A 60232-nucleotide genomic window follows, 5' to 3' on the forward strand; every position below is an offset into this window, starting at 1 on the left:
GCTGGTAACTTGGCGAGGCAGTGGGCCGAGCGCGTCAAGCCTTCTGTACTCACACACCAGCCTTTAACGCCTGCTGCCGGCGACTATCAGAGCAGAAAGTCTGGAGGGGACACCGTGGCAGAGCCCCAGCCCCACGCGAGGCGAGGCATCCGCACCGCCTCCCCGGAGCACCTCGGTTCTTTCTCAGTCCGCAGAGGCCTCTCCCGCTCCGGGCGCAGGACACGTGGTCCTCAGAGTACAATCAACAGAGGCGGCGGCTCGTTTCTCTAGCCAGGAATATTCAGGGTTCTAGTCATAACTTTTAGATATTTGAGGTTGAAGAGAAACAGTGTTTGTTCTCAGAAAGGCCCAGCCAGAGGGCAGCTGGGGCAGTGGAAGGAGCCGGGTCTGAGGGGGTGAGGGGGTGGGGGCCTCTGAGGAGGCCTGGGGCCTGAAGAGCTGGTCCAGGTCCTGGCGCGTACTCTTTCTAGCTTTGTGACCTCGAGTAAATGACGTTATCATTCCTGTGCCTCAGTTTTCTCTGTACAATGGGGATAACAATGGCAGCCATCTCCTAAGGCTGTTGTGAGGGTTAAATGACTCAATCCTTGAAAAGCACTTGGAACGCTGCTGCTGCTGCCACCGCCACCACCACCCAGCCAGGGGCTCATCCTCGCACCAGGTGCAGGTCTGATCACGGCACTGCTGCCCTTCCCTGGCTCCTCCCTGCCTCACCTTGACTGGCCCCTAAGCTTCTGCAGTTCATGGACACCCCCTTGCTGTGTTCCACTGCTGTGCCTTGATGCATGCTGATTCTCCCCACCCCTTGTATACCCCAAACTCCTATTTGTCTCTCAAAACCCATCTCATTCATCCCCTCCGCAAGCCTTCCCTGCCCCACATGTCCCCGATAGTTACTCTCCCCATTCCTTCCTGCTCCTTCTGTATCTGTTGTCACACTTGTTCTGTTGGACACTCACTAGGCCGTGAGGTCCTTGGGACAGGGACCAAGTCTTAATTTTCCCTCTGCCCCTTGAACCAAACATGGGGTGAGGCTCAGATAAGGCAGAAGCTCAGTGCCAAAGGTGATGGTGACAGTAACCATCCAGCATGGGGGGATCTGAAAAGACCCCAAGAGAACCAGGTGGGAGCAGCAACGTGGAGACCTGGGAGGCAGCTGGCTGTGCATCCTGCACAGAGTTTCCACGGCACCTTTCCCGGCTTTGACCCTGACTTCTCGGTGATCCGGGCAGCTTGGTCCTCTTCTCTGAGCCTCACTTTCCTTTTTTATCAAATGAGCCGTAGCTAGTGGGGTGCTTGTGAGCATTAACATACCCCAGCTGGAACCTCTGTACCTGCTGGTGGGAGGCTGAACACAGAGCGTTGTTTTAGTTTGGTTTTCATCCCTGTGACGTCCTTGTCTTTCAGACGAGGGAAGAGGGGGCTCAGAGAAGTTATGTGCGAGCCCAGGGCTGCACGGCAGGCTGGGGGCAGAACCAGGAAGCCCGGTACACAGGCTTCTGGGAGGGACCACGGGCTCTGGAATCAGAAAAGCTCCACCACTGGCTGAAAGGCCTGTACCAGCCTCGTGTCTTCTCCAGGCGTGTTTTCCCGTTGTGCAGTGGGCTCCGGTCCCAGCCTGCGGGGTTGCCGTGATGACTGGACGCCATGCACAGGGGAACACTGGGCCCGGAGGGCGCCCAGCCTGGGGCAGGGCCCTTCCCTTGCTCATCCCAGGCGAGCAGAGTGGCTGGCAAGTGACTGGGCTGTGTCGTCTTGCTTTCTAGGTTAACTACATCCTGGAATCACGAGCAAGCACTGCCCGGGCTGACTATTTTGCTCAAAAACAAAGAAAACTGAACAGACGTACAAGCTTCAGCTTCCAGAAGGAAAAGAAATCAGGGCAACAATGACACTGGCCTCCCGCTTCAATCTGTTGCCATAGCTCAGAGCCTGCCTGCCAGGGCCAGGTGGCCCTAGAGCCCACCCTGTGTCCTGCAGTCCTCGGGGAGGCCAGCCCCTGCCTCACGAGGACAGGGCTGCTGGGCTCTTGGGGAAGGGGGGGCACCCCCTAGAACAGAGCTGGGGACGTTACCACGGGACCGAACCCTGAGTGGTAATGGCTTTGATTAGCAGTGCCCGGGGCCGGACGACACCGAGAGGAGCCACAAGCTGCCCAGCCATCTTCACTGCCTGACGGCCCCGCCCGAAGATGTACATAGCCATGCCCAGACATGTCCTTGCAACTTGATCAAATTTCTTAAACGAAGAACAAAAATGTACGGTTCTTTTTTTTTTCTTCCTTTTAATAAACTCTTTATCATGGTTGGTATGATGGACCATTCTTTGGGGCAGAGGATTGATTATGTTATTCTCTTTAAAATCTGTTCCCATATTGAACAGGCAGATTGGAAAAGCTATGGCTCGATTTTTCAGAAGAAATGTTTAGGATTTAGTCAATAGTTTTAACTATGCCATTCGTTTAAATGAGTGCATTGCTTTGAGGATAGTATCTTACTAAAGTTAGGAAGGGGGCCGAGTGATGTGTGTCCAAGGCTGCGCCATTTTCCCCTTCAGAAGCCTCCTCTCCTCGACTCATCCCAGCACCTCTGATTTCAGGAAGGCAGGACTGCATGTAAAGCTCGGGACTCGGGGAAGTGGGGGTCACACTGAGCTCCCAGCCGGAAGTGGTCTCTTCTGTTTCCTAAATAACAAGTCTAAGTTTCAGCTGACAGTTGGACCCGCATGTGGATTTTTCCTGGACTCGGAAGAGTCTCTGCAGTGCTATCTCGGAGGGGCCTCGGCTCCCTTTCTCCTCTCCTCACAGTGCCTGCCCCCTGGTCTGAGCAGGAAGGAAGTGCTGCTTTCACTACATCAGAGACTGCGGGGCGGGAGGAGCTGCTGCCAGGGGTCCAGCTCCCAGGGGGTGGGGGGCAAGGAATCAGGTATCTGCTGACACCACCCCTCTGGCCACACCTGATGCCTCTGTGGTCCTCGCCAGCCTCTCCAGGGTCCCTCCCAGGGTGACGTCCTTTCGCACTGGCCCTGGCCAAGATGGCGGACTGAGGTTTCATTGAGGACCTGCATTTCAAAGTTTTTTAAATTGTACAGGAAGCGACGTGGCTGAAACAGCCTCTCACAGTTGAGGGTCCGTTTGCACAGAGGCACCTAATGAATTCCTCTTTCATTCTGATCTTTGTTCAGCCAACAGAAGCACCCTTTTCTAATGTCTTCCATTCCTACCCACCCCAGAAACAAAAGAAATATTATTTGTAGCTTGCTATCTGTATTTGAATTTTTAGCAATTTTATATTTAGATATCTTTGAAAAATGTAAATGACTAATTTGGTCATTAAATCTTGTGACATATTCAATATTAAAATAAAAATCGTAAGCACCTTCTTTTACGTATTTCTTTGAATTCTTGAAGTCTTGCGCACATACTGCTGAGGGCGGTGACCTCCATGAATCGCTCTGGGCGGTGACGTTTGCTGGCAGTTGATGCGGTGCCGAGCGGCTCTGAAATGTACCGTGGGCCTCCTTTAATACTGAGCAAGACAGGATGACCCTCTTCACTCAAGGGTGACTTTGAAATCATCACTTCCTTCAGTTACAAAATCAACACCATTCTCATATCCTGAAACAGCACATGTGCAATTTACATGAAACACACACTTTGAAGGAATAATTTAAGGGGAGCACTAACCACTGCCCAGGTCCACCAAATATCGAGACTGTTTAAATTCAGTTTTTCCTCGGCCCCTCCCACACCCGATACCTGGATTTTAAGGTATGACTGTGAGCACCTCTCACCTGTCTCCCCAGGGCCCAGTTTTACAAAGCAGGAGCTCAGCACACCCAGCTTGTGTACCAAGCGACCCAGCAGTCCCCGCCTCCACCTTCCAGCGAGTCTCCTGACCTGGCTCCAGTGTGGGCCCCACGGACCTGATGGTAACTCAGGACGGGGACTTTACCAAGTCTGGGTGGCCTGACAGGCCCTAGCAGTGGTACCTGGAGGCCTGGCCTCCGCTGGCCACTGAGCAGCCCCCATCATCTGAGGGCAGGCTGGGTGCCGGCCCCTCATAAATACGCACGGGCACAGGTGATCCCGCAGCCAGCCGCTGGCAGGTCCTGTCACCACCTCCATTCCAGGGTTGAGGACTTGGGGCTTGGAAGGGTCCCACCTTCCATCTGGGACACACTGAGAGTGACTGAACGGCAGCTGTGCTCTGAGCCTCCGGGCCCTGCCCTCTGTGGCTAGCGGCTGCGGGCCTGAGCCGGGCACTGCCTTAATGGGCCTCGGTTTCCTCATCTATAAATGCAGGTGCTGGAGTAGGTGGTCCCTGCAGACCCTTCTAGAGAATGTCTTAAATGTCTCAGAATCACAGTGAGCCCAAACTTCCTTCCAGTGGTTTCTGCTTTCCAAAACTTGCAGGAGCTCCTCTGCATCTGAACAAGAAGCTAAGAGTTGAGGAATACTGTGAGCTCGCTTCGTCCAGCCTCCTCCCTGGAGCAGTAAATGTATGTTCCCTCCCAGGGTCTTTGGGCCTCAGCCTGCAGACCTCCAGCGACAGGGCGCACTGCCATTCAGGTCAGTGCTTTTCCTTGTTGGCCTGTTTGGTCCCCCTTGGCCAGGACTCCCCGGGCCTGTGCTGCCAGCCCTGCGTGCCGGGTCCCTCTTCCCACCCGGCATGGCAGCTACCTCCTAACCCCTCTCCTCCCTGGTCCCCGGGACCAGTCTCTGCACTGCCTCAGGGGGCCCCTCAGCTGTGTGGAGATCATGTTGACATCCGTCTGAGTCTTCTCTCCATGGGTTAAAAAGCTGGAAGGTTGTGCCCTCCCCTGTCATGTCCCTGAAGCCTGCCAGCTGCCCCTTCAGGTCCCTGGTTCCCCAGGTGAGGGACTGGGAAACGTCGGGACAGAGGGGAGTCAAGACCCAACTTGGTCATCACGACGCTCACAGTCTGGTGAGGTCAAGAGGTGGCAGGTGACCCCCAGGCCACACTGCAGCGAGCGCCGTGCAAGCCCTGTGGGGACCAGCATGGGCCAGGTGAGTGCCAGGCAGAGCGACGGGCGGTGGGAGCAACGTGCGGGGTGGGGGCCTGGGGGCCTGAGGTGGGGAGGCAGCAGCCCTGCTGAGCGGGCAGTCGCGGCTTCTTGACATGCTGTGGCCTCTCAGGGGAGAAGGAAGCCCCTGCCCCAGTGGCCCTGGGGAGGGAGACACTGTGGCTTCACCACCGGGCACGGCATCAACAGCTTTTGAGCTTCCCAGCTGGCAAGGATGGCGGCTGCCACGGAGGCTGAAGAAGGGGCCCCGAGACTGGGGAGGGGAGCCAGAGGTAGGGAGAAGGGGTCTGCGCCTCCACCCCGCCACCCCCGGCCTGCTCCCCGGTACCCACATCGGCATCCCCGAGGGGCCACCACGGCCTCCATGGCAGCCCTGGCAGGACCGGCCCCCCAGCTCCTGGCACAGCTCCTGCCACCTGACTCTTGCCGGTGCTGCCAGGGCTGCTCTCTTCCTTCCAGAGGGAGGAACAGGAGGAAGAGAAGAAAAAAGCAGGGGCTTCCCCAGCTCAGGGTCAGAGGGCTCAGGGTGCAGACCCGGGATCATATCCCAGCCCCCCACACCCTGGCCTGTGAGCTGAGCCTCCTCCTTGGGCATAAGCAGCAGCATCCGTCCCAGAGCCCTGCGGGGATCGGTCGGTCCAAGGGCTGGGGGGCCCCTCCCAGGTGTGGGTCCCGATCCCAGCCCCTCCTCACCGGCCTCACTCCCTCCGGGTAAGGGGCTAACTCCTCTGTGCCGCGGGGTCCCTTCTGTACAACAGGGTGAAGACGCCAACTTGCAGGGCTGGAATCAAGACTCAATGAGACAATATACGCACAGGGCCTGGTGTGTGAACACCTGATAAACGGCCACATGATGTTGGCATCTGTCATCTTGCTTAGTCCGGTTGTGTGAACGCCATGTTCTCCCCAGTGGTGCCCCCCCTGAGAGGGGACCCGGCTGTGCCGAGCTGTTCCCTTCTTGAGTTCCAGAGTCCAAATAAACTGCCGTGGCAGCGCCAAGACCAGCTTCCTCAGTGCCAGGAAGGAGGGCACACAGGCGCCGGGCCTGGGCCCTCTGCCCCAGGGACAGACGGCTTGATTTGGGGGCCCTATGCTGCGAGCCTGCACCCTAAGTCCCAGAGCCAGACTCTGCGGCTCTGCCCACCCTGTCCTTCCTCACCAACTGATTCTGTGAAGCGAACACTCACTGAGTGCCCTCTTATGAGAGCAGACCCTGGGGTCGGGCAGATTGTGCTCAAATTCCAGCTCTCTCCTGGTTGGTGTGTCCTCAGATGAGCTACTTTACTTCTTTGAGCCTCAGTTTCCTCTTCTGTAAAATGGGGACAATAATACTTTCTTCAGAGGGGCCTTGTGAAGACTGGATGAGTTTACTAGGCAGGATGGCTGGGCTGCAGTGACACTAACAGCCCCAAGGCCTCAGTGGCTTTAACACAGCACTTATTTCCCATCACACAGAGTCAGCCGTGGTCCAGCCGCCTTCGGGCTTCCACAAAGGCGCAGGTGGGAGACAGAAGGGCTGGAGAATGGACAGCAACCATGAGATACTGTGGTTCAAAAGTGGCACATGGGGACTTCCCTGGTGGTCCAGTGGTTAAGACTTCACCTTCCAGTTCCGGGGGTGCAGGTTTGATCCCTGGTCGGGGAGCTAGGATCCCACATGTCTCGTGGCCAAAAAACCAAAACATAAAACAGAAGCAATATGTAACAAATTCAATAAAGACTTTAAAAATGGTCCACATCAAAAAAAAAAATCTTTATAAAATACCAAAAAAGTGGCACACGGGTCCCTTCCCACCTTCACTCACATTTCATTGGCCAGAATCAGTCACCTGGGGGACAGAGAGGTGCGACCACCCAAGGATGGGAAGTCACAAATGTTTGGGAAACAGTCGCAATGTCTGCCACCATGAGATGACACTGTGCTTCCCAAAAGTCCCCATTCACAGGCCGCCCCAAGATAGCACCTCACCTACAGTGAAATATTTTCCCTGATACTGATCCAGGCTAATGCTGTTCTCTACCTTAAACTTCATCCTAAACAAGAATGGCCATGGAGTCCCGGATTTGGTGTGCAGCATATACGCTTTCTGGTGCACACTGAAATAAATACATAACTGTTTGAATTGAAAACACACCCCTGAAATCACATCGTGAAGGACCACAGTCACACCTCCCACGCTGGCGAAGGTAAAGTTAAGTTGACGCTGTTCTTTTATCAGTGCCTGCCCCCTGCCTCTTATTAAGCTCTCAGAATAGGTTAGTTACTATTTTATTAACCGCTTTCTTAGTCCATCCACAAGCCCACCTAATCCCCATTTTACACATGAGGAAATGGAGGCAAAGAGAAGCCTCCTCTGAGGCCATGCAGCTGGGAAGTGATGGAGAGGCTCTCCTGCCTCCCACCTGCCACCCCCCCCACAAACAAGCTGTCCCCAACCTTGCTGGGCCTCCATCTTGGCTGATGTGGCCCAAATGCCCTTGACCCTGAAGGTTCCCTGGAGGCCCCGCTGGGAGGATCCTGCTCGTTGGAAAGGCAGCCAGGAGAGGGAAAGGGTTAAGCCTGTCATGTTGTGTTCCCACCAAACACCTCTGCTTAAATGCAAAATCCCAACAGGGTGGTGTTTGCTATAAAAGCCCTAAGAGTGATTTGTGAAGTCTCGAAGGCCTGTAATCTCGTCAGCGTAATGGGATTATATTTCAAATCACCACGGCCTGTTCATTACCCATTTAAACTCCTCTGACAGAGGAAAACTTACATAAACCGTGCATGGCAGCCCTTGCCGACTTCCCCACTCTCCTTCCTGATTAGACAAACAGATGCTGAGGTCTGGAATGAAAAAATAATGTGCCCATTTATTCATTTTTCTGACAAGTCACAGTAGATTTTTAACTGCCAATGAGTGACCTCCCGGAGGCACGGTGGCTGGGAGGTGGCCGCTAGGCAGCGAGTGGTCATTTCCTGGCCTGGCTGGGGCGGGGGGCTGCCTGCTGGGCCTCTCAGCTCTCACCACCCAGAGGCGGCCAGGGACCTTCTCAGGGTGACCAGGATGCAGCCACAGCCTGAAGTCATAGAGCCCCAGCAGGAATCCTGGCCCTACCTTGCTCAGCCAAGTGACTGAGGACAACTTTCATCTCTCTGAGCCTCAGTAGCCCCGTCTGTAACATGGAGAATGTAAGAGCGCTCATCTCGGAGGTGCGGGTTCAGGGTGCAGCTCCCACCCCAGGTTCCCGGGGACGGCATCCAGCCAGCACCACCAGCTGTGCCAGGCCCTCCTTCACCGTGACCTCTGGCGGATGGAGTTTTGCTAGTCACTTGCTGGGGCTGTGTCACTCTCTGCTCTGTGACGGTGCCTGGAGCAGAGGGGGGTGGGCGGAGGGGCAGCTGGGTCAGGGACCCCAGCTCTGCCTGCCCCATCCCGGTCCCAGGGTCCTGCCCCTGGGGTGCCCCCTCCTCATTCAGAAGCAGGATGCTGCCCCTGAAGACTCGTGTCCCCTGAGCTGGGCCAGGTGGCCACCGGCTAGAGGGGGCCCTAGGGCAGTGGGTGGAAAAGGGCAAAAATCACCCCTCATCTGTCATTCAAGGCCTCCCACCCTCTCCCAGGGCCCCGCGACCTCAGCCTCAGTGATCCCCAAGTCATCTCGTGTCTGTTCGCATGGTGCCCGCCTCCCCCCCTCCCACGGCTCCTGTAGCCAATGCCCTGACCCCAGAGACAGGCGAGGAGGGCGCCAGCATGGATAAATGATGCACCTCTGAGAGCCAGGTTCAACCCTGGAGCCGGCACAGGCTCGCACTGTAGAAGTCACAGCCAGTCACATCTCCCAGCCCCCTCTTCACGGCCCTCCTCTGGCCCTTTTTGGAAAAAACTCAGCCACAGACTTCCTGAAGGCAAACCCCAGTACTGGGGGAGAGGGGGTAGGCCTGAGTTATCTTTGGGTCCAGCCCAGGGCCTGGCACGGGGGTGGTGGCAGCAAGCGCCTGCTCCATAAACTCACCCTGTCATTCCACAAACATCTGAGCACAGCCTCTGGGCAGGGCTTTGGCCCTCAGGCTGCAGCAGGAACACAGAGGCTGATGCCCTCCAGGCCCCGTCACCTGGCAGGGAGGGCGCACTTTACCTGAGAGGCCTGGGAGAGATGAGAGCCAGGAGCTGTAGTGAGGTGGGGGACAGACCAGGGCTGGGACGCCGGGAAGCCCTGCTGCAGTCACTGGGAGCCGGTGAGGGAGGGGGCGGCCAGGTGGGTGAGTGTTCAAACAGCCTCAAGACTTGAGCTGAGAAGCTGCAGAAGGAATGAAAATCTGCCTCCTTGCTGTGTGACCTTGGACCCATGACTCAACCTCTCTGAGCCGTCTTCTCATCTGCACGACTGGGACAGAATCTCATCTTCAGTGTCACTGGCCTGGCGCACAATAGGGGATCAGTAACAGGTAGCCATGGAGACAGGGTGCCTAGTCACGTACAGGGAACACGAGGGCCAAGGCCTCCCCCTGCCAACTGGCTTCAGGGAGCATCCCCAGAACCCCAGGGAAGCCCCCTGGATCCAGCTGGGGGCCTAGGCCCTCCCTCCCAGGGCCCTCTCCCCTCACCAGACCCGCCTGCCTTGCTGACTAGCCCCCAGGCAGGGTTCACATCTTCATGCGTTAGCTCTATGAATACATAAGAAATACTGTGAAGCTAATTCTTTTTAAAATGATAACATTTGTCTATATTAGAGCATTCCAGCCCCCAGCTTCCTGAAAGCTAAAAATATTTTAATGTCATATTCCCATGTAAATTTTAGTTTAGAATTTAATACCCTTTTAACATACATTAAATTTTTAGCATTCTTCAAGCCCTTGACTCTTCTAAGGGCTTAGCTGCTGGGTGTTGGAGAAAAGGGCTGGGGAAGGCTGTAAATTAAGAGAGAAAGTTCTAGAATTAGGTTACCCCCAAATCTCTGTGCCCACCTCATCTTGGGAGTTACTCCTCTGGGCTGAGGAGTGTCTGAGCCAAACCCTGGAGTCCTGGGGAGGTGTCAGCAATGTTGGTTTCCTTGCTGGAGTGGCTGTGACTTTATCAAATAAATACAGTTGTGGCTTTATTGGGGCCCCAGGAGGACTCCTCACAGCAGCCCAGGTCGGGGAAGCCAGATGGCCTGGTTGCCTGGCTCAAACCCTGCTTCTGCCACTTGCCAGTAGGTGACCTTGGCAAGCTGTCAGTGCCTGTTTCCTTGCCCCAAACAGGGGCAAGGAAAATGGGGCCAAGGTCAGAGTTAGTGCACAGACTGTGTTTGAGTGAATACTTATGAAGGGGGAGGTTATCAGCTCCGCAGAGGAGGTAACCTCCAGGATGAACTGGCTGGCCTTGCTAAGGCGTCCGGGGGGTTGACGTATGGGAGCTGGAGCAGATCATTTTGACTGATCCATACCCCCACTCCAGCTCCTAGAGTGACACCTCATCCCCCAGCCATAGGGACGCCCAAGGGTGTCTTTGCAAAGCACCATGATTAGCCCATGGGCGGCAGCCCCCCATTAGTTCCCTCTTGGGATGAGACCAGGGACAGCCAGGGGAGGGGCTCTGAAAATGGCAGGAAGGGGAGTTCACAGCAGCCTTTGGGGGAAAGCGGAGTGGGGACTTCATGCCCATGCTCACCAGGCCGAGGTCTGGGGTCTGCCTGGGGCACTTGGCCCACCAGCCTCGAACTCTGGAGTCCGGGGCTGCTCTGGCCCAGGCCCACACCCCCTGCCATGGGTCACCAGCCAGGCTCCTTGAGTGAATCCCATGTCTCTGAGGGCCCATCTGTGAAACTGGGGCAAAAATAACAAAGCCTCCCTCTTGGGAGGACCCAGCACAGTATGTGTCATCACCAAAACTCGATGTGTGGTGAAAGGCTCGTGGGGCCATCCGTCCAAGCGATCATTAACCAGAATGAGACATTTACAATGTGGAGACCTGAAATCCAGTGAGATGACGGCTCTCCTTTCTAATCGCTTTCAGGGGATGATACAATGCATTGATTGACAGAGACAAGCCACAGTTTGGGCTCTGACCAGTGTCTGCAACTAAAGCAGCAGGCTTGTTAACGTAGATTTACAAAGAGCATCTCCATCCTGGCTAGAGGAAGGCCTGCTGTTGGTGTGGGATACTGGGGGGAGCCAGGGACCAGGTAGGGACGCTCTTGAGCCTGCCCCAGAAGAAGCCTAAGGGGTCCTTCTCCAAGGTGGCCACTAATGAGTCAGTTTCCTCATGGGGAGTGAGTGAGTTCCCTGACTCTGGAGGAATGTAAGCACTCAGCATTCAGTCAACACGTGTCCACTAATGCCTACCCTGTGCCATGCCCGGCACGGGCCCTGAAGGTACAGAAATGACCTGACTCAGAGCCTCTCTTTGGGATCTCGTGGTCCACGGGGCCAAGACCCGTTCTCTAGTGTTTGGGTGACCAGATGTCTAGAAGGGGAGTGGAAACAGACACATCCTTCTCCTCATAGACCCCTTCGCAGCTGGGGGCTGAGAACACTCCTGGCTCTGGTGGATCCTACTGGAGGAAGACAAGCTGGTGGACGCCTGGGGAGGACAGATTCCAGGGCAAGAGCCCCCAAGAGGAACTCACCAAGCGAGAGGAACGAGAGTGGCCAGCAAGTCCAACCTCGTCCGTGGGGAGCATTGTGAGCAAGAGGTGGCTCCTCGGCCTTCCTCTGGGCTCAGGCAGCCTCACTGCACAGCCCACGGCTGCAGCTCCTTGAGGCCTGAGAGCTCAACATGCACAAAGGCCCCTGCCAAATGGTTGACGTCATCATTACCCAATAAATCTTCCACTTATTATGGAAAGAGGGGCTCTTAGGGGCTTCTCCCCATATCGTTGGTTTCTCCCATCCATGTTGGGAAAGGAGGCCTTTCTGTGTCCCTTCCTAGGATGCTGTGAGGGGCCCTTGGGGACGGGACAGATGTCCTAGGCTATCACAGAGCAGCCCTCAGCTGACATTCACACCTCCCAACACGGAGACCAGACTTTCATCAATGCGTGTGTCACCAGTGGACAGAACTTCAGCAGCTGCCTTGCGTCACCTTGATCACCCTCAGCTCTGCTGTCCCATTTCTGGGCCTCATTCTCTGCTCCTGGAAGGGGCATCTTCCACATGGCAAGAGGGATGTGGACAAAGGTCCAGTCTGTTCCAGGCTTTGGAACCACAGAGGAGGGACTTCTTATCCACATACCATATACACATGCCAGGCCAGGTCTCTGATTGGCCTGGCAGCAGTCACATGTTCACCCCTGGGCCAATCCGTGTGGCTAGGGGATGGGCTGCTGTGATTGGCAACACTGCCCCCACCCCCAGGACCACAGGGCTCAGGGGAAGGGAAGGGCCTCAGTCAGCAGAGCAGAGGAAGGGGGGACAGGTAGAGTCTGTTGACCTCCTCAGCAGTTACTATGTGCCAATCACTGTGCTAAATACTTTTTTTAAATTTTTTCCCAAAATCACCCAGAAGCAGAGACCGATAGCATCCTTCCACAGTAATAAGGCCTAAAGGGTGAAGGGGCTTTGCCCAGCAAGGAAGGAACTGGACCTGCTTCTGACTCCAACCCCCAGTGCTCCACCTCGTGCACCACCTCCCCCATGTGGGCACAGAGGAGGCGAGGCCTCGCGCCAAGCACAGCGTCCCTCGGGAATGGTGGCCTGAGTGTGTGAGCATGCATGGTATGTGACTGTGTGTGGTGTGGTGTGTATATGTGGTGTGAGTGTGTGCAGTGTGTGTGGTTTGTGTGTGGAGTGTGTGGCGTGAGTGTGTGTGGTGCGTATGGTGTGTGGTGTGTGTGTATGTGTGTGTCTGGTGTGCTGTGTGGTGTGTGTATGTGTGTGTCTGGTGTGCTGTGTGTGTGATGTGTGTGTGTCTGGTGTGGTGTGTGGTGTGAGAGTTTCCTCCGTGAGCCGCCTGCCCGTGCCCATCCCCGCTCCCTCCGGGCAGGGCACGCGCCCTCACACACCTCTGCTCAGGGCACAGCGAGGCTGACGGCGTCGGCTCTCCGAGGAGGCCATGCGGGTCTCTAAGCAGCCCTCTCTCCCCACTGCTGAACAGCTGGCCACCATCTTGGCACACATTTCCCTGTCATATCTGATTTGCAAAGTCGTGTCTGTAACAGACCCACAGGAGCGTCCAGTTGGGGCTTTTTCAGGTCAAGGAGTATTTTCCAGAGTCTCTGGTTCTTCAGAGGAGAAAAAGAATGTGAACAGCCCTCCTTCTCCGTTGCCAGGCTGACACTCTCAACCGTGGAATCTTCCTCCCAGCCACCCTGGGCTAAGGGCTAAGGCCTTGAGTATCACCTTGAGGTTCTGTCATTATCCCATTTTACAGATGAGGAAATTGAGGCTCACAGGAGTCCTGTCATTTCCCCAAGGTCACACAGCAGCTAAGAGCAAAGTTTAATTTGAACACAGCCCCTCTGGCCCCTCAAGCCCTCACTCATCACCATCATGTCCACAGCCTCCCTGCAGATGCCTGAGCTGAGCTGTCCCTGCTGGTCTAACTCCAGGACCTCCTCCTCCAGGAAGCCTGCCTGAACTGTCACAGCTCTCCTTGGCGCCTTGGGCTCTTACCACTGACTGGAGCCTCTGGTTTCCAGAGCATTCTGGGAGGGGCCCACCAGAGCTGGGTGACTTTGACCCCCTGAAGGCATCGACTTGGCCAACATGCTTTGACTGGATGGAGTGGAAGCCCATGAGGATGCGGGCTAAGCAGGTTCCTTTCCTGCAGGACCCCTCAGAGCCTTTAATGGGCACCGTGCACCATGCTCCAGAAAGGGGTGGCATATGCAGTGTTTCCCAAACACCTTTTTTGCCAAAGCATGTGTTCACATTTCTAGAACTGGAGTAGCTAAGAACTCAGAGTGGTGATGTTGTTTCAGGCAATCCAAAGGAGGCAGGGTCAGGTCCTGGCTGAGAGAAAACCAGCTCTGCCACCTATTAGCTGTGTGACCTTAGGCAAGTCACTTTACCTCTCTGAGCCTCAGTTATCCCATACACTTCCATGGGGCTCATCAGGACCACTCCATCTTCGTCCAGGCTTCCCTCATCACCCTCCAACCAGCAAAAGCCTCTCCTCAGGCCTCTCTGGCTCCCGTCTGTCTCTCACCCCTAGATAGGAGCTCTGGGCCTGGAGGACTCAAGTTTGTCTTGCTCCCCACTCACTGTATCCCCAGCACCAGAGCAGGCCTGGCACAAAATAATGTTTGTTTAATGAATGAATGGATGGATGAATTCCTATGTGAACACTCTGAATTTAGTCTGGGGCATGCATGGCTGGCGGAGCAGCCCAGGGCCACTCCCCACCCTGATCCCCCTCCCTACCCCTCTCCTACACCTGAGTCTGGTTTGAACCCAAAGGAAGTCCAAGTCTCACTCAGCAAACATTTATTCAATTTGAATAATTATATCCTGTTGGGAGTTGGCAGATGGCGAGAGATGGTTGGGAGAAACTCTTTGTCTTCTCATATAAAGAACAGCCTCCCCCTCTAGAGGACACTAGAAGCTCCAAGCCTGGGCTCTGCCCCCAGGTGCATGGGCTGCTTGACTCCACACCACACCACTGTGGCAGGACTATAGCACTGTGCCCATTGCACAGATGAGGAGAGTGAGGCTCAGAGTGCTCAGTGACTCACCCAAGGTCACACAGCTAGGGGGAAGCAGGGCAGAAATTTCAACTAGGTTTCATCTGACCCCAGACCCTGTAATCTTAACCCTTGTTCTTGACTAAGAGGCATGGGACACTAGGAAGACCACAGTTCTGATCTGGGTTGAAATCCTAGCTCTGCCTCACCCCCTATTTTTGCGTGACACTAGGCTAGTCATTTCACCTCTCTGAGCCTCAATTTTCCTCATCTGCAAAATGGGGCTAATAATCCCTCCTCTACAGGGTCATGAGAATTAAAGGAGCTAGTAGATGGGAGGGAGATTTCTGAGGTAGAGGCATATAACAGGTGTTCAATAAGCTTTTGTGGAATGAATGATTACCTTCTGCTGGTGCTGCCAACTGTCCCAGAACATGCACAGAGACACAGAGGCACAGAGCTTGAACAAGCATTCCCTGGGACAGACAATGAGAAAACGGGTGCAGTGGAGCCGTGTGCTTGAGGCCAGCACAGCCTAGACCCATTCTCCAGCTTCAGGGGCTCTGTGTGGGCACATGAGCCTTGGTACATGTAGGCCAAGATGACTGCCACACCACTCAAGATGGCTGCCTCAGCACTCAAGATGGCCACCACACCAGACAAGATGGCCACCACACAGCTGCCACGTGTGCCCCAAAAAGCAGCATCCACTGGGTACCAAGAGCCCCACTGTGACTGGATTCAAAACAAACAAACAAAAATAATTGTTAAACTGTGATCAGACTCCAAATGGAGTGAGTCAAAACCCAGGGCAGCCTAGTCTCTCCCAGGAATAAGAAGAAACCAGTCAGCCCATCCCTGTGCCCCTGAGAATGCTGGGTAATTACTTTTTCCCTTTTGTCTGTTTTCTTTTAGCAGAACCACCAAGAACTGGCCACAAAAATCAGTTAAAGCTTCCAAAGTGCTTCTTTCCCCAGAAATCTTTTATAAAAGGTGAAAGATTTACAGGACCTGAAGAGCAAACCAAGCAGGATAATTGTTTTTGGAATGACCCCAATATTTTCACCCCAGCGACCCCAGCTGGGCATCTTGCCCCATATTTATGATTCCTGGTCTTCTGCGTGCCACTGGGCGACCTTTCTGAGCCCCCTCTGTGAGCCCCCAGTTCCTTATCGGGCCTGTAACTCACCCTGACGTTATCTCTCGTAAGGGTCTTATGCACTTTAATTTAACTGCCCTCATCATTATTTCCCAGACTTCAAGGTTTTCTCTTTCGAGCTGCCCTTCCTGGGACAAGCATAATCTGTTTGCCATCAAGCCGAATAAATATGTTTGTGCGGGAGATGGGAACCGTTTGGAAAGAGTGGCTCAGGCCTGGGAAGCAGCCTCCAGCTCTCACTCCCTCTGGGCAGCAAGGGCTGGTCTGTGTGTCCTTGAGCCGCTGTCCTGGTGGGAGCCACTGCCTTAGTTCTAAGGCTGGGTGGCCAGTTGTAGCAAATGAAAATACAAGACACCCAGTTAAATTTGAATTTCAGATAAACATTGAATTTTTTTAGTATAAGTATGTCCCATTCAATATATGCCAAAAAATTATTCGTTGTTTATCTGAAATTCAAATTTAACTGGGTGTCTTGTGTTCAATCTGGTATCAGCTCCCTGGGGTGGTCCCCCTCACTCCCCCAAATGCAGATTAACATATTGGAGAGTGTTCGTTTACTAGTGTTGCCATAACAAAGTACCACAGACTGAGTGGCTTAAACAAAAGAAATTTATTTTCTCACCATTCTGGAGGCTAGAAGTGCAATATCAAGGTATCAGCAGGGTTGGTTTCTTATAAAGTCCCTCTCCTTGGCTTGTAGATGGCCCCCTTCTCCCTGTGTTCTTACGCGGTCATTCCTCTGTGTGTGTCCTAATTTCCTCTTCTTAAACAGCCATGTTGGATCAGGGCCCACCCTAATGACCTCATTTTAACTTAATTACTTCTTTGCAGACCCTACCTGCAAATACAGTCACATTCTAAGGTACGGGGGCTGGGACTCCAATGTATGAATTTCACGGGGACACATTTCAGCCCATAACAAAGGGTGTTTAACCACCTCCCACCAGAAAGCCCCAGAATCTGGGGCTTAATCCAGAGCAGGCCTGAGAAGACAAGAACCTTGGCTGTCTGGCCGCCATAATGTTCTGCAGCACCTGCCAGCAGAGAAGGCCCACAATGAATGCAGTCAGGGTCCTGTCAGATTCACCCACACTCTCTCCCGACCATCCTGGCGATGCTGAGGGGTCCCCTGAGGACCCTGCAAGGCAGGTACAATTTGTCAAGGGGTGCAGAGCAGGAATGAGGCACAGGAGCACAAAGGCAATTTGAAATTATCCAAACTATCCAATCCTAAACTTGCTCAGACCTGCCTACCCTGCTGTTTTGATATTGTATCACAGCCACGCAAGATATTACCTTGGTGGGAATTTTGGGGGGAAGGGTACCCCAGACTCTCCATACTATTTCCCCAACTTCTTGTAAGTCTATAATTAACTTCAAAATAAGAAAAATTTGAGAAAAATATAAAACAAGAAATGTGTTGAAGAAATCAGAACCAAATCTTTATTTACATGAAGTTTATTAAACCCCAGTGAGAATACAAAATACCCTGGTGCCCCAGGTTGAACAATAGATAAGATTTATAAACTCAAAGAACTTTGTGTGAGAAAGTTATTAATACATAATAAGTCTAATACTAAAAAGGCAATGATGGGGACTTCCCTGGTGGCGCAGTGGTTAAGAATCTGCCTGCCAAGGCAGGGGACACAGGTTCGAGGCCTGGTCCGGGAAGATCCCACATGCCGCGGAGCAACAAAGCCCGTGCGCCCCAACTACTGAGCCTGCGCTCTAGAGCCCACGAGCCACAACTACTGAGCCCGTGTGCCACAACTACTGAAGCACGCACACCTAGAGCCCGTGCTCCACAACAAGAGAAGCCACCACAATGAGAAGCCCGCTCACCGGAACGAAGAGTAGCCCCCGCTCGCCGCTGCTAGAGAAAGCCCGCATGCAGCAATGAAAACCAACGCAGCCAAAAATTAATTAATTAATTAAAATAAAATAAAATACATTATTTTTAAAAAGGCAATGATGTAAAAAGGCAAGATGAAAGGAATAACGGAAAAAATCATAAATATTGGGTAATTAGTGGAAACATAAGAAATAAATAATTTAATAAATAAGTAATGAATAATTGGATAAAGTAATTACCTAGTATCTTAATGCTGGCTGATTTTCTCTCCTGACCCCAAGATTGATGGATTTTCATTACCTTTATCCAATCGTGTCCCTCTTTGATGTGAAGACTTGTTTTTACTTATTTTTAGAATACTCTGTCAGCTTCTAATATTTCTAAGTATTATTAAATTAATATCTTGGCTTCTGTAATTGATAATACACATGAAATAAAAACCAAGTGGAAAAAAAGAACGGAACTATGCCTGAGTCAGAGAAGACGGTACAAGAGCAGGAAAGTTCAATCAGGTGACGCAGTGAGACAAAGGCTAACTACTGGAGGAGAGGCTGTCACTCCAGTGGGGCAGGACCTGTCTGTCTGTCTCCTCACCCCTGATTCTCAGAGTCTGGCACAGGGAAGGCTCACAATATTTGCGGAGTGACTGACTGAATGAATGAATGAATGAATGAAAGATGCCTCAGTTGGAGTTCTGCCCATGGCCTCCCTGGCTGCCGAGCCTCCCTGGGTTGGGCCCCTGAGGCCTGGTCCCCAGAGGTGAAGTGTAGCCGCTCCACCCCCCACCCCCGCCGAGGCCCTGCCTGTGCCCTGCAGCCAGGGACAGCCACTCCCTGTCCCTTCCCCGGTGTCCTGGCACCTGAGCACCCACCTCTCTGGGCACCCGGCACTGCCACCTGCAGCAAGGGGAGGATGCCCAGGAGGGGGGAGCACACGCTTCCTCAGGAGGCCCGGCCCAGCTGTTTGGGGAGGCCTCAGGCCTGTAAAGACACGGTGCTTCTGCGAGAGTCTCCTGATACAATAAAAGATTATCAGCTAAATAAAACAAGGAGTGACTGGGGCCACTATGCCCTGCTGGATTGAAATCGTGTGAGCAAAGTGGTTTTCTCTGAGAGATTTATTTCCTGCGCTGGCTTCAGGCAGCCAGCCCAGCCGGAGAGAATGGGGTTGGTCTCCCTCCATTTGTGGGGCGGCGGGGAGGGGGGCACGGGTTTTTATTTAATCTTCCAGTGAGCTGGAACAGTGAAGACTGAGCGAATGGACATTAATTCTGAAACAAATTATTAAAGTGCGATCTGGGATTCCGGGAAAGCCATCTACCCCCTGCCTGTCTGCCACTTCCCCTCACCCAGGCCATAAAATCCCTCCCTTCCGCTCGAAACCCAACACCAGGCCGACAGGATTCTGCATTCGGGCTGAGAAGAAAGGCCTGGAACTGACCTGAGCCCAGGGCCAGTGGGGCATGGGCCTGGCTGGACTGCCTGTGCCCTTGGGCCGACGCCATCGGCCTGCCTGGGCCTTGGCCCCCGCAAAGGGACCCCCACATTTCTTGTTCCCTCGTTACCTGTATTTGTGATCAAGGATGCCCCAGGCAAAGACGGCCACCGCCTCGCTCCCGGGGGCTCAGCCTCCTGCCTCCACCAGCCTGGGCCTCCCAGGACCGCTTCCTCACCCCCAGCCCAGCCCAGGGCAGCACAGACCTGGCTGCCCTCCTAAACTGCCTGGCATCCCACACCCCGCTGCTGGGCCCTGCCCAGGCCCTGCTCATCTGAGGGGAAAGAGATCTGGAATTCAAGTAGGGGGCCAGAAAGCAAGGTCTGGGGGGTCGTGGGGCCTCTGGCTGGGCCCTGGAGACACAGAAAAACGTCAGACCCAGCACCTGTGGTGGCCAGTGTGGGAGAAGGGAGACAGTCGTTGGTGAGTAACTGCTGCACACCAGGCACGGGGCGGCACACGAAGGGACGCATCAGGGCGGCTGGGTGCTGGGGTGAGCTCAGAAGGGCTTCCAGAGACAAGACTCCTGACCTGAGCATGGAAGGATGAGGAGGGGTACACCACCTGGACCAGGACATTCTGAGTGCAGGAGACAAAACTTGCAAAGGTCTGGAGGTAGAACATCTACTGCTGCATCCAAGATCTATTACAATAATAATAATAATGAGTTAAAATGTATTGAGCACTTCCTGTCTGTGGTGCCACGTACTTCACACATGTTCTTGGGTTTGAATCTTTCCAACAACCCCATACGGAGGTAGGAATTACCATTATTCCCATTTTACAGAGGAGGAGACAGAGGCTCAGAGAGGCAGTTGCCCGACACAGAGCCAGTATGAGGGAGGATTTGAACCTCAGTCTCTCTGACTCCAGAGACAATGCCCTTCCACACCCTGCCTCTCCTGGACCCGATCCCGGCTTCCCCTGATGGCCTAGGCTGGGGGAACCAGCAGGCTTTGAATCCACGTCCGCACCAGGGGGCCCGGAGACTGGGCAAACCCACCTGGCCCGGCCCTCCCTCTTTCCTTAGTCCCTTCCTGTTCCTCTAACAATGGGACCTGTGTCCCTTGGTGACAGGGGTTGGATGGGGTTGAGAGACCCCAGGCAGGTGAGTTCTCCTGGCAGAGCAGCCCGTCAGGGCCATGTCCACAGACCCACCTGCCCAGGACTCACATTCTTTAACGATGAGAAACATCTTGAGCCCACGTGGCCACATACCATAGCCCACCTGTCCAAGGTAGACAGGCCACTCTGGGCTCCCGATTCCCAGAGTCTGGCATGGATCAGGGCCAAAGGTTCACAGGGCTCCCATCAGGCCAGCCCGGGGGCCCCCACCTGCTCCTCCTCCCAGCAGCTGTGCCTCCATCCACTCGGCTGTACAAGCCAGACCTGGAAGGGCCCTCGCACTTCCTGTTCATCACCCCACAACCGATCCCTCAGCAACTGCTGTCACCCCAACACAAAACACATCCCCAGTCTGCCCACTTCTCCCTGCTCTACCACCTCCTCCCTGGGCCCAGCACCTCATCTCTCACCCCTCCGTGACTCCCAAATACCCCCCCACCCAGCCACATCTGATGGTTGTCAGCAACAGGATCACAGACAGAAACCTGGTGTGTGGTAAATAGAACATTCTCTTGTTCCCTGATGATGAAAAAAGAGTACATTTTCCATCAACCTAGACAACAAAAACAATGAAAAACCAAACATTTGGTAAGGACTTAGTTAACAATGACCCTTTAACTGTGTCACCTCTCTCCAGCTAGTGTCCTGTGCACCTCTCTGCCCAAGCTGGTTTGCTCAGGTCAAATTCTGCCTCACTCAGGACTCAGCTGTCCTCCTCTCTTTGTCCAGGATAGAATGGGGAGTCCTTCTTAATTGCTGCAATTATTTGAAAATGCTGTCTCTTTATCCCCTGGGTCCCTCTCAGGGCTCTCAGCCCCCAGGACCAGGTGTCCCCCCTCCCTTCCCCAGCAGGTCAGAGCTCCTAGGAGGGTAGCTGGACACACAAGCAGCCCCAGTGGGTGATGACAGCCCCCCGGCAAAGACTCCGGTCCTTCCACACTTGTGGGAACAAAGCCTTGAGGGATGAGAGAAGAGGGGCGGCTAGCCTTGGGTGGAGACGTTGGCCAGCCAGAGATTCCTAGGGAGCTGGGTTAAGAGGCTGGGAGGACTTCCCTGGACAGGCGCTGATGATAACAGTAGAACCATGCCTTGCACAGGTCTGGTGCCCACACCTCCCAGCTGAGGTAGGTGCTTATTATCCCGTAGACTGGGAACCTGAGATGCAGAGAGGGTGGGACCTGACTATGGGCACACAGCTAGCAGAGTCCTGATTCCAACACCAAAGGCCGGGCCCCTCCCCACTGTGCCCCAGGCCTGGCATTCAGGGGTTGGGAGAACCCAGAACATAAGGCTGGGGCGCAGCAACAGGGAAGCTGAGGGGCAGGCAGGGCCCTGAAGGTGGATAAGGGACTCAGGACTTGGTCCAAGGGCAACAGGGATTCACGTTTGGGTTTAAGGGCTGCCTGGCTGCCCTGTGTCGAGTGAATAAGAGAGAAAGGGACTGAGGCTGTGAGGGCAGAAGGAGGCAGCCAGAGGCCAGGGAGAGAGAGAGGAGGGGTGAGGAGGGAGAAACGAGCAGGAGACCTCACGGATGCGACCAGCATAGTCACTGGCGGGCTTGGGGACCTGAGCTGGCAGGGGCTCTGGGTGTCTGAGGCTCAGAGCCCACCTGCAGCTGCCGTGGCATCTCCCCTCACCTGGGTCCAGCCCAGCAGTTGTTCTGCCTCCCCTTCTCTCCTGCTGGATCCTCCCCAGGTCCTTGTCCCCTTGTCCCGAGGGAAACCGCTGCCCCCCACCCTTGATCTGGGAAAGGCAGGAATGGGGATTCCCGGCCTCCACCCCCGCCCTCCCTCACTCCTGCAGCCCCTCACTGCGGCCACGCTGACCCAGGTCCCAGCCCCCCACCCCTTCTGAACACTGCTCACCAATCACCTGCCTCTCACTAGATGCTCCCGGGACAGTCATTCCTGCCCCTTCAGCCGGGCTGCCATTACCAGGACTCAGTCCTTGCAGCTGCTTGGAGAGGGGAACTACGTGCCCCTTTCTAAACGCAGGAAACTGAGGCTCAGAGAGGGGCAGTTACATGTCCAGAGTCACTCGGGGAGAAGCTGCAGAGATGGGGCCCCCGAGGTCTGTCTGACTCCCAACCTTGGCTCTTGCACCTGCCCAACACGGCTCATGCCGGGCATGGCATCAATGAACCAACCTCCACACAAAGAAGCACTGTCTGTATTTCTGAACTGCTCAAGACTTTCCCAACAGCAGAACAACAAAAACACAAACCATCTAAAGTCAATAAGGGGTTTATGGCTCAAAAGCCAGGGAAAGAATAGGTAGTGAGAGTTCCTACAGCCCAACCAGCAGGAAAGCCTCTGACCAGGAGGGGGGTCACATGCCCAATCCTGAACCAGTCACAGCGCCAGGAAGGGGAACTCTGATTGGGCCTGGATGGTGCCTTCTTCCCTGTACTCGGTAGTGGGTGCTAGGTTTGCTACCACAAGGGAAGGGGGAAATACTGTGGGACCTCTCAAAATCAAGTTACTACAAAGCCTGTTTTATAAACAGCTCAGGGAGGTTAAGCAACCCTCCAGATCACACAGCATTCCCTTTCTCTTGCTCCCTTGCTCTGAACCTGTGTGTGTGTGTGGCGGGGGTGGTGGTGGTGCACTAGGTGAGGGGGGGGGGAGATTCTCCTGGCCCCTGTGGGAGAAAGTCCAAATTTACTTCTTTCTGGCATTGAGGTCCTCTGAGCCCTGGCTCCTGCGAGTCGATCCCACTTCCCACTTCCTCCTCTGACCACATCCCTCCTAGATGTGCAGCCACCAACCATACAATACATCCTACCTGCTCTGCTGGACTGGACTTACCTGACCTGGGTGGGGCCTCAGTCCTCTCAAAACCCTCTCTCCGGGCTTCCCTGGTGGCTCAGTGGCTGAGAATCCGTCTGCCAATGCAGGGGATGTGGGTTCGAGCCCTGGTCCGGGGAAGATCCCACATGCTTCGGAGCAACAAAGCTGGTGCACCACAACTACTGAGCCTGCGCTCTAGTGCCCGCGAGCCACAACTACTGAGCCCGTGCCACAACTGCTGAAGCCCACGCACCTAGAGCCCGTGCTCCACAACAAAGACCAGCCACCACAATGAGAAGCCCGCGCACCGCAACAAAGAGTAGCCCCCGCTCGCCGCAACTAGAGAAAGCCCGTGCAGAGCAATGAAGACGCAACACAGCCAAAACTAAATAAATTTAAAAAAAAAAACAACCAAAAACCCTCTCTGCCAGGGCAGAGCCTGGCTCAGGGCAACTGCTTCTGAAAGGGTTCTGTGTGGATTCTGGAATGAACTGGAAAAGGACCTACAAGTCCTGGGGCTCAAAACCCTCCAGACACAGATAGCTCACTACCTCCAAGGCCCTCTCTTCTGTTGCTGGTTTGGGGCAAATCAATCCTACTCCCAACCCTCAAGTCCGCTGCCCCAGGGCATCCCTGTGGTGAGGCTTCTCCCTTGGGGCCTGGAGTCACGGAAGCCCCAGAGATCAAAAGGTTTCTCCGCCCAAGATGCAAGAGTCAACAGGTTACTCTGACAAAGATACACACACACACACACACACACACACACACACACACACACACACACACACACACACACACACACACACACACACACACACACACACACGGCTCCATTTCCTTCCAGCAGGGATCCTGACCAACTCCGGAAAGAGGCCAGAGGACCCGGAGGTGGGAAGTTGAGGGGGAGGAAGAGAACCCCCCTCTTCCTCTGCCTGCCCTTGTCATCGTCCCCAACAGCTCCCGGCCTGGGACGCCCCTGAGGGCCGGGAACAAAGGAAGCATCCCCAGCCCAGCAGGACCCCGAGCACTCGCACCCGGCCCGCCACACGTAGGTCTCCCCACGGGCACACCAGCCGGACACGTCCCTGCTCCCGCCCGCGGCCGCTGTCTCACGCGGTGGATCCGCACGGGCTGACACACACAGTCCCCGGACCCCGCGCACACCCGCTGCCGCGCGGAGCCGGACACACGCGGCGGGAAGGCCCTGCGAGGTGGCCGGTGCCTGGGGAGGGGGCGGGTCCGGCCGCTCGAGGGTCGGCGGTCGGATGCCCGGGCGTCCGCCTGGGCCTTGGCCTCCTTCGGCCGGGGTGCGACCCCAGCGCCCCAAACACCCACTGGGGTCTCGTTGGCCCGACCGCCCGACAGCCGCGGAGCCCGACAGGCGGGCCCGAGAGCGGCCGAGACGCCCGCCTCCCCGCTCCGCGCCGCCCCTCGGCCGGGCGGCCGGAGCCGCGAGGGAGGCCCAACCGCGGCCCCTTGGCGCCACCTGCGGTCCGCACTGAGCGGGCGTCGGCCCGGGCGCCGAGGGGGGTGTCTCCTCGTCTCCCGGGGTCCGTGGGGCCCGCTGAAGCCGCAGACGCCCTCTCGGAGCGGCCACGTGGAAGGGGCGGGAGCTGCCGCCTCGCGGGTCCCGGGAGCCCGGCCAGAGCCCCACGGCTGCGGCCTCCCGGGCCCGCGCTGCTCGCGCCCCCCCTACCCCCCGCCGCCACCGGCAGGGGCTGCTTTCTCATTCGACAGAGGGGGAGACTGAGGCTCGGCCCACAGCCCGGAAGTGGGGAAATCTGGACGGGACCTTGACTCTGGGGCATGTGAATGGGGGCCCCCGAACCCGGCCGGCCACCTCCTGGGCCATTGAACATACTGGTCTCCTCCGGGTACCACCTGCCTCATCCCGGAAGCTCTGCCCGCCCCAAGCTTCCTCTGAGCCACCCACACACACCCTGCCCATCTGTCCTCAGGGACTACCCCCACCCATTTAACATGTCCTGGAGTCTTCAAAAAAAAAAGTCCCTTGGAGCCCCAGCGTGACTGGCTACCTTGGGGCCAGGAAACCAAGACCCATGCAGACCCCTTAGCTCTGGCCTGGTCTCTGTGAGTCAGTCTGGTTGTCTGTCTAGACTGAGATCCTTCAGGCACCCCCTGCCACCCCCTACTGTGCCAGCGAGGACATGGAACCCAAAGTTCTTTGCACCCATGACAATAGTGAACACCTTTGGGGCACGTGCTCTGGGCCAGGCCCTGTGCATCTCTCCTGTGATCCTCATGGCAAATCCACCCTGTGAGGTGGTATTATTATTATTCCGTTCTACAGATGAAACCGGGGCTCATCGAGGTCGGGAGGCTTGGCAGAGCTGAGATTGCAGCCCTAATTTGAGACTCACTTCAGAGCTCTGCCAGCCCCGTCTACAGTCACCACGTGGAACCCAGGCTGAGCTGGGCATCAGCACTGGCCTTTTGATGTGACCCACCCTGACATGGGGAGTGGCCACCCGCCACACATACATCACGAGAGTCACAAATCACATTGGCCACATGGTGTAAGGCTCCAGCCCAAGCCTGGCCCTCAGAGTCCCCAAGAGTCAGATGCCTCCAGGCTGACCTTCCCTTTTTACAGATGGGCAAACTGAGTCCACAGAGACACAGATTCTTGCTCAGGATCACACAGAACAGCTGTGGTCTAGGCTGCTCAATACACCAGACAAGGAAAGAGCCCAGGTCCCAGGATCTGACCCATCTGTGCTTCAGGGCTGTGCTCCCCACTCTGTAGGGTCAACAGTTCAGCTGGAGCTCTTAGTCTGGGGGGGGAGGAATGAAGTGGAGGAGACAAACACTGACACAGACAATGACAAACCCAGAGATCAGAGCTGAGGTGAGGACTTGGCTGGGACTTGGGGAAGCCCAAAGGAGAGACTGGACGTGGGAGGGATGAGTCAAGGAAGGATTCCCAAGGAAGTGACATCAAGTGGGCTTTAAAGTATGCACAGGAGTTTGCCAGTGGAAAAAATGCAAGCAGGGATATTTCAGGGGAAGACATGGGGCTTAGAGGCCTGAGGGAACTTGGCTAGTTCCCATCTACACCTTGGTAGTTAAGAGTATGGGATTGGGCACTGGATAGGCCTGGGTTGGAGTCCCAGCCCTGCTGTGTGACCTGTGGCAGGTGACTTTTAATCTTTCTGAGCCTCCATTTCCTAGGCTGCAAAATGAGAGTAATGATGATCTCCTCAGTCATGGGGCAATTGAAGTGTTAACAAGGGGCGGGATGCACAGGATGGGACCAAAGATACCTGGTAGAGTGACTAGAGACTTGTAGGGAGCAGTTGGGGATAGGAGAAAAGAATGACGTGGCTGGAGAGGTCATCAGAGGGCAGACAGACTGTGAGGGACTTTGAATGTCAAGCTAAGGAACTTGGCTTCATTCTGCGGGCAGTGGGGCGACATGGAAGGGCTTTGAGTCAAGGAGTTACAAATATGTGGGAATTCCCTGGCGGTCCAGTGGTTATGTCTTGGCGCTTTCACTGCTGGGGCCAGGTTCGATCCCTGATAGGGGAACTAAGATCCAGAAAGCTGTGCAGAGCAGCCGGAAAAAAAAGGTGGGGGGGAGTTACAAATGTGATTTGTGTTTTAGAAGGTGCCCACCAGCCAGGCACTAGGGTGTCCTTGAGGAAGGACGGGGACAAGGCTCCTGATAGCTAAGCCCAGCCGTGTCCTCGCCCCTGGGCCCCCTTAGTCCCAATGCCTTCTCCCCGCCGTGGGTTCTGTGAGGCTGAGAAGCTGCCCTGCTCTGATTCCAACGCTGGGCCAGGGCTGAGGAGGGGGCCGGCCTGCAGCCCCTACTCTCATTGCCCCGTGGCCCCAGACACCCCCGCCCAATCACTGCACCCCTGTGACCAGGCCTCTGCTTTCCTTGTAGCTGCCCTTCCCCTCACCACACACACACAGACACACTCCGCAGTCCCCGTTACAGGGAAAGGACGGGCAGCACCGCCATAATTTCTATTTCCTTCTAAATAGATGGTCCCAGACCTGCTCCCACAAAACCAATTAAAGCACCTGCCCGGGACGGGGCTTTGTCAGCAAATTATTTTCAGGCTCCGAGGCCCGGGAATAAATCTCAGAAGGATGAAGTGAATGGAATGAGTAGGGAAGCTAGAGATGGGGGGTTCTCAGCAGGCAGGGGAGGAGGGTCACTTTGGGTCCGGGCAGCTGCAGGTAAGGTTTCACTTCTGCCCCCAGACCCCTAGCCCGGACTCCAGCACCAGCTCCCTTTACAGTTCCACCAGTGAATCGGTCTCCAAGGAGTCGGACATCCTGGCTCCATGTGGGGAATTCCCCCAGGAAGTTGCCTGGAAACTACTTCCAGGACCACGGGAGGGGGCGGGGGGAGGTATCTTCATGTCCTTGTCCCCATCGCCAGCCTGTCCCACGTCCCTTGGCTGCCTCCCCACCAGAAGTGGTGCCACAGCCTTGGTGGGGAGTCAGGAGATCTGGGCCCGCAACTCACTGTGAGACTTCAGGCAACTCCTTCCCTGCTCTGGGCCTCAGTGTTTCTATCTGCAAAATGGGAGTGGATGGAAGTGGATCCAACTTTTTAGGTGCCCATGAAACTCCGTAGGGCCCCCTAGTTCAGGCCCAGGCTGGCCTTCTGGGATGCCCATGGACTCTCTCCTGGGGCAGGCAAGGGCTAGGGGGCAGGTGGAGTCCCATCCAATTCAGGCATCCCTGCACCCAGCAGCTCTCAGCCTGGCAGAGGGGAGGGAGGGGCTGAGGGAGCCCCAGGTGGGGAAGTGGGCAGTGACTCCTTCACAGAGGGTAGAGGCTTCCCGGGAAGGGATCACTGGAGCTGGGCTTTGAAAGATGAATGGGAGTTCACTGGATTGAGGTGTCATTCTCCCAAAGTAGAAATGATTCTGGTTCACGTGGCATCTCTGTGAGAATTATGAAAGGCACCTTTACTTCCACTTTATTCCCATCTTTCAGAAAATTGTCCTAACTTCAGAAAATCTGCCATGTCTATGATATGTGCCCCTGGGGTCGTGAGTGCCCATAGGGTCATTCTGTGTACAACCCTGATAATTGTACTGCAGCTCTAGGAGAATCAAGCCAAAAGGGGCAAGGAGTTGCCCATCCCACCAGCCTTGAGAGAGGCTTAAGCAAGACAAGGGGGCCTCCTGCCAGCAGAGGGGTGCAAGGGGACTGCCCCCAGGGGTGACATCAGATGTGTCCCATCCCCAAATGTTGTAGATTCAGAACTTTCAAAGGTACCGAGGGCTCCCCCATTGGACCACAACCCTCAAGGAGTGACTGACGTCACCATGAATCCCCACCTAACCCTGCAACGGGGTCCAGTGGAAGAAACTGACACAGCTGGAGACCGTATCACAGAGGACTCTGTGCCCACACTTGGAGTCAGCCCAGCCTGGGTTCGAATCCCTGCTTGTCCACTCACAACGTGTGAGCTTTGATGTGGGGCAATCCACTCTCCCCATAGGTTCCTGGTAACAGTGGGACAGTCAGTCAACATCCAGCACTTAGCAGTACACCTTGCGCATGGTGAGAGCTCAATAAATATAGCCATTCTTACTGTTACTATAGCAACTCTCCCCTCTAGACTGCCAGGTCCCTCTGCTCCGGGCTGCATCCCCATCACTTCACCAACACCCACCGTGGCCCAGCCAATAGTAAGGACTTGTTACGTGGCTGAGCCCCGGAGGTGGGTGTCATCATCACTGCCATGTCACCTGAGGAGACAGAGCCTCAGAGAAGTTAAGCAACATGCTCAGAGTCACACAGCTCCTGCATGGCAGGACAGGATTTGCAACCAGGTCCCTCTGATGCCAAAATGCAGGCTCAAGCTAATTCCCTAGGTGCCCAAAGGGGTAATCTGTGTCGGATGCACAAAAGGGGTCAGACCTGAAAGAAGGAGCTGCCAGGTGCCAGAGCTAGAAGGTCACCAGGGAGTCAGGAGCAGCCTCCCAACTGCCCCAGACTGGAGGCCATTCAGTAAGGGCTGCAGGGTCCCTGTGTCAGCACCCAGCAGCACTTCCCTCTGCAGCTCCGTGGCAGGAAGGGTGCCCACCCCTCACCCCAGCACCTGGCCTGGGGCATCTGGGAGGCCCTGGACTCTGGGCCTATACTTCCCTAGGCCACAAGGGACCCACTCAGGCCACAGATTGCTGGCAATAATAACAAAACAGTAACAAAATAGTAACCGTAGATGGTGCCCATCCTCCAGGCCTCTGAATTAGCTGAAGGATCCCTGGCAATACCCCTGAGGTAGGGACCGAGATTATCCCACTTTACAGGTAAAAAAACTGAGGCCAGAGAGGAGAAGTCACTTGTCCAGGGTGATTCCACTAACAGCGGGGGCACAGTTTGCCCGGCCCCTATGTCAATGCCTGCCTGGGAGGGGCTGTTTCCCATGATCTCTCAAGAGCATTTTTCCTTTAGTAGTTACACATTTCATTTCATATGTGTCAGGAAAAAATGGAACCAGCCCTTCAAGCTGAAACCGTTCACGGATATTAAAAATGAACATATTTTTTGAAGCAAGAAAAATCCTGAGTCAGTGAGGACAGGTGGAACTGGTCCTGGAACTGGAGGGACAGAGGTGGGTCAGTGCTGAGACGCAGCGTCCACGTCCCTCTTCTGCATCTGCACACCTGGCTGAGGCCCCAGAGCGAGGAGACACAGGCACGAAACCTGAACAGGCTTATCGGGGGTGACTCCATGCCAGGCTACAGGCAGGCACTATGACCACCAGGCAGTCACAAAACCATCGCTGCCTGAGGTGTGTTCATGCCAGCTCTGCGGGGAACTGACCTTTAAACTTGACTTCTCTCTCGTGATGGAGGAGAGAACTGGGCTCAGAGAGGCTCATGCCCAGGGGCTCTGGCTACTAAGTGGAGGCCTGGGATTCCAGGACCCGCCCCTGCGCTCTCCCAGGGCTGAGAGAGGCTGGACTTGCCTGAGGGAGTTTCCCAGACCTGCAGGGCCACCCCAGACCCTCTGTATCAGTCCTGCACTTACCCAGGATTTGTTTCTTGTTGTTTGTCTTTAATAACTTTTCTTTCTAACTACAGAGGTGACTATACAAAGCAGTCTGGTACGATATAGTAATAAGAGTTCAAAGAGCTTCTGAGTGTCGTGGCAAAGCTGTGTGACTTTGGGGCACGTTACTTAGCGTCTCTGAGCAGCAGCTTCCTCATTTGCAAAGTGGGGATCCTAATATCTCCCTCAGAGGGGCATTTCGAGAGTAAAATTAGATAATATATGTGACTCAGTCAGCATTAGATGGGGAAAACAGTATTTCAACTGGGGAAATTTGATCCAGGAAATTAACTACACAGGTGACATAAGAGCTGAGAAGCCAAACGGGATGAGGCAGAGACCCAGAGATTATTGAAACAGGTAGCCACTTGCCCCCCTGTGTGGGGAGCACAATAGGAGGAGATGGGATTCACAGGGGCCACACGGTGGAAGCTGGAACCAAGGAGGGCCCATGGGGGAGAAGAGGGGAGCTGCAGAGGAAGCATGGTCCCTACCAGAGGCTGCCCAGGGCACAGCGACAGGGGGGAAAATTACCCTGGCTTCTCCCTTCTCCTGCTCTCCTGTCTCCCCCAGTGCCTCCCATTGGCCATTTGAGGGGCCTGGGCAGAGCGGGAGTAACCAGGCATGGATCTGAGGGCGTTTGCACAGGCCTGGGGACACACAGCACCAGGTGCCCAGCCCAGTCAGTAAATGGCCGTGATTTCTATTCCTTTCCTTCATATTATTAAAATAATACATGCTTACTATATGAGGAGTGTTTTGATTGTAACAAAAACCCATTCAAGCCAGATTGACAAAAACAGAACACTACAGTGGAGTCTCCTGAAATCCAAGGACAGGACCAATGGGCCTGGGAAGGTTGCTGGGTCTCCCCCAGGGCTCTCCGGCTCTCTCCTTCTCTCCTGCTTCTCTCCTGCTTCTCTCCTTGAGGGCTGCTCCATACTCATCGTGGCACACAGGCTCCTTAGCCCACCCGGCAGAAGACTGCTCCTGACAGCTCCCAGATTCAGACTGAATCGGGATTCCTTCGTCCCTTTTCCAAATTCCTGGGGAAGGCATTCTGATTGGCCCAGCTTGAGTACCAGGGCCTGTCCTGATCCAATCAGCTATGGCCAAGGGGGTGGAGTCACATGGCTGCCAGCCCCCTCGCCCCACGTGGGTGGGGAGCGCAGAGCCTCCCGCAAACCTGTGTAGAAATTACAGAAAGTCTTAAAATGCACTTTATTGTTTTCTCTTCAGATTCTTCTATTTCCGTTGTCCCTACTGTTAAGTTTAACATGAATAATGCCGGAGCCCTACCCCGATATTTCCTGCGGATGAATTCCTGGGGGTGGCTCAGCTAATACTGAGAGGGCCCTTTGCTGCCCGCCCTAGCATAAATGCTCAATAGCTGGTGGGATGTTCTTAAATGATTGTTCTTTACGAGGGAAGCCTGAATTGAGGGTTTCAGAAGCAAAAGACAGCTGGGCCCCACTGCGGGCCATCCCCTCTGTGGTTTTATTTTGCTTTTTTGCATATTTGTTTAATTAATTATTATTCGATTACCTGATTAATTATTATGCCAGACTCCAGTAATCCATAATGCAAAATCATACAGACAAATGCTGGGCTTAATTAAATGGACCTTTTACCTCAATTGGGAGAAAAAGAGGAAAGTTCAAAGAATTGCACAATGAACACTTGTATACCCTCCATCTAGGTTCAACACCGATTCATATTTTGCCCATTTATCTCTTTGTCTCTCTCTCTGGGTCTCTCTCTATCTCTGTCTCTTTGTCTCTCACTCTCTTTTTCTCTCGCTCTCTCTCTATATATACATATATAAAATATATATACATATATTATATATAATACATATTAACATATTAAAATATGTAACATTTATATATAAATATATATACATATATAATATTTTTTCCTGGGCCATTTGGAAGTGAGTGGCAGATATCATGACCCTTCACCCACAAACTTCTTTTCGTCTCCTAAGAATAAGGACATTCTTCTACATAACTACAATGCCATTATTATCCTAAGAAAATTAACAATGATTCCATAGTTCCATTAAACATTTCAGAGGAACGAATTCAAATTTCAGGGAGACTAATTGCCGTTGATAAGCAATTTCAAGGAATAAATAATATATATAAAAGTACCCAGCACAGTGCCAGACACACAGTAGGAACCTAGTAAATGTCAGCTTTTCGCCCATCACCACCATCAATTTCCATCACCATCACTTTTAAAACCACTAAGTAACTGCAACCGGCATGGCTCGATGTGATGCCACATCAGAGCTGCAAGGTCAGACCACCAGTGCCCCAGATGGGGCTCCCCCAACTCTTCCCCGCAGCCACAAGAAGGCAAGAGGAAAATTGCTGGAAACAAAAGACAGAGTCACAGGGCACTGAACTTGGCCTCACCATCCTCCGAGTAACGGTGCCAGGGAGGGGATCGGTGCCAGCCAATGCCGCTCAGCCACTACGTGGCAGGCAGAGCTGGGCTCCTGGCCGGGGTCCCTCCATTTACCAGGGCAAGAGCGGGTTTTTTTTTTTTAATTGTTTTCAAAACAGATTTCATGTGGTCCCAAAATGAGACCATGATTGTAAATTAAAGTGTAATTAGCCTTTACGCTTTTATATTCATTAACTCTTCTCTGTTAATGATGCTAGGCTGGAGCAGAAACCCTGCATTATGAAACCACATCCAGGAAATAAAATAGTGATTTAGATAATGGCCACTATGTATTGCTACTTACACATAATTAAACAAATGCTCCATTTAAACTTGGAAACATGACTGAATGTTGATTAACCCTCGCCCAGCAATTCTGCTCGGAACTGGGAAAGGGGAGGCACCGTGAGCTCATCTGTAACAAAGTGTCTGGACCAGTCCCGTCTGCCTGCCACGTTGCCAGCCACGTTGCCAGCCATGCCCACCAGCCACACCTGTGCAGGGCAGGTACAGGTCTCGTGCCAGGAAGTGTGGTCATAGATGGCGGTGACCAGGAAAGTTATCCTGGGACCACTTAAGAAACCACCACACTAAGTGAAACAAGCCAGACACAAAAAGATAAATATTGTATGATTCCACTTATATGAGGTACCTAGAGAAGTCAAATTCACAGAAACAGAAAGCAGAATGGTGGCCACCAGGGGCCAGGGTACAGCGTTTCAGCTTGGGATGATGAAAGAGTTCTGGAGATGGATGGTGGTGATGGTTGTACCACAATGTGCATATACTTGATGCCACTTTAAAATGGTTAAATAGTAAATTTCATGTATATTTTACCACAATTTTTAAAGTTTATTTAAAGCATTAAAAAAAGGAAAAAGTCACCACACCCCAGCTCCACTGCCAGCGAGTACAAAAAGTGTGAAGTTCACCGGCTCAGAGATCAGCTCACTCGGTCCAGCACTGGATCTGATGAGACCTGACTCAAGGTTTTATGGAAATTTTTTATACTTTTAAAAATTATAATGAATAATTGCTTAACATGTAAATAATTCAGACAGATGTTGAATAAAAAGTAAAGTTTCTGGTTCTCAAACTCATTCCCGAAGAGGCATCCAATAATTTTCCATTTGTCATTTTTCTACATGTATCTTTTCCAAATAATGTGTTGCCTTGCTGGGTCTCCCAGAAGCAGACCCTGAGACAGGTGGGTGCAGGTGGGTGATGTGGGAGGTGGTCCCAGGAGAAACAAGAAGGGGAGTGGGGAATAAGACAAGGAAAGGGAAGACTAAAAAGTGCATCACTCTATCAGTTATTTATTGCTGAATAACAAGCTACTCCAAAATCTCGTCTCTTCAAACAACAATCATTATTTGATTATTGATTCCTGTGGGTCAGGAATGCAGACAGCAGGGATGAATTGTCTCTTCTCCACAATGTCTGGGGCCTCGGCTGGAAAACTCAAAGCCTGGGGCTGGAGTCATCCGAAAGTTCCCTGCTCACACATCTGACAGTTGATGCTGGCTGTCCTTTGGGGGCCTAGCTGGCGTTGTCAGCTGAAATCCCCACGCCCAGCCTCTTCAGGTGGCCTAGGTTCCAGAAACATGGTGGCTAGGTTCCAAGGGCAACCATCGCATGCATGAGAGAGAGAGAGAGAGAGAAAGAGAGAGAGAGAGGTAGAGAATGCCAGGCAGAAACTATGTTGCCCATTAGGACCAGCCTCAGGAGTCAGGCAGTACCACCTCCACCACCTGTTATGAAGGCCTGCCCAGGTTCAAGGATGGGGGAATGTCAGTGACCCACTGTAACAAGAGCACGTGGGGAAATGCAATCTGCCACAGTCAGGCAAGTTACACCTGCGGGCAATTGGAACTCAATTCCAGAAGGGACCTCTGGGAGGTAGCCTGCCACCTGAATATTTATGGAGCACTCACTATGGGTCAAGGGCTGTGCTGAATGCACACATATTATGCCATTTACTGTGCAGTAGCTACTATTATTACCCCCATAATAAAGATAAGGAAACTGAGGCTTAGAGAGTACTGGGGCAGAGACAGCCCATCCATCCACCAAAACCTGCTTTTCCTGCTTCCCATACACACAGCTAGAGCACATCTCCCAGCCTTCTTGTGGGTAGGTGTGGCCGTATGACTAATTTGTCTGCAATGGAGTGTGAGCCAAAGTAAGGGGTGCCCGTCCAGGCCAGGGCCATAAAGCCTCCCTCACGCGCCTGTGTGCTCCTTCTCCCTTCTGGCCGGAGTTAACACACAGCCTGGGAAAAATACCCGTTGAAGATGTCAGACTCTTCCTCAGTCTGGGTCCCTGAATCACCTCATGGAAGAGACGCCCCTCCCATCATTTATTTCATCCCCCCCAACCTGGGACTGTTACTTTAGCAGCAAACAAACTTCTGTTGTGTTTGTCCATAACACTTTTGGGTCTGTTTGTCACCACAGCTCAAACTACTCTAATACAAGTACATAGTATTAGATTGAATCCTCTGAAATTGCCATCACTACTCTGTAAATCAATAATGGCCAAATGTCAGCAATTTCAGATGATTCAACCTCATACACACAACTCACTCTTTTCATCCCCGCATGGTGTTCCATCTGGGGATGTCCAGAATTTATTTAGCCACTCCCCTTTTGATGAACATCTGTGTTGTTTCCAATTTTTTGTCCTTACAAATAATGCTCCAAGAAACATTCTTAAATATGTATCATTATGGCTATTATGAAGGTGTCCGTCAGATAGGTTCCACAAAGTGGGATTGCTGAGTGGGTGGTGCACATTTAAAAATTTTCTATGTGCATGCTTGCTTTGGCAGCACATATACGAAAATTGGAACAATTCAGAGAAGATTAGTACAAGGATGACACACACATTCGAGAAGAGTTCCATATTTTTATCCTGTAATAAACCATGATGGAAAAGAATATGAAAAATATATATATATGTTTGTGTATGTGTATATATATATGTATATATGTATATATATATATATATAGATAGAAAACTGAATCACTTTGCTGTATACCAGAAACTAACACAACATTGTAAATCAACTCTATTTCAATAAAAAATAAATCTTAAAAAAATGTGATATGTGCTGCTCAAATTACTCTCAAACATTTTCTAACAATTGTATATATATATGGGGGGTGGGTGGTAAACAAATGCTAATACAGGACTTATTACGTGCCAGGCCCTGTTCTATGTTCTTTACAAATATTAAGTTATTTAATCCTCACCACAACCCTGTGAGGTAGCTACTATTATTATCCCAATTTTACAGATGGAGAAACTGAGGCCAAGAGAGGTAGCTTGCCCAAGGTCATGAGGCTGGTACGTGGTGGAGCTGGAATTTGAGCCCAGACACCCTGGCTCCGGAGTCCCTCTTCAGAAGCGACAGGTCCTGCTGCATGTGAGAGTGACGCCTGCCCCAGAGAGGCCCCTCAGACTGAAATGTGCCAGCCAGGCCAGCCCGGGAGGCCTGCTCTCTTCCCTCTCAGGAAAAGTGAACAAATAACAGCAGGTCACTGCCATTGTGAGCAATGGGCCTGCCCTGGAGTAGGGACGGTACGTGCTTATTAAAAGACAATTAGGGACTTCCCTGGTGGTCCAGTGGGTAAGTCTGCACGCTCGCAATGCAGGGGGCCCGGGTTCAATCCCTGGTTGGGGAACTAGATCCCACATGCATGCCACAACTAAGACCCAGTGCAGCCTAAATAAATAATAAATAAATAAATATTAAAAAAAAAAAAAAAAGACAAACATGAGTAACTCGCAGGGGTCTTCTCCCTGATTTCCTTTATTCTTACTCAGACTCCTGGATTTGTTTATTGGTCCCTGGAATCAGACCAAACTGAGCATAGCCAGTAGCCATGTGCCCTTCTCTGAGCCTTTGTTCTTTTGTCTAAAAAGTGGGGATAATAACAGAACTTACCTCAAAGTTTGCAAGAATGGCACGAGAACAAACGAAGTGAAAACACCACAATTTCAGCCATTTACTCAAGAATTTCTAGAGCCCCATCTGTGTGCCCTTCACAGCTGTGGGTCCCCCAGCTCCAGAGCCCAGCCAGGCTACAGGGTGGCCCCAGGAGGCCAGCTCAGGCTGCTGAGCCGGGTTCCGGGGTGAACAGAGATGACAGGGATGACCGGGGAGGACTCTAATCCAACAAACCTGATGAGTGGTAAGTTGGGAAGTTTAAGGGAATCCCTGGCCCAGGGCGGGGACAGGAGAGGCTGGTCTGGGAGGCAGCATTAAAGGGGTGAGGAGTGTCCTGGGCAGAGGAGGCAGCCTGTGGGAGGGCCCGGAGGTGAGAGAGGAGGACCTTGGAGTCATCTTAAGGAGGCTGGACCACATCCCAAGGGCAATGGGGAGCCATGGAGGGATGTAGAGGTATCCCTCTGGCCACCTTGTAGAGAATGGACCCGAGAGGCTGAGCCTGGAGACAGGAGTGAACTCAGGAACTAGGTTTCTGTTTGTGCCTCCTGTTTACACCATGAATAATAACATGAATACTAATCTTAATGTGAACAAGACCATCCTCCTTTTTTTTTTATCGTTTTATTTTTTATTTTTTTGGCCGTGCCATGCATGTGGGATCTTAGGTCCCTGACCAGGGATCGAACCTGTGTCCCCTGCAGTGGAAGCTTGGAGTCTTAACCACTGGACCGCCAGGGAATTCCCAAGACCATCCTCCTTAATAGTAGGAATTACCCTGGAAATCAAAACCTAGAAATCAGCCTGAAGTGAGGGCAAAAAACCTCACTCTTTCAGGTGTGTGCCCTGGGCTTGTGCCTGCACAAGCCTTTTCCTCCATCTGGAAGGCACCCGCCCCATCTAACTCCACCTGTTTCAGTCCTCCCCCCATGGCACCCCTGCAGAAAGTCCTCCATGATTCACTGGCTGACAGTGGCCTCGCTTCCTCTGAGCTCCCCGCCAAGTCTCTTACTGGGTTCATCCAAGGGTGCTGGACACATTCACCCACATGTGTCGTGGTCACTCACGGGTCAGCTCATCTCCGCCTCCCTCCTCCACCCTCAGCCTCTCCCCAGGGCCCTGCGGAGAATAAGGACTCAATACTGGGGCAGCATCTAACCTCTTCTCTGTCTGACTTTTCTCCCTGTGTTCCTAGCACCCAGCGGCCATCATTCATTCATTCATTCATTCATTCACTTGTCCATTTGCCAAACACAGAGTGCCGCTCTGTTCCAAGCTTGTGCCAGGGGCTGGTCACACAGTGATGAGTCGGGAGACTCAGCCCAGCATCTCGGAGCTCACAGTCTGCTGGGGGAGGCGGAGCAGCCATCAGGCAGACGTGGGAGGTGCTGGTACAGGAGAAGCCCAGCCTGGGAGGAGGAGGGGAGGAGAGATTCAGGTAGGGAGACGTGCACGTGGTGCACGTTTCCCAGTATGCCTTCCTGTATGGCTCCTGTATGCGAGGGTGGAAAGCGAGGGTGAAGCAGTGACCTTTACTCTCTGAAGGTCACAGTAGTCAGATGTGGAGACAGGCAGACCCAGAGTGGCCGGTGGAGCCAGTTCGTCCTCACTCTCCTCACCTCTGCATCCGGTTCTATGTCCTGCCTGCTGGCCCCCCTGACCAACGGCAGCCCCCAGCCCACCTCCAGAGGCTCGGCCGAGAGTCCCCCAGAGGCCATAACTCCCATAGGCCCTGGACATGCCTGGCTTTTCAGATTGCCAGGTGGAGGCTCTTTCTCTGGACTTCCAGTTCCCCCTCCGGACCTTCGCCTCCCCAGCTCTGTCATGTCAAACCTAATCCCCATGACAAATCCATATCCCATAACACTCACAGGGCTCTGCCTCCTGACCCAGGGCTGCCTGATACAGTCATTGGCACTGGTGATGCTTCCAGGGGAATCTGGCATCGCTGTTCCAATCTAAGTAGATTTAGAAGCATTTTTAAGGACCCTGCTGCTGGGGTAAAGGGGACATTGGTGGTCCATGGCATGCAGTTGTGAAGCAGTCACTTAAATGATCACCTTTCAACCCCTGGAGTCAAGGCCTATAGAAGGCTCTGGGTGACCAAGCAGCTGCTGGCATAGAACGTGACTGGAAATAAAGAGCATCAGGGCTGTGGGGCTGCTCGGTAGCTTCTAAGTGCACCGGAAAACTTAGAAACAAAAGATGAGCTCAGGGTCTTGAATTCCCAGTCAAAGTCTGAGTGATGAGCTAGAGGTTATCCCTGTGCCTGGAGAAACCCTAGTGGCCGAGGAATAATGATCTTCCTCAAGACCATCTCCCGCCTCTCGTTACTTCTAGATCTATAACCCAACTCAAGACAGGCAAGTTTCAGGATATTAGGTACAAGGTGTGACCCATGAGGAGGCATCGTGCACACCAAAGAATTTCAAGATGTCTCCAGCTTATATGAGCAGGGAAGCATGTATGGGAATAGACACAAAGGGTGGTGCATCATAATGGAAGGAGTATAACGTGTTGAAGTGGGTGGATGCACTAAGCAGAGATCCTGGATTCCTTGTGTTAGCTCAGGCAACTGCGAATGGCTGTATATGGTTGCTCAGCTGGTTCATTGAAAGCTGGTCCCAAGGTAGCCCACGCTGAGTGAAGCTGAGGTGCCAGGATTCCTTTAGTAGAATGTAGAAGAAAGTATCCAAAAGATTCAAGGGAGTGCTCAAATGCTGAGTGGACTTATTTTTTTGTTTGGCTGCGCCTCGCTGCTTGCGGGATCTTAGTTCCCAGACCAGGGATCGAACCAGGGCCCTCGGCAGTGAGAGGGCGGAGTCCTAACCACTGGACCGCCAGGGAGTTCCCTGAGTGGACTTTTTATTCAATTCCTCCTCACTCACCCCCTCACTACGTTCTCTGGTTGGGGGGTGGTGCAGGGGGATGAAATTATTAGTAATTGATGATCAATCAATCATGGCACCCCCAAGGCCAAAGTAGGTGGGCAGTGTAAGAAAATCTTGATTTGTAGAAACAGGAAAGCTCTAGGTCCGGTAAACAGAAGTCTGAACTAAAGCAGCGTAGTAGAGAATGTGGGCCAATGCCCACCAATGCCTGGACCAGGTGTTTCATAGATGCAGAGCCCCTTGAATGAAAGGGGAGGCTGGATCCACTTGAGGAAGGATCCACTACACAGCCAAGACTGTATACCATGCATTTTCCTCCTGGTTTTCCCCCAAAGGGACCTGAGGCCTGAGTGACGACTGTGTGTTGGAGAAGGGGAAATGCCAGATATTTTAGGAATTACTGGATGTTGGCTCTGAGCTGACACTAGTTCCAGGAGACCCAAAATGCCACTGTGGTCCAGTCAGAGTAAGGGCTTCTGGAGGTATCCTCGGCATCTTTGCTGTGTAACAAACTACAACCACTTTCTTATGTCTCATTATCTTACGGGTGTGGAGCTCAGGCACGGCTCAGCGGGACATTCTCCTCTTCCTTTTGGTGTCAGCTGAGATCACTCAGTGGCACTCAGCTGGTGAGGAGCTGCCCTGGAGGGTCCAAGGCAGCTTCTCTCACGTACCTGGTGCCTTGGCCGCGATGGCTAGTGGGCAGGGCTCAGCTGGGACTGTTGACCTGAGTGCCCGGCATGATGATCTCAGAGTAGTCATGCTTCTTATTCAGCGACTCGGGGTTCCGTGAGCAACTGTACCAGCAAATAAAGTGAGAAGTCCATCACCTTGGGAGGCCTGACCTCAGAGGTCACATAGCATCACTTCCTTTAGACTCTATTGGTCAAAGGAGTCACAGCCCATCCAGATTCAAGAGAAAGGGACACAATCTCCACCTCTTTATGGGAGAAATGTCAAGAATGTATGGTCATGTTTTTGTTTTTGTTTTTGTTTTGAGAGAGTTATTTGCTTTGTTTTTTTAAATAATTTTTATTGGAGTATAGATGATTTACAATGTTGTGTTAGTTTCTGCTGTACAGCAAAGTGAATGTTATACATATACATATATCCACTCTTTTTTAGATTCTGTTCCCAGATAGGTCATTACAGAGTATTGAGTAGAGTTCCCCGTGCTATACAGTAGGTCCTTATTAGTTATCTGTTTTATATATAATAGGGTATACTTCTCAATCCCAATCTCCCAATTTATTTCTCCCCACCACCCCATTCCCTCCTGGTAACCATAAGTTTGTTTTCTACATCTGTGACTCTATTTCTGTTTTGTAAGTAAGTTCATTTGTACCATTATTTTTAGGTTCCACATATAAGCAATATCATATGATATTTGTCTTTCTCTGTCTGTGTATGGTCATGTTTTTAAAATACTGTTGGGAATCAAATCAGGTAACTAGGAGAGTTTTGCTCACGTCCAGCTCACTTGGACCCAGTGGGTCCCTGAACACAGGTCAGTGTTACTTTCCCAGTTTCGAATGCACAGCTGGAAATGACATACTCAGCAACTGGCAGTTCCCGGATCTGTTATGGGAGGAAAGGCCAGATGGAAGCCCCTTACCAAACTGGTAAACCAGAAGCAGGCCACATTCCTGAGGGTTGCAGAGATTAGTGCCTCCATCGAGGACTTGGAAGATGCAGGGGTGGTGATTCCTACCACATCCCCCTTCAATTCACCTACTGGGTCTGTACAGAAGACGGAGACAATGGATCATGGACAATGGCAGTGGATTATCGTAAACTTCGTCAGGTGGTGATTTTTTAAAAATACTTATTTATTTATTTTATGTATTTATTTTTATTTTTGGCTGCGTCAGGTTTTCGTTGCAGCACGCAGGGCTCTTCATTGCAGCGCGTGGGCTTCTCTCTAATTGTGGCGCGCAGGTTTTCTTCCCTAGTTGTGGCGTGTGGGCTCTGTAGTTGTGGCGTGTGGGCTCTGTAGTTTGTGGCACTTGGGCTCACTAGTTGTGGCACGTGGGCTTAGTTGCCCCGCGACATGTGGGATCTTAGTTCCCCGGCCAGGGATTGAACCCACATCCCCTGCATTGGAAGGCGGATTCTTTACCACTGGACCACCAGGGAAGTCCCATCAGGTGGTGATTCTAATCGCGGCTATTGTTCTGATGTCATTTCTTGGCTGGAGCTCCTCAGTACATCTGGTACCTCTTCTCTTATCAGCAGCAGTTTACATCCAGTGGGCAGGGCCAGTAATATAGCTTCACCAGCCAACTTCAGGGTTACATCAGCTCTCCAGCCCTCTTGCATAGTCTAGACCACAGGAACCTGGACTCCCTTTCTCTTCCACAGGCCATCGAAATAGCCCCCTGAGCCCGCTGTATGGCACCACTCCCCAGGGAGACCAGAGCGTCCCTGGTAGCAGACGGATTACAGAGCACACTTCCATCACAGCACTTTGCTCTCCTTGGCATAGATACTTCTTCTGAGTATGGATTTGCTTTCCCAGCCCCAAATGCTCTGCCAATACCACCATCCCTGGACTTACAGAATGCCTTATCCACCAACATGGTATTCCACAAAACGTTGCTTCAACCAGGGCACACATTTTGCAGCAAATTAAGTCTGGCAATTGGTCCGTGGAATTCCCTGATTCACTGTGGAATTCCCTATCAATCTAAAGCAGCTGGCTTTTTTTTGGGGGGGGGTGTATGTATAAAATATTTATTTGGAAGGAAAAAAATGGCAGCATTTAGTGTACATTTAGTGTATTAGCATTTAAAAAAAACTGCAAAGATGAACATTGATACATGTGACTTTTTCTAAAGACACTTTTAATAGTGTATTATTTTTAATTTTTAAAATAAGATTACCAGCAATTTTTCCAAAGTATTATTTTATAGTTACTGAATTTCAAATTGGCTTTTCTTTGTAGATGATGTTTGATTTTGTTTTTTTAAACAAAGTTTTCATTTATTAAGGGGTTTGACTGCTCAATATCATAGCATACTGCAGTATTTTCACAGATTCAGGATTGTTTCTGGGGAAAAGTCCTGACTGAAATTCAGTGGAAACACATCTATGGTCTTGAAATAAATATACAAAATATTGGGACCTTCCCTTCAAATGAGGCGGGGATAGAGCCAGTGATAGCTGAGCCATATTGGAGCCCAAAGTGAAAGGTAAAGTTTGTGCCCTTGCATCCATGAAAGGTAAAGTATGTGCCCTTGTATTCATGCTTTTATTATTTTAAAAATAAATTTTATTTTTAAAAATAGTTTTAGAATTACAGGAAAATTAAAAAGATAGTCCAGAGAGTTCCCATGTACCTCCTTACCCAGTTTCCCCTGTTATGCATATATTAGTATGGTACATTTGTTACAATTAATAAACCTATCTTGGTACATTATTACTAACTAAAGGTCATAGCTTATTCAGATCACCCTAGTTTTTTTTTTTTTTTTTTTTTTTGAGCAGAGAGAGGTTTATTGCAGGGCCATGCAAGGAGATGGGTGGCTCATGCTCTAAAAGTCTCTGAGCTTGCCAAAGGGTTTCTTTGGCAAGGCATTTTTAATTTTTTTTTTTGAATTTTTGAATTTTATTTTATTTATTTTTTATACACCAGGTTCTTATTAGTTACTCATTTTATACATATTAGTGTATATATGTCAATTCCAATCTCCCAATTCATCCCACCCCCACTTTCCCTCCTCGGTGTCCATTCGTTTGTTCTCTACATCTGTGTCTCTATTTCTGCCCTGCAAACCGGTTCATCTGTACCATTTTTCTAGGTTCCACATATATGCGTTAATGTATGATATTTGTTTTTCTCTTTCTGACTTACTTCACTCTGTATGACAGTCTCTAAATCCATCCACGTCTCTACAAATGACCCAATTTTGTTCCTTTTTATGGCTGAGTAATATTCCATTTGTATATATGTACCACAACTTCTTTATCCATTCGTCTGTCGATGGGCATTTAGGTTGCTTCCATGACCTGGCTATTGTAAATAGTGCTGCAATGAACATTGGGGTGCATGTGTCTTTTTGAATTACGGTTTTCTCTGGGGATATGCCCAGTAGTGGGATTGCTGGGTCATATGGTAATTCTATTTTTAGTTTTTTAAGGAACCTCCATATTGTTCTCCATAGTGGCTGTATCAATTTACATTCCCACCAACAGTGCAAGAGGGTTCCCTTTTCTCCACAACCTCTCCAGCATTTGTTGTTTGTAGATTTTCTGATGATGCCCATTCTAACTGGTGTGAGGTGATACCTCATTGTAGTTTTGATTTGCATTTCTCTAATAATTAGTGATGTTGAGCAGCTTTTCATGTGCTTCTTGGCCATCTGTATGTCTTCTTTGGAGAAATGTCTATTTAGGTCTTCTGCCCATTTTTTGATTGGGTTGTTTGTTTCTTTAATATTGAGCTGCATGAGCTCTTTATATATTATGGAGATTAATCCTTTGTCCATTGATTCATTTGCAAATATTTTCTCCCATTCTGAGGGTTGTCTTTTCATCTTGTTTGTAGTTTCCTTTGCTTTGCAAAAGCTTTTAAGTTTCATTAGGTCCCATTTGTTTATTTTTGTTTTTATTTCCATTACTCTAGGAGGTGGATCAAAAAAGATCTTGCTGTGATTTATGTCAAAGAGTGTTCTTCCTGTGTATTCCTCTAAGAGTTTTATAGTGTCCGGTCTTACATTTAGGTCTCTAATCCATTTTGAGTTTATTCTTTTTTTTTTTTAATTTTTATTTTTTTAAATTTATTTATTTATTTTTGACTGTGTTGGGTCTTCGTTTCTGTGCGAGGGCTTTCTCTAGTTGCGGCAAGCGGGGGGCCACTCTTCATTGTGGTGCACGGGCCTCTCACTATCACGGCCTCTGTTGTTGCGGAGCACAGGCTCCAGACGCGCAGGCTCAGTAGTTGTGGCTCACGGGCCTAGTTGCTCCGTGGCATGTGGGATCTTCCCAGACCAGGGCTCGAACCTGTGTCCCCTGCATTGGCAGGCAGATTCTCAACCACTGCGCCACCAGGGAAGCCCTTGAGTTTATTCTTGTGTATAGTGTTAGGGACTGTTCTAATTTCATTCTTTTACATGTAGCTGTCCAGTTTTCCCAGCACCACTTACTGAAGAGACTGTCTTTTCTCCACTGTATGTCTTTGCCTCCTTTGTCATAGATTAGTTGACTATAGCTGCGTAGGTTTATCTCTGGGCTTTCTATCCTCTTCCATTGATCTATGTTTCTGTTTTTGTGCCAGTACCATATTGTCTTGATTACTGTAGATTTGTAGTATAGTCTGAAGTCAGGGAGTCTGATTCCTCCAGCTCCGTTTTTTTCCCTCAAGACTGCTTTGGCTATTCGGGGTCTTTTGTGCTTCCATACAAATTTTAAGATTTTTTTGTTCTAGTTCCGTAAAATATGCCATTGGTAATTTGATAGGGATTGCATTGAATCTGTAGATTGCTTTGTGTTGTATAGTCATTTTCACAATATTGATTCTTCCAATCCAAGAACATGGTATATCTCTCCATCTGTTGGTATCATCTTTAATTTCTTTCATCAGTGTCTTATAGTTTTCTGCATACAGGTCTTTTGTCTCCCTAGGAAGGTTTATTCCTAGGTATTTTATTCTTTTTGTTGCAATGGTAAATGGGAGTGTTTCCTTAATTTCTCTTTCAGATTTTTCATCATTAGTGTATAGGAATGCAAGAGATTTCTGTGCATTAATTTTGTATCCTGCAACTTTACCAAATTCATTGATTAGCTCTAGTAGTTTTCTGGTGGCATCTTTAGGATTCTCTATGTATAGTATCATGTCATCTGCAAACAGTGACACTTCTACTTCTTCTTTTCCAATTTGTATTCCTTTTATTTCTTTTTCTTCTCTGATTGCCGTGGCTAGGACTTCCAAAACTATGTTGAATAATAGTGGCGAGAGTGGACATCCTTGTCATGTTCCTGATCTTAGAGGAAATGCTTTCAGTTTTTCACCATTGAGAATGATGTTGGCTGTGTGTTTGTCGTATATGGCCTTTATTATGTTGAGGTAGGTTCCCTCTATGCCCACTTTCTGGAGAGTTTTTATCATAAATGGGTGTTGAATTTTGTCAAAAGCTTTTTCTGCATCTATTGAGATGATCATATGGTTTTTATTCTTCAATTTGTTAAGACGGTGTATCACATTGATTGATTTGCATATATTGAAGAATCCTTGCATCCCTGGAATAAATCCCACTTTGATCATGGTGTATTATCTTTTTAATGTGTTGTTGGATTCTGTTTGCTAGTATTTTGTTGACGATTTTTGCATCTTTATTCGTCAGTGATATTGGTCTGTAATTTTCTTTTTTTGTAGTATCTTTGTTTGGTTTTGGTATCAGGGTGATGGTGGCCTCATAGAATGAGTTTGAGAGTGTTCCTTCCTCTGCAATTTTTTGCAAGACTTTGAGAAGGATGGGTGTTAGCTCTTCTATAAATGTTTGATAGAATTCACCTGTGAAGCCATCTGGTCTTGGACTTTTGTTTGTTGGAAGATTTTTAATCACAGTTTCAATTTCATTGCTTGTGACTGGTCTGTTCATATTTTCTATTTCTTCCTGGTTCAGTCGTGGAAGGTTATACCTTTCTAAGAATTTGTCCATTTCTTCCAGATTGTCCATGTTATTGGCATAGAGTTGCTTGTAGTAGTCTCTTAGGATGCTTTGTATTTCTGCGGTGTCTGTTGTAACTTCTCCTTTTTCATTTCTAATTTTATTGACTTGAGTCCTCTGCCTCTTTTTCTTGATGAGTCTGGCTAAAGATTTGTCAATTTTGTTTATCTTCTCAAAGAACCAGCTTTTAGTTTTATTGTCTTTGCTGTTGTTTTCTTTGTTTCTATTTCATTTATTTCTGCTCTGATCTTGATGATTTCTTTCCTTTTGCTAACTTTGGGTTTTGTTTGTTCTTCTTTCTCTAGTTCCTTTAGGTGTAAGGTTAGATTGTTTATTTGAGATTTTCTTGTTTCTTGAGGTAGGGTTGTATTGCTATAAACTTCCCTCTTACAACTGCTTTTGCTGCATCCCATAGCTTTTGGATCTTCGTGTTTTCATTGTCATTTGTCTCTAGGTATTTTTTGATTTCCTCTTTGATTTCTTCAGTGACCTTTTGGTTATTTAGTAACGTATTTTTTAGCCTCCATGTGTTTGTGTTTTCTACATTTTTTTTCCGTGTAATTGATTTCTAATCTCATAGCATTGTGATCAGAAAATATGCTTGATATGATTTCAATTTTCTCAAATTTACCGAAGCTTGATTTGTGACCCAAGATGTGATCTATCCTGGAGAATGTTCCGTGGGCACTTGAGAAGAAAGTGTAATCTGCTGTTTTAGGATGGAATGTCCTATAAATATCAATTAAATCTATCTGGTCTATTGTGTCATTTAAAGCTTGTGTTTCCTTATTAATTTTCTGTCTGGATGATCTGTCCATTGGTGTAAGTGAGGTGTTAAAGTCCCCCACTATTATTGTGTTACTGTCGATTTCCTCTTTTATAGGTGTTAGCAGTTGCCTTATGTATTCAGGTGCTCCTATGTTGAGTACATACATATTTATAATTGTTTTATCTTCTTCTTGGATTGATCCCTTGATCATTAGGTAGTGTCCTTCCTTGTCTCTTGTAACATTCTTTTTTTTAAGATCTATTTTATCTGATATGAGTATTGCTACTCCAGCTTTCTTTTGATTTCCATTTGCATGGAATATCTTTTTCCATCCCCTCACTTTCAATCTGTATGTGTCCCTAGGTCTGAAGTGGGTCTCTTGCAGACAGCATATATATGGATCTTGTTTTTGTATCCATTCAGCGAGCCTGTGTTTTTTTTTGTTTTGTTTTGTTTTTAATATATATATATTTTTGTTTGTTTTTGTTTTTTTAAAAAAATATATTTATTTATTTATTTATTTTTGGCTGTGTTGGGTCCTCATTGCTGTGCGCGGGTTTTCTTCGTTGTGGTGTGCAGGCTCCCCGCTGCAGCGGCTTCTCCTGTTGCGGAGCACAGGCTCTAGGCACACGGGCTTCAGCAGTTGCAGCACGCAGGCTCAGCAGTTGTGTCTCATGGGCTCTAGAGCACAGGGTCCGTAGCTGCGGCACGCAGGCCTAGCTGCTCCACGGCATGTGGGATCCTCCCAGACCAGGGCATGAACCCACGTCCCCTGCATTGGCAGGCAGATTCCCAACCACTGCGCCACCAGGGAAGTCCGAGCCTGTGTTTTTTGGTTGGAGCATTTAATCCATTCATGTTTAAGGTAATTATCAATATGTATGTTCCTATTACCATTTTCTTAATTGTTATGGGTTTGTTTTTGTAGGTCCTTTTCTTCTCTTGTGTTTCCCACTTAGAGAAGTTCCTTTAGCATTTGTTGTAGAGCTGGTTTGGTGGTGCTGAATTGTCTTAGCTTTTGCTTGTCTGTAAAGCCTTTTATTTCTCCGTCGAATCTGAATGAGATCCTTGCCGGGTAGAGTAATCTTGGTTGTGGGTTCTTCCCTTTCATCACTTTAAATATATCATGCCACTCCCTTCTGGCTTGTAGAGTTTCTGCTGAGAAATCAGCTGTTAACCTTATGGGAGTTCCCTTGTATGTTATTTGTCGTTTTTCCCTTGTTGCTTTCAATAATTTTTCTTTGTCTTTAATTTTTGTCAGTTTGATTACTATGTGTCTCAGTGTGTTTCTCCTTGGGTTTATCCTGCCTGGGACCCTCTGCGCTTCCTGGACTTGAGTGGCTATTTCCTTTCCCATGTTCGGGAAGTTTTCGACTATAGTCTCTTCAAATATTTTCTCGGGTCCTTTCTCGCTCTCTTCTCCTTCTGGGACCCCTATAATGCGAATGTTGTTGCATTTAATGTTGTCCCAGAGGTCTCTTAGGCTGTCTTCATTGCTTTTCATTCTTTTCTCTTTATTGTGTTCCATGGCAGTGAATTCCACCATTCTGTCTTCCAGGTCACTTATCCGTTCTTCTGCCTCAGTTATTCTGCTATTGATTCCTTCTAGTGTATTCTTCATATCAGTTATTGTATTGTTCATCTCTGTTTGTTTGTTCTTTAATTCTTCTAGGTGTTTGTTCTTTAATTCTTCTAGGTCTTTGTTAAACCTTTCTTGCATCTTCTCGATCTTTGCCTCCATTCTTTTTCCGAGGTCCTGGATCATCTTCACTATCATTATTCTGAATTCTTTTTCTGGAAGGTTGCCTATCTCCACTTCATTTAGTTGTTTTTCTGGGGTTTTATCTTGTTCCTTCATGTGGTACATAGCCCTCTGCCTTTTCATCTTGTCTTCCTGTGAATGTGGTTTTTGTTCCACAGGCTGCAGGACTGTAGTTCTTCTTGTTTCTGCTGTCTGCCCTCTGGTGGATGAGGCTATCTAAGAGGCTTGTGCAGGTTTCCTGATGGGAGGGACTGGTGGTGGGTAGAGCTGACTGTTGCTCTGGTGGGCAGAGCTCAGTAAAACTTTAATCCGCTTGACTGCTGATGGGTGGGGCTGGGTTCCCTCCCTGTTAGTTGTTTGGCCTGAGGCAACCCAACACTGGAGCCTACCCGGCTCTTTGGTGGGGCTAATGGTAGACTCTGGGAGGGCTCACACCAAGGAGTACTTCCCAGAACTTCTGCTGCCAGTGTCCTTGTCCTCATGGTGAGCCACAGCCACCCCTCGCCTCTGCAGGAGACCCTCCAACACTAGCAGGTAGGTCTGGTTCAGTCTCCTATGGGGTCACTGCTCCTTCCCCTGGGTCCCGATGCACACACTACTTTGTGTGTGCCCTCCAAGAGTGGAGTCTCTGTTTCCCCCAGTCCTGTCGAAGTCCTGCAGTCAAATCCCGCTAGCTTTCAAAGTCTGATTCTCTAGGAATTCCTCCTCCTGTTGCCAGACCCCCACATTGGGAAGCCTGACATGGTGCTCAGAACCTTCACTCCAGTGGGTGGACTTCTGTGGTCTAAGTGTTCTCCAGTTTGTGAGTCACCCACCCAGCAGTTATGGGATTTGATTTTATTGTGATTGCACCCCTCCTACCATCTCATTGCAGCTTCTCCTTTGTCTTTGGATGTGGGGTATCTTTTTTGGTGAGTCCCAGTGTCTTCCTGTTGATGATTGTTCAGCAGTTAGTTGTGATTTTGGTGCTCTCGCAAGAGGGAGTGAGCGCACGTCCTTCTACTCCGCCATCTTGAACCAATCTCGCAGCTGGCTTTATAGAAGGGTGGGATGGCCTTTTGGAGACCCCCTTTTGGCACCAGAGAGGGGCAACACCTCGCAGGACTGGGGCAGTATCCTCCAGGGTGCAGACTGTGATCTGCGTCAACATTCAGCATGTGGGGTTGTTTCTCCCACAGCCAGGACTCATGAGTCCAGGAGTCAAAGTTGGATAGAAATGGGAGTAGCTCTTCTCACTGTTATCCCTAGTGGCCCACTAGCAAAATGTTTGTTTCCCATTCCTGCAATTCTGAATTCCCAAGGGAGAGACATTCCCACCAGGGGACACAACAATACTTCCACTAAATCAATTATTCCTCTGGGGAACTAAGATCCCACAGGCCATGCAGTGTGCCCCATAAATGTATATGTGTGTGTATATGTATATATATATATGTATATATATATGTGTATATATATACATATATATATATATCCGGAATGGAAATTACAACAACTTAATATAGGCAGGAACATTGACAGAGACCTTCAGGAGGGAAGGTCTGGCTCCCCCCAGCAGGCATGGAACCACAACCAGCTGGGTGCTTAATGTAGGCAGAGAGAATACAGAATGGTGATGGAAGAGGAATTAATACCAGCTCTAGCCATGTGGCCTGTTGCAGAAACAAGGACTGCAGTAGTCACTAATATTATTTCCTTGTTTACCTATGAGTATACCTATGTATATGATCAATTCTTTTCCTTTTCTTTTTTCTCCCTCTCCCATCCCTCTATTATATAACACAGAATGCACTAATAGCAGTTAAACTTGCATCACTGCTCAAGTTCTAGTGTATCAAAGGGCAAGTGTGACACAGCTGGGAGAGGAGTAAACATCCCCTGAGATGGATGGAGGGACCCCTGTGTATCCTGTGTATCCCATGACTGCAGAGCCACAGAGGCGGGAGCTACATACTGGCAACACCTCGTAGACCACGCCCCCGCCCCACCAAGCACCCCCTTCACAGTCAGCGGCTGGATGGCTAGATGGGCCTTGAGCCCCAGGTTGGCTGGTTGGTGATTCTTCCCCTGATCCCCCAATTTCTCCTCTGGATTGTCACTATCCCAGGTCCTTCCACGACCACGTCAGGCCTAACCCTAAACAAAGCCCTTATCCCGCAGGACCCAGTGGCTCTGGATGGACTGTGGCCAGTGCAAGGGACACCTGTGCAAAGGCTTGGAGGCGACAGTGTGCAGGGGAGGCGTTCCATCTGTGTCCTGGAGTGGAGGGGAGGCAGGAGGGAGTAGCTCTGGGAGAGGCCGTGGAGAGGAGGGTCTTGGTCCCCCCGGGCCTCCAGGCCCAGCCAGTCAGCACTTGCTGCAGGAGGGAACAAGTGAGACACGGCCCAACACCTGTGAGGTCCGCCTGGCACCCACAGTGGGCACAGAGGCCGCCCCCTGCCCGGGTCCCGGGCCTGCCGTTGCCTCTCTGTGCGGCCTTGGGCCAGGCCCTGCCCATCTTTGCATCTGTTTTCCCACTGTACACAAGCAGGGAAGACTCATCTACAGGAGCTTTTCCAGCTTCCAAACTTGCTGAGTCTCTTATGAACAGTAGCGGGTTTGGGAGACGAGAGACCCTTACAGGAAGACAACAACAAAACAGGTGTTCCCACCCAACCATACCTGACTCAAGTCTTGGGGGCAGGCACCTGGCCCTGGGCAGCCCCACAGTGGGCCCCAGGCCCTGGGCCATGTCTGAGGCCTGGAAGGTGGCTGGTGGGCAGCAGACCCAGGCCTAGCAGAAGGGGGGACGCTTCCCCTCCAAACTTCCGGGCATGTGGCCCAATGACATTGGGGCCCGGCTCCCCAGCCCTTCCCAGTGAAGGCAGTGTGGCTTAGCAGCTCTATTTCCTAGGGCTGCTGTATCAGCCGTGATCCTTGTAACCAAGTATCACACAGTGGGTGGCTTAAAACCGAAATGTACTGTCTCACAGTTCTGAGGGCCAAAAACCTGAGATCAAGGTGTCAGGAGGGTTGGTTCCCTTTGAGGGTTGTGAGGGAGAATCCGTTCCCAGCTTATGGTGGTTTGGGGACAATCTTTGTGTCCCTTGGCTTGTAGGAGCATCACCCCAATCTCTGTCTCCTTCTTCACATGCCTTTCTCCTTGTATGTTCTCTGCATCCAAATTTCTCCTTTTTATTGGACACAAGTCCCCACCACTCCGACTGGATTAGGGCCCACACTAATGACTTCCTTATTTGAAGACAAGCTCTTTATAGAGGGAATCAGGTTTTTTAACTTTACAGAAGCAATCAAGTATTTTAACTTGGGATGAGGTGCCGTCACATTGTGACTCTGGGGGGAGGCGTCCATGAGTGTTGGGATTTGCGTGATGGGTGGTGTGTGCCGGACTCCTTATTGATGAGTCAGGGACGAGGGGTCTCCGGCACTGGGGCACCCAGGTGTTTCCCATCCCTGGACTCCCCTGCTCTGGCCCCTTAGATCATCCAAGATCCCACAAGACCAGGCTGCCTCTGGGAAGAGTGGTCACAATTGCAGAGCCTCAGGCCTGATTCTGCCCTTCTCTGAGCCACCCCTCGTGCTCAACTCGTCCTCGCCCAGCCTCTCCCCACCCCTCCACCAGGACCCACACTTACTTCTCCCACACACACACAGAATAAGTGTTTTAACTTGACTACCACTGTAAAGACCTTGTCTCCCAAAAGGTCACATTCTGAGGTCCTGGGAGTCAGGATTTCAACATTTGAATTTCGTAGTGGATAGAATTCAACCTATAACAGTGACTGAGGGACCGATTTGCTAACCTGGTCCTGCTCTGCTCCAAATCTTCCCTGGATGGTTCCCCTGCTAAATTCACAGCAGGCTGGTTTCAGTTCCTTCAGGAGGCAGAGGACCAGGCTATCCTGCCTGGATGGAGTCTGGTGGACAGCCATGGGCACCCCCAGGGGAGCCTGACAGACCAGCACAGCAGCTTCTGGGCAAAGCGGACTCCTCTCCACCCAGCTCTGCCCTTGCCAGGGGCCTGGCCCTGTGGGTACCTCACATACCCCTCGTTTGACCCTTACAACCACCTGCAAGGTAAGGATAAACTATTCCCATTTTACAGGTGAGAAAACTGAGACTCAGAGGAGGGAATTCACCTGCCCATGGTGTCCCAGCTGATAAGTGTCAGGGCCAGGATTCAAAGCCTGGCAACCTGGCCCCTGAGCCTGAATTCTCACACTCAGCTGCACAAAGGGACTACAGGGCCCAGTCTACCTCCTGCGGGGCTGAGAGCACAGAGTGGTGGGCAAGGCGGAGGGACGAGGAGGCCCAGTGACTGCAGCCCCTGTCACCAGCCCCAGGCAAGGCTCAGCTCCCAGCTGCACCTGGCAAGGAGTTGGGCCAAGGCCGGAAGTGCCTCCCCAGCTCTGATGGGCTGGTCCTCTCCTCCAAGCCTCAGGTTATTTTGTTTTTTTTAAATAAATAAATAAATTTATTTATTTATTTGGGCTGCTTTGGGTCCTCATTGCTGCACGTGGGCTTTCTCTAGTTGCGTTGAGCAGAGGCTACTCTTCGTTGTGGTGTGTGGGCTTCTCATTGAGGTGGCTTCTCTTGTTGCGGAGCACAGGCTCTCGGTGCGTGGGCTTCAGTAGTTGTTGCTTACGGGCTTAGTTGCTCTGTGGCATGTGGGATCTTCCTGGACCAGGGTTCGAACCCGTGTCCCCTGCATTGGCAGGCGGATTCTTTTTTTTTTTTTTAAAGGAATTCCTTTTATTTTTATTTTTTTATTTATTTATTTTTGGCTGTGTTGGGTCTTCGTTTCTGTGCAAGGGCTTTCTCTAGTTGCAGCAAGCGGGGGCCACTCTTCATCGCGGTGCGCGGGCCTCTCACTATCGTGGCCTCTCTTGTTGTGGAGCACAGGCTCCAGACGCGCAGGCTCAGCAGTTGTGGCTCACAGGCCTAGTTGCTCCGCGGCATGTGGGATCCTCCCAGACCAGGGCTCAAACCCGTGTCCCCTGCATTCACAGGCAGATTCTCAACCACTGCGCCACCAGGGAAGTCCCAAGCCTCAGGTTTGCTACTATACAGTAGAGATAGCTATTCCTAATGGCTCAGGCTGCTGGGAGCCTCCAGTGAGATCCACCAGGACAGCCTTGTGTCCCATGAGGGCACCTGCTCTGTGTTGTCTCCTTCTGGGCCCAGGGGAGACTGGCATGCTGAAGGCACTGAAAAAAGCACAATACCAGACTTGTGGTTTCCGTAAAGCTGAATAATTAGCAAAAATCACAGCCTCCAAGGAGAGATGGGATCCCATGGTACAGACACCATACAAGTTGATAGGAAGAATTTAGCTAAAAATTTGGGCAACTTGCTAAAGGCGAAGTGTGAGCTAGTGTGAAGTATAGAATCCCCAGGAGCTGCAGACGTGGGAATTCCCACCCACTCGCAGGCTCTTCCCTAAGGATCTCACCCAGTGCACTTAAGAAAGACTGAGGGCAGGGCAAGAGGCCCTAGAAGGTCCTAGAAGGCAGTCACTGTAGGAAAGGCATGAAGCCCCACCCACTATCTCCTTTTTCACTCTCTCCCCTGGAGAGCAGAGCCTTAAGCATCAGAGAGCAGGGCAGGAAAAGCCCTCAGGGTACAGGTGAAGACCCGTTGCAGCTGGGGTATTCAAACAAAAACCCTCAAACTCTGGGTGAGGGGTAGAAATACATCCTGGGCTGACACCCTTAGATTACACCTGCCACTGTGGGAGGGGCAGGATCACTGAGACCCAGCTCCGGCCTAACACTGAGGCAGAACCGAACAACGGAGAATGCCCCTCCCCCAGCCAGGCTGAGGAGCTGCAGCTAGAGGAGGGGCAAGACCTCGCAGGGCTGCAGAGCCAAGTGCAGAGGGAAGACCGAAAGCTGAGGGTGGAACAGACACTGAGAAAAACCCTCTGGCAAATCAAGCCCAACCCTAAAAACACAAAAACGCTGGAGGAATATAAAGCGACTCAATGTAAAAAATGGACAGGGACTTCCCTGGTGGCACAGTGGTGAAGACTCTGCGTTCCCAATGCAGGGGTCCGGGGTTCTATCCCTGGTCAGGGAACTAGATCCCACATGCATGCCGCAACTAAGAGTTCGCATGCCGCAACTAAGAGTTCACATGCCACAACTAAGGAGCCCATGTGCTGCAACTAAGGATCCCGCCTGTCACAACTAAGACTGGTGCAGCCAAATAAATAAATAAACAAATTTTTTTTTTTTAATGGGCAAAAGGTTTGAATAGACATTTCATCAAAGAAGATATGAGTATGGCAAATAAGCACATGCAATGATGCTTAGTGGAGCCGGGTAATGCTCAGGACTGTGAAGCACTGAGGGTAACCATAACAACACGATCCAAACTCAGCTCAGCTCCTGGATAGATGGACTCAAATCCCCAGAGGAAAGGCCTAGCAAAAGAAGTGTGTTCATTTCCAGGTTTAAATACCATTTACCAGATCAACAGTGATAGTGGAAAGTAGGAGACAATGGAATAAACCTCAAAATTATCTGGGGACATGACTTCCCACCTAGAATACCATACCCAGCCAAACTGTCAATCACACATGTGCATGGAATAAAGCCATTTTCAGACTTGCAATATTTCTATTAGATCACATGGAAAACAGACTTCAGAGGAGTTGGAAAGTTGGGGAAGAATTAACAATTGGGACATTAAAAAAACTAATCAAATGAAAACATGAGGATCCAAAGAGCTCCCCATGGAAGGAAATGTGATCAAAATTTCCTACATGGCTCAGATGTGCACAGCACTTACATAGATGCTGAGTACTGATTTAACAAATATTGTTATATACCTACATTGTGAGCATGGAGAAAAGAAAGTTGAAGGCAGGCTAATAAGAGAACTAAATTTTCATGTTCCATTACCGGAAGTGAGTAGATAATGTCTAAAGTTGATGAGCTGTGAAATAGCGGTATAAACATATTATTGACAAATATGAATTATGTGCCTATAAATTGTTTAAAGTAATTGTCTTTGGGGAAAGGGACTCAGGAAGGAGGTAGGGACAGGTCAAGGGACAGCTGGCTTTTGTTAGGAGCTGTTAGTACCATTTGACTTTTGTAAACTATGTACTTATGTAATTTGGTGGGGGGGGGATTGAAATAATTAAAATACAATGAAGAAGATGATAAGGCTGAACTGGTTGGTCTCAGGAAGCCTTTCCAGTTCCACCAATCTGCGGTTCTACAACTGCCATGGAAAATGGGATCGCGAGGGCCATCAGATCTGGGCCAGACCTTGACCTCGAAATGTGAGAACCCATTGACAAATTCTGCCAATTGTACTAGTATTTGCCTAATATTAACATTTTAATTACATGGATATATTTCAGAAGGTGTTATGTGTTGAATTGTGTCCCGTAAAAAGATACCTTGAAGTCCTAACCCTTAGTACCTGTGAATGTGACCTTATCTGGAAATAGAGTCTTTGCAGATGTAATCAAGTTAAGATGAGGTCATTAGTGTGGAACCTAATCCAATATGACTGGTGTCGTTATAAGAAAAGGAGAGAGACACACGGAGAGAAGAAGGCCATGTGACAACAGAGGCACAGACGGGAGAGATACAGCTACAAGCCAAGGATTGCCAGCCACCACCAGAAGCTTAGAGGCCAGGAAGGATTCGACCCAGAGTCTCAGAGGGAGCACAGCCCTGCTGACACCTTGATTTCAGACTTGTATCTTCCAGAACTGTGAGAGAATACATTTCTGTTGTTTTAAGCCACACAGTTTGTGGTACTTAGTTATGGCAGCCCTAGGAAACTAACGTAGAAGGAAACCGGAATACTAGCACGGGTTTGCCATTAAACCTAAGATCACTGTAGAAAGACTGCATTTTCATTGCGATGTTTATAATGTCTGGCACCACCGAGCTCGTCCCTGTCCAGCAGTCACACCGCTGCTCCTGTCTGTGGAAGCGGCTCAGCTTCCTGCCTTCCAGGCCGGGCCTGGCTTCAGGACACCTGAGGAACTGGGCTCTCAGACACGCTGTTTCTCCAGCTGCAGACACTGTGCCACTGGCATCCACCATCCTTCTGGAAGGGCTTGGATGCGCTCTTTCTGCCTCAAGGTAGGGCTCCCACAGGGCTGAGAGCCTGCTCTCCAAGCAGAAAGGCAGAATAAAGTCCAAGAGAGAGGCTCTTCTGTGGCCCAAGTACCCCGGCTCTGGGGATTTCCTGGTGACTGTGCAAAGCTCAACGCACTCTGAGCGGGACAGCCGTGGAGGAATGGTTCCAGGACCATTCTCAGGGGACCTCCCTCCCCAAGAGACAGAGGGAGCCGATGTGAAGCAGACGAGCACACTTGGGGGCCAGGAGATGCCCTGGGGTGAGCACCCCTCACATGGGGTCCTAGGTAGGCTCTCCCTTGAAGAGGCCTCTTCTCCCCCTGTCTCTGTCCCTCCCTCCTCCTCCCCCAGTGTCTTCTGGCCTCGTGCTTCTGACTCTGTCAAATGAGCTCATCTGTCTGGAAGGCAGACTCACGGAAAGCTCCAGAGTAAGGGATGGTCTGGAAGGGGGTCCAGGCCAGTAGGAAAATGGAACGTGAGGTCAAGAGGCTGGGCTCTTTTGAACTTGGAGTATGGGCCTGTGTGTGTGTGTGTGTGTGTGTGTGTATCTTATGTGCACACACGTGAGTGGTTATGTGTGTGTGAGTGCATGCACGTGTGTCTAAGCACATGTCTGTATGTGCACATGTGTCCGTGTGCATCCATGTGCATGTGTGTGAGTGTGTATTGGACTGGAGCAGAGGAGCTCTGTAAATCCAACTGGATCCACCCCAGATGGCTTTTCCACCGCCAAACTTTTGGCCCAGGAAATTCATTTAAACACTATTCTACCTCCTTTCTTTCCCTCAATCACTATAGACCACGATGATCCCAGCCTCCGGTCCTCCACTTGGGAAGTCTTTTTCTGCCTGGTGCTCACCAGCTCGTGACCAACTTCCAGGTAAAGGATTAAATGGAAGGCACAATAAGATGTGAAACAATTAGAATTTCTGCCTCATTATCATGGTAATCTTATCAGTCGGATAATGAGGTATTAATGGAGATTTAATGTGCATCTCATAACAGAATCCCTTGGAGAAAACACACAGGGAAATTGCTGTAAATCCACTTAATGATGGAGAAGTCCCAAAACACCATATTCCAAAGGATGAAAAATGCAGGATGCAAATGAGAAAGAATCAAGGTCAATAACACTGCAGGGACAGGCCTAATGGCAGATTTGGAGATATATGTAATAAAAATTGCATGTTGCTTTTAAACCTCACCCTCTGTTGTTTTCAAATGTGCATTCCTCGTAATGAAACACAGAAGTGCAGCCAGAATGATTTGTATGTTTTAGAAACCATAGGGGGGATGGAAACATGTCTTGCAACCCATCAGTACCCCCCGCGGGGAGCCATGGGGAAACAGGGTGCTTCACGGAGAGGCCGCAAGAGAAGGGGGGCAGAGGAAGAGCCCCTTGCTTGGCGGAGGGGGAAGCAGCCTATCTGAGTTCAAGGTCATTTGGGAAACACCAGCGGAGGGAGCCGCATTTACTTCCACCCCTTCATTCAATCAACATTTGTCGGGCGCCTGCTGCGTGGTTGACCACAGGCAACTCAGAAAGATGAACGACATGACAGATACAGTCTGAAAATAAAAGATCTAATTCAGAGGGCACCTACTATGTGCCAGGCATTACTGAAATGCCATACATGGACGATCTTGTGTAATTCCAACAGCAACACTGGGATGTAGGAACTTATTAAGAGCCCCACTTTTCAGATGAGAAACTGAAGCTCAGAAAAATTAGTAAGTTGTCTCAAGTTGCATCATGGCCTGAACTTCACCGCTACTCTCTTAGGTTGAACCATAAGAAAATGCTAATATTTGACTTTTTGGGCTCCACTAAAAGGGTACTTTCATATGGTTCAGGCTAATATCTTACTTCCTGGCTAGGGATAATTTCTAGATGTGGACGCCTCTAACGGAGGCAGGAGGGAGGGACAGAAACGTGACCTGAGCTGAGGGTCACAGAATCCAAGAAGCTGCTGGCTCCGCAGCCTCACAGAGGACCAGTGTGCTTCTGCCTCAGCTCCTGAAGTCCTATCTCCCACATCAGCCCTGGGGGCTCAGTCCACGGACACAGAGTAAATGGAAAGGAAGCCCTGAAACCCTCATCCTGTAAATTAAAAGCAGTCTGTGGATTAGAAAACGCTAAGCAAATGTTGGCTGTTTGTTTGGTTCTTATAATTTATTGATGATAGTAAATAACTCTTGGGCCTCCCAGACGTTTGCAAGGATCGAAGGTAAAGTTAGCTCAAGTTTTTGTTTATTTTAGGGAACTTGGAAAAGGAGAGTTTCATGGGGGCTCTGAGAGCAGAGTGACTGACTGTCCCTGTTTTAGTTTAAAAACCCCACATCCCGGGAAAGCCCACAGCCCTGGGCAAACTGAGACGGTCCATAGCATTATCCCAGAGGGACACCTGGATGCCCAGGGTCATGGACAGGAGACATCAGGCCAGTCCCATCCAGCGCTGAACAAACAGTCCCTGGGTGCTGGGCTCTGTGCTGGGTCCCCAGGGTAGCAGCAGACAGATTTTCCTTGTCAAGGGCTGTCTGGGTGACCCTGGGGCCTGCTTCTTAATGACAGCCCAGGAGTGTAGGGGGCAGAGGAGGAGGGCAGGGAAGGAACCCTCACCATCCAGCTACTGGCTGGGGCCTGGAAGAGCCACTGAACACCCATCCCGACAGCCAGAAGATCACGAACCCACTTTACAGATGAGGAAACTGAGTCATGGGCTCGTGCTGGGACTTGCCCGGAGTCACAAGCAGCCGGTGAGCGTCTGAAGAGCTGAGGAATGATGACAAGGCCCCACTTGAGGGTGGAAATAGCCCCCAGAGAAGAGGTCCGTCTGAACCAGGTCCGTCTGAAAAAGGCGGATATTAGGCAGCATTTCTGGAGTCTTGCAGCTGTGTTCCGTTTAATCACAGACTGCAAATTGAATGAAGTAAAGACAGTGTTGCCTCTTTGAATTTCCCCCAGGCCCTGTTTAATGAATAAATAGGCATGATTTGTAATTAGCTGATCCATTGTGCGAATGCTTCTAGAGCACCTGAAGTGAGTTAAACATGCCCCCTGCAATCTGGTCGACAATATTAATACACCAGGCAAACCTTTCTTCCTGGTCCAAGGTGCGTGTGACCGAATGATCACACATTGCTCTGCAGTGGACAAATTGAGAAAAATTGGGATTTTTCAGCACGGAAAGATGAAGACACAGTGTCCTCATCAGCCCTGCCTCCCAGTGTAGAATTTGGAAGCTACAAGTTCAGTTTGTTTTCATCAGCAAATGCTAGATAACCCACAAAATCATCTCCCCGCTTCACCCCCATCCAGACTTTCAAAACCCCAAAGCTGCTCTCAGGAAAGGCTTCTGAAGGTCGTGACGACCACCTTGTTGAGGGGTCCACGCTGGGGCCAGGGTCCTCACCAATGTGGACTGCCTTTCTTTGTGCAAGGTGTCGTCTGTTTGCAGGCGCTGCCTGACACCCACCTGCAGCCGTTATTTGAGTCCACAATTTCCTGCCAAGCTAACAGGCGTCCTGTATCATCTATCCTGT

The 60232-nt window shown here is 50.7% G+C and overlaps 1 protein-coding gene, 1 non-coding gene and 1 pseudogene across 3 annotated transcripts in view; 2 read left to right on the plus strand and 1 right to left on the minus strand.

Annotated features, from left to right (window-relative positions):
* The window catches only part of MAPKAP1 (MAPK associated protein 1), a 238225-nt gene extending 235916 nt beyond the window's left edge, over positions 1-2309 (plus strand). For both annotated transcript variants that reach the window (XM_061199926.1, XM_061199927.1), the window contains one exon: positions 1767-2309. In XM_061199926.1, coding sequence (XP_061055909.1) covers positions 1767-1892 — 126 coding nt within the window. In that variant the 3' untranslated portion in view covers positions 1893-2309. The remainder of the gene's footprint in view (positions 1-1766) is intronic.
* A 13233-nt stretch (positions 2310-15542) lies between these two features.
* LOC133098468 (U5 spliceosomal RNA) lies at positions 15543-15659 on the minus strand. The gene has a single exon (XR_009702169.1). It is a non-coding gene; the product is annotated as a U5 spliceosomal RNA (small nuclear RNA).
* A 19704-nt stretch (positions 15660-35363) lies between these two features.
* Positions 35364-35455, plus strand: LOC133098429 (U6 spliceosomal RNA; annotated as a pseudogene).
* The last annotated feature ends 24777 nt before the right edge of the window (positions 35456-60232 follow it).

Source organism: Eubalaena glacialis, chromosome 9 (assembly GCF_028564815.1).
Source record: "Eubalaena glacialis isolate mEubGla1 chromosome 9, mEubGla1.1.hap2.+ XY, whole genome shotgun sequence".
Taxonomy (NCBI): Eukaryota; Metazoa; Chordata; class Mammalia; order Artiodactyla; family Balaenidae; genus Eubalaena; species Eubalaena glacialis.